Below are 72089 nucleotides of genomic sequence, written 5' to 3'. Positions count from 1 at the left end.
AAGTCTCGAGGAGTCTCACAAAACTTATTTTTTAAATATATAAAAAATAAAATATACAATAATATTACAAAATTACAATGTTCATACATATATGGCACATGTGTGATACGAACTTGACCCAGCAAGAACCTGTCTTGAAGAACCAAGTCGATCAGGCAGCGGAAGGATCTATCTTGATCAGGTTATGGAATAATAACTACCTTGCTAGACCTAAAGAGAACCCGTCTCTAAAAACCTAGTGGATTGGTTATTGGTTAAGGAACAATAACTACCTTGCTAGACCTAAAGAGAACCCGTCTCTAGAAACCTAGTGGATTGGCTATTGGCTTGAAAGAACAAGATGACGTAATCATCTTGCCTTGAACACCACAAGTATCCAAGCTAAATACTTGATACAGTTCAAGAAGAAACTCGAGTTCCATCAAGGAACTCCATAAAAGGAGACAACTCTCTTTTTATTAATTCATCTTCAATATCATGTCTTCAATAGTTAAATAAAGTTGGCTATTTATAGCCTTACAAAACTCAAAACCCTAATCTAAATTGGAAATAATACAAACTTCCTTATTTGACTTGACACAACTTCCTAAATAAATTTGGAAACAATTAACTACTTTTCTAAAATTATAATTCAATTAGAATAAGAAACTAACTGACTCAATTGGCTTAACTATGGTCAACATGACCTTAGCCTTTATTTCCCTTACTAACTCAAGACTAACTAACAAGTATTGCTGGAAACTTACTTAAATAAATAACAAGAAATAAGCATGACAAATCTTCAATGATTCTTGAACCCGATTGCACCATCAACCATCAATTGAATTTCCTTGAATTTGAAGGGAATCCAAATCTTCATGTTCTCATCAATGTGTTTGTATATATATGTATGCATGTATGTATATATAAGTTACTAATAAACACAAAAAATTGATAAAATTACAAAAATATCATTGTTGTCTAATAATTAAAATCATAACATACTCTAACCGATACATTAACCATCTAAAATCATGTTAGTAGAATAAAAGGAAAAAATTATAGGAAACAAAGTCATGGATGCTTTTATTTTGTAATTTTTCCAAATTATTTTCAAAGAGAAAATAAGTGGAATAATTCTTCAAAATTATTAAACAATAATAAGGATTGTAAAGATAGATAAGAAAGATAAATTAGTAAAATTAAAGTTTTAAATTTAAAAAAATAATAAAAATACAAAAGCGCCCTGAATATCCTACATGCCTGGGCTTTTGCCCTAAAACAATACGCTCAACAACACTAGCACCCTATTCAAACACCTCAGGGTATTTGGAGCTCATTTCACCTCTGGACGAGCCCCATGACTCACTCCAAAAACACCTTTTAAAACAATGAAGATGACTCTATATAAGTCTGTAGTTTTGGCAAGAAGTAGAGATGAAAAGAAACGGACTTTATATGTGAGAACATATATGGGGACATTTAATCCCCCAACAAACAAACTAATTTTCATTGCGGTTGTTTTTTCTTGTAGAGTATCATTTGCCTATAAACTTAATTAAATCCTATATATGGTGACAATTCAAAAAATAAACACTCCAATGTACTAAAAATTGAGATGAAAATTGTTGATTACCTACAATTCCAAATCCCATTCCAATTCCGTGATCATCAAAAACACTAATATCGACACTAGTAAAATGTGCTTATACTAAAAATGTATAATTGTAACTTCTACTTTGCATTGGATTGTGCTAAAAAACATGAATAAAAAGAAAAGAAAAATAGAATAGTCGAACTATCTCTATCAATGAAATTTTAATTGTTAGAATGTATAGTCAGAAAAAAAAAACCTTACATGGTGGATCACGTACATTACATTTTTTACAAAATCGCAATAAAAAAGAATACAAAGAATTCAAGTTACATGTACGATTATTTTTCTAGCTTAACTATATTGCTTTGTTTATAAAAAGAAAAAAAACTGTTGTGATCTATATGTAATAAATATGAATATTTAGTAGTTTTGGTAAAAGATGATAGTATCAATATTTGATGGTTAGAGTTGAAACTATAAATCAAAAAATATTTGGTTCATAGCTCCAAACTCAATTGTAAGAGATAAGTTAACTACATTGGAATCCTTTTTGTCTCTTTCTATTTAATAAAATTTTTAAAATTAACTGTCTAAAGAAAATAATTAACCAAAAAAACTATACTATGGCATTCATGATGAAAAAAATTCCACAGAAATATTTTCAATATCCAAAGAATAATATCTTTTACGATATTGTAATCACATACAAAGCACATGATTTATTACTAATAAATATCAAAAGTTGAAATCGAACTCAATAAGTGATAGGGCGTATTTGTATTACGTTTATATGTATAAGTTGCTAGTTAACTATATTATTTGAAGTCTATTTTGAATAGAAGCTACTTGGTTTTGCACTTGTATTGTTCTAATAGGTGAAAAAATCAATTGAAGAGAAAATGGACCAAAAACAGGGGGCGGAGAAGCAATGGAAGAACAAAGCATGAAGAGAAAGAGGTTTGATCGGATTGACAAGTCTCAGTATTTTGGCGGTAACTTGAGCTACACAAATCAGATTGAGATGATTCTTAATTCAGTTTGAAGCTTAGAGAATGCTCTAAGACATCAAAGTTTGGTTCTCACGTTTTCATAGTCATGCATATCTCAGTATCCAGACCTCTAAATGACATGATTCTTGAGGCGTTGGAAAGCTTATTCAAAGGGATACAACTTTCATGTTTTGAGTAGGAACTGATTCGGCCTCTTTTATGGAGATTTTTGGCCTCAAAATGGATCTGTGTGCGGATCTGAAGCGATCTGTCTGTGGATCTTCAATAGCTTATGCCGATGTTCACACCGGAGTTTTTCTGGTCAAGTCATTTGATGGAACACTGGAGCCTGAGTTTAGGCCAGTGTTTGCACCGGTGTTCATCTGGAAAATGCATGAAATTGTTGTTTTTTAGCTCCAATAAGCCCAATCCTACCCCGTTTCAGATACTACTTAAGAAACTATAAATAGGGGCTATTTAGGACGTTTTTCAGGGGTGTAAAACATTAGTCTAGGTTAGTTTTAACATATTTTCATAGTTTATTCTTGAGAGATCAAGATCAAATGGAGGCAAATAAAGGAGCGCACAATGAGAAGATTGGAGCAAGCAACTAAGAAGTTTTCTTACTCTTTTTCTTATCTTTGCAGCAACCCTTTGAATTCTTGGTTTTAATTTCCAAATCATGTTGAACTAAATTGTTTCTAGGGTTAGGGTCTTTATGAAGGAATTTGATTAATTTTTTTAGTTTAATTTCTTGCTTTTTTGCTATGATTTATCTATCTTGATTTTAATTACATGTTTATGCTTGGCAACCATAGACATGCTCTTAGGGTTTATATTGAATTGAGAAAGGAGATGTAGCCATGCACTAAATAGATAAACATACTTAATCTAATCACGAGAGTAGGTTAGAATCTGTATGACATGCTTGTGTCACCAAGGTTTTTAAAGGATTTAATTGAATACTTGGGATCTCGAGAGAGACGTAGGATTTAATTAGGCACACTTTAGATGTATCAAGAGATAATCTAAAATACAATTGTGTGATGCATTCATGATTTGTTAAGAAATTAACTAGATAATTGATTCAAATTCTGGATTAAAACGTGAAACCCTAGACTCGCGTCTGTTGTTTTCTCACAACTACTCTATTTGAACTTAATTATTCTTTTATTGTTTAGTTAGAAAAAAACCACTCCTTGAATTTAAATTTTGTTATTTTAGAATAATTAAAGTAGAAAATTGACTTGTCCATATGGGTTCAACCCTAGAATATTCCAGGTAAATTATTACTACGATCGACCCTGTGCGTTTGCATAAAATCATCGATCAAGTTTTTGGCACCGTTGCCGAGGACGACGATTAATTTGCATACTTTAGTTATTATTTGTACATACTCTTAATCTTTTGTTTGTATTTTCTTCGTTATTTTGTAGGCATCTATCTCCTTGGAGTTCAATAAATCAAGAAATTCAAACAAGTTCGAGTTGGCAATAGATACTAGAAATAATGTAGGATTTCGTTTGAGACACATCCAATGCCCAATAATTACAGGACCTCCTTATTGCATTCGGCTAAGTGAAGAGGCTAGAAATTATGAGTTAAAGACCATTCACTTTACCATGTTTCCATCTTTTCATGGTCTTTCTAATGATATTCCTCTCTCCTTTATTCGTGAATTCTATTAGGTGGTACAAACTTTTCCTTTGCATGGAATTACCGAGGATGATCTTCACATGAGGTGCTTCCCTTATTGCATATTCAACAACCATGAATTCACCAGAGGGGTCTTGGAGAACATGGAAAGATGTTTATAATTTTTCATGACAAAGTACTATTCACCTCAGAAGACACTTGATTTCAGGAATAAGAGTTGCACCTTTGCTTAAATGGAAGGGAAGCCAATTGATGAAGCCTGGGAGCGGTTCAAGCTATTAGTTGCTCAATGTCCTCATCATCAATATCCTTTGGCATTGCAGGTATAATTCTTTTATGACGGCTTGACATTTACGACACAAAATATGGTGGACATTGCAGCTGGAGAATATATTGGAGATAAAACCCCCGAAAAATCGATTGCAATATATGAGTTGCTCTCTAGCAATTCACAACAAAAGACAGTTCGGGGTAGAATAGTATTTGTTCATGAGATGAGTACGTTAGCGGAATTGGGTTCACAAGTTACTGAGTTGAGTCATCAAGTACAAGTGTTATCACATTGTATAACTCAACCACAAGACCCATATTCATATGGAGCTTATGGTGTCCAGGAAGGTCATGACTCTAGCGCATATAGTTTTGGATGGAACAATCACCCTAATCTCTCATGGAAGGCTCCAAGAGTTGGACTTGCTAGACCACTAGAGTTTTTCAATCAGCAATAGGGGCCTCAAGGTCAACCTCTACCTACACAAGAAAGAAATCCCAGTATGGAAGAGATAATGCTGCAGTACATGCAGAAAAAGGATCAATTGGCTCAATTGCAGCAGGTATCTATTCATAACCTTGAGAAGCAAGTAGACCAATTATCTATGGCATTGATTCAAAGGGAGCAGAGGGGATTGCACAATAATATAGAGGTGACTCATATGGAGTCCACTATGGCATTAGCCCTTTCTTCGGAAAAGGTGTTGGTTGATCCTATTGATGAGCCGAAAAATATACTCAAGGAGGAAGGTGTAGTAGATGACAAGAGAGCCGAAACTCAAGAGGAGATACATAGTTCGGGCAAAGAATTTCGAGTTGAAATCAATCCATTAAGGTGCTTGAGGTTAAAGCTTATGTGCCACCCGTTCCCTTTCCTCAATGGTTGAAGAGTCCTTATCAAAGATTTTTAGATAGGTTATAAAAGCTACACGTGGATATTCCAGCTATCGAAACTATTGCAAATATGCCCTCCTATGTAGAATTTTGAAGGAAATTATGCAGAAGATGAAGAAATTGGAGACATTTGCAAGAGTTTCACTTACCGAGGAGTGTAGTGCAGTACTTCAAAATCATCTTCCTGTCAAAATGAAGGATCCAAGGAGTTTCACAGTTCCATGTTATTTTGAGAATATTGTAGTTGAAAGGTGCTTGTGTGACCTTGGTTCCAGTGTTAATATAGCCTTTGTCCTTTTTCAGGGAATTAAAGTTTGCTCAGCTAACACATACAACAGTGACTCTACAACTGGCAGATCGTTCAATTCGATATTCTGTTAGTATTGTAGAGGACATGCTTGTAAAAGTTGGTAAATTTTATTTTTCCTGCAGATTTTCTTGTCTTGGATATGAAGGAAGATATTAGATGCCTGGTAGAAGATTCTTAGCCACGTGAGGGGCTCTTATTGATATTCCTGAAGGGAAACTTACTTTAAGAGTGGGTAAAGATGCGCAAGAGTTTAAAGTTTTTGAAACAATAAAGTGTTCCTCATATGATTAGTCTTGTTGTCATCTTGATGTTATTAATACTATTTCTAATGGACTGTATATTCATGAGTCATTATTTGATCCATTAGAAGATGTCATTGCTTCGGGTGAGGATGAAAATGTGAAGGCCACAAATGTTTTGAGCATGGAACAAAATCTAGTACTTGCACCCCTGCAAGATCTTCGCAAGTATGCTTATTGTGTGGTACGGAAGCGCGATATAGCTGTGGAGGAAGAAACTAAGTTGTTTCCTCAGCCATACCTTGGGAGCCTTCCAAAGTTTAATGTGGAAGCAATGAAACAGGCTGAAACTTTTTATCCTCCTTGAGCTTATCTAGCCTTGTCTGGCTGAAGATATAAAACTTAGTGCTTCTCGATAGGCAACCTGAATTTCTTTTTAATTTCATTTAATATTTTCCTTATTTTTGGGATTAATGGTGGTGTTTATTTCCTTACAATTTTATTGCTTTCTAGTTTGGGTAATTAGGTGATGTGTTTAACCCCTATTTATAGTGTTCACTTGTTCTTTTAGGTTGGTAGGATGGCTTCCTGAGCTTGACTATTGGATGGTAACGGACAACTTCTCTCACCCCACTTGGTTTTTGGCACTCCAATTGTTATCAAGGGAGTTTTACTTTCATCTCTTTTCTTGTTATTCTTTCTTTATTTTATCCTCAATATTAAGGACAATGTTGTCTTAAGTGTGGGGAGGAGTAAATGGGTGAAGTGAAATTTTTAAGTTTTTGGGCTAAAATTTTTCAAATTTTTGTTGTTGATTCCCTTATTGGCAATGGCTTATATTTCAAGTATTATTATTATTAAAGTTTATTTGTATGAATGTGTTAAGTGTTAAATGGTGTTGCTTTAGAGATGAATATTTGGTATTTTGAGACTTTTTAAATTTTTGACTAATTTTTCTAGACTTTGTAAATATTTTTCTAGCATTTTTCTTGTGAATTTGGCCTAATTATTAATCTTAATTCTCACCAACTGGAGTTGGGCCAAGTGGTAAGCAGCTTGGTTCCGCTTAAGCAGATCTCGGGTTCGAAACCTGGCGTATGCAGCTACCGTTGTTGGGAGACTCACCCACCACAGTCAGGTGTGCGACCCGAGTCGACCAACGGATTAGTCAGGGCAAAGCCCTGGATACCGTGGCAGGCAACCAAAAAAAAAAAAAAAGAGTGCTTCTTTGATGAATATTTGGTATTTTGAGACTTTTTTAATTTTTGACTAATTTTTCTAGACTTTGTAAATATTTTTCTAGCATTTTTCTTGTGAATTTGGCCTAATTATTAATCTTAATTCTCCATATTATTGGGATATGAAGCAAGGTTTTGTGTTTTTATTTGTGCTCATATTCTTATTTTATTAATTTGAACTATACTTCGCTGGTTGTCATTACCTAGTAACCGAAGGTCTTCACCTAAAAGTGTTGACTTTCGTATCAAAAAATGACTATAGCTATGAGTGTGTGATCCTTTAGCAGTGAAAGTTGAGTAACCAGGCTCTTTCATTTGGGAGATGTTGGAGTTTGTTCAAAAGGCTTAAACGGCTAAGAATTAAGTGTATTCTCCTCGTTAAAATGTGAAAAGGTTGAAGTGTGGGGGAAATCTGAAAAAAAAAGAGAAAAATAAAGAAAAGAAAAAAAAGGAAGGAAAATATTATAATAATAACCTGTGGATCCATGTGGTTATATGTTTGAGATTTGGATTAATAGTTGGACCATTTGTAAGGAAATGCTTGTTAAATAGTTTATATTCCTAATTTAGTTAGGTAGAGTTGAAAGGGTTTATGGCATTAAAAGCTAATCGAAGAAGCGCCCCTTTGGTTTTCACTATTGATATTCGACGCTTGTTTAGAATGGTTGCTTTAATAATAATAGTCTTGAATATAGTAATTGATTGTAGTTAATAGGTTTGTTCTTGTGCTTGAGTACAAGCACGAATTAAGTGTGGAGGAGTTTGATTTATATGTATAAGTTGCTAGTTAACTATATTAGTTGAATTTTATTTTGAATAGAAACTACTTGATTTTGCTCTTATATTGTTCTAATAAGTCAAAAGCTTAACTGGAGAGAAAATGAACAAAAAACGGGGCGCAAAGATGCAATGGAAGAACAAAGCATGAAGAGAAAGAGGTTTCATAGGATTGACAAGTTTCAGTATTTTGGCAGTAACTTGAGCTACACAAATCGGATTGAGATGATTCTTAATTCAAAGTTATAAGAAATCAAAGTTTGGTTCTCACGTTTTCATAGTCAAAAGTTCAAATTACTGAAGTATAGTTACACTGCAATGCTCTTACGAACATGTTTCAGTATTTTAGGCATATCTCAGTATCCAGACCTCCAAATGACATAATTCTTGAGGCGTTGGAAAGCTTATTCAAAAAGCTACAACTTTTATGTTGAGCAAGAGCTGATTCAGCCTCTTTAATGGAGATTTTTGGCATTAAAGTGGATCTGCTCATGGATCCAAATTAATCCGTCCGTGGATCTTCAGTAACTTGCGCCAATGTTCACGACAGAGTTTTTCAGGTCAAGTCACCCAATGGAACATTGAAGCCAGAGTTTGCACTGGTGTTCATCTAGAAAATGCATGAAATTGTCGTTTTTTAGCTCCAATAAGCCCAATCCTACCCCGTTTTGGAAACTACTTGAGAAACTATAATTAGAGGCTATCTAGGACGTTTTTAGGGGTGGAAAACATTAGTCCAGGTTAGTTTTAACATCTTTCCATTGTTCATTCTTGAGAGATCAAGATCAAATGGAGCGAATAAAGAAGCGCGCAAGGAGAAGATTGAAGCAAGTAACTGTGAAGTTTTCTTACTCTTTTTCTTATTTTTGTAGCAACTCTTTGAATTCACGATTTTAATTTCCAAATCATGATGAACTAAATTGTTTCTAGGGTTAGGGTTTTTATAAAGGAATTTGATTAATTTTTCTAGTTTAATTTCTTGCTTTTTTGCTATGATTTGTCTATCTTGATTTTAATTAGGTGTTTATGCTTGGCCATCATAGACATGCTCTTAGAGTTTGTATTGAATTGAGAAAGGAGATACAGCTGTGCACTATATAGATAAACATACTTAGCATAATCACGAGAGTATGTTAGGATTTGTATCACATGCTTATATCACTAAGGTTTTTGATTAATTGAATACTTGCGATCTCAAGAGAGACGTAGGATTTAATTAGGCATACTTTAGATGTATCGAGAGATAATCTAAAATACAATTGTGTGATGTGTTCATGGTTTATTTTAGAAATTAACTGAATAATTAATTCAAATTCTAGATTAAAACGTGAAACCTTAGGCTCACGTCTATTGTTTTCTCACCACTACTCTATTTAAATTGATTATTCATTTATTGTTTAGTTAGAAAAAACCACTCCTTGAATTTAAACTTTGTTATTTTAGAATAACTAAAAAAGAAAATTAACTCATCCATGTGGGTTCGACCCTGGAATGCTCCAAGTAAATTATTACTACAATCGACCCTATGCGCTTGTAGGAAATCGTCGATCAATAAGTTCAAATTAAGAAATATGAATACTATATTTGATCCTAATTCAAACCTTTGTATTTTAGAAAACTAAAATTACCAATGGAAATTCGAATTACCTATTTCCAATGTATTTGATCTAATTTTTTTGTTTGGGCTTGAGCAATTTTTATTACATCTGACTATTGGAAGACATGGACACAGATGTATTGGTTCTAGTAATATTTATCTGATGGAAAGTACTCTTGGAGTTTCTCGAAGTTTCAATATTATGATCAAGTTTATTGCTTTTTGGGTCTTGTAGAAGTTGATTTTCAGATCTAAATATCTGTATTATGTTTTAATTTACTTACCTGCTATCAGTTCAGATATTGAAATGAAATTATCCTTTTTAACCCAAAAAAAATTTTGAAATTGATTTCAAGTTCGGTTGGTAATTCGATATTTTTCGAAAACTTGTCACCCTATCAAAGTGGAAATTAAAATCCATTCTAGCGGCTACCTTGCCAAAAGCAAGTTGCTCACTTCAATCAGATTCACGTGCATTTGCGATCTTGGAGTTATGAACGCTTAAATCCACGTACTTTGTTTTCCTCTGCAACTTATCTCTCATGCCCCATACTTCCATTCATTTTACACTACATTAGTAGCTCTTGCTTAATTACTTTTACGTTTATTTGTCCTAATTATTTTAAAGGAATGATGTTCATCAAATTCTCAAAGGCAACTAGTATTTTGGGTTTAATTTTTATTTCAATTACCATAAGTTTAATTTGTTAGACCAAAAATGGCAAACAAACTTTGAAAATTGAAGCCTAACATTATCAATCAATTCAAATTGAAAAATAATAGAAAATCAGACATGAGAATAAGATAACAAATAGCTCGGTAGTTGAGCATTACATGACTTTGGGTTTGTTTGGAAGGTGTGTTTTTTGTGTGTTTATACAAAACTGTTATGAAACAACTAAAAGTGTGGATGTCCATTTGTATTCTCCAGAGAATTAATTCATAATTCATTGATTCCAAGGGGAGTAATTCATAATTCGTTGCTACATTATGTAAAGGAATTACATTGGATGGACGGTTTCAATCCATAAGAGCTATTCATATCTTGGATGAACCGTTTCATATGGCTATTCATGTTTTTGTAGTAATGAGTGTTTAATAGAATTGATGTATCTTTAATTTTGTAATACCTATATATAGAGGTACCTTGGCACCTCTTGAGTGTACTTTTTGATTAGTTTGAATAATAAGAAAATCATTCTCCATTTCTCTACTTCTTTCTCTAATATTTCAATTCCTATTATAGTAGTTCATTTTATTAGTTGTACAACAACTTTATTGTAATGTGTTGTAGAAAATGTAGAAAAACTTTTATATATTTGAGAACTGGGAAAACAAATTTTTCTTTCCCTTTTCCATTTCTTTTTGTTTTTCCTTTTTTTTTCTTTTTCCTTTCTTCTTCCTCCCTCCTTCTCCCCTCTTTCCACTGCCACCACCCTACTCCTCCCGTTGAAACCCCTCTCCAACCTTTTTTTTCTTTTTTTCCTCCTCCTCCTTCCCTCCCTCTTCCTCCTCTTCTCTCCCCCTCCTCCTCCTCCCCTCTTCTCCTACCGCTCTAACACTGTTCGCATGACCAACAGGGAAGGGGGAGAGTTCGGGAGAGGGGGGAAGAGAATGGGGAAAAGAGAAGAGGAAGAGAGAGAAAGTGAGAAAGAGGAAAGAGTGAGAAGAAGAGAGAGGGAGAGAGGGAAGAAAGAAAGAAAGAAAGAAAAAAAGAGTTGCCTGCACCAGTAGAGGTGATTGCAAGTGGCGCCCAATGGTGGAGGTGGTGATAGACTGAGGTGTGGGGAGGAAGAAAACAAAAGAAGGGAAAACAATTTCTTTTGTGTGTTTGGGTGTTTGAGGTGTGCACTTAAAAAACTTTGGAAAGTTTTCTAAGATTGCTGTAATTAAGTTGTTAAAAAACTTGTAGAAGAAAAATTAACATAGGATCCATTCTACTTTGTACTCTTCAAATGTTCGTGAATTTTCACTTTCATCTTTAATTTCAAAATGAGACACTATAATTTTTAACCTAAAAATTGTAGCCCATTTTTGTCCTTAAAAAATAAAATTTGTTACGCTTCAGTCTGTAAAATATAAAATTCATCTAACTTTAATCCTTAAAATATAAAATTTTTCACACTTTAATTTCAAAAGTATAAAATTTATCCCACTTTAGTTCCATAGAATATGCCCGCTTAAGTATAAAATCTGTCATATTTCATGAACCATCTTTCTTAAGTGAGACAAATGGTATCATTTGAGGACTAAAATGTCTCATATTAGAACTTAGGGACTAAAATAAGAGTTTAGGTATAGTTGAAGGGTGCCAAGGGGAATTAACCCCACAGCCGCGATTTATTCAAATTCCCTCGCCACTCCACGTCAACTGCGGGGCGGGAAAAAACGCCGACGAATTTTCCACTTCACCACTCTCAGAAATGGCCTATGGCGGCGGCGGAGGAGGCGGTGGGGGCAGCGGAGGGCGGGCAATAAGAGTGCTGAACGTGGCGGAGAAACCGTCAGTGGCAAAAGCAGTTTCGGGATTCCTATCGAAGAACCAGCAAGGAGGATTGAGGGTAAGAGATGGACGGTCCAGATACAATAGGATATTCGAGTTCAATCACACCATCAATGGACAGCCTTGCCATATGTCCTTCACCTCCGTCACAGGTCATCTCATGGAGCTCGATTTCGACGATCGCTTCAGAAGATGGCATTCTTGTGACCCCGTCGATCTTTACCATGCTTCTGTTCGTAAATTCGTCCCTGAGGTATTCCATTAGCTCAGTTTGTTGGCTACTTTTTAGCTATTTTTTTTTTGTCAACGATGAAGTATTTTGCTTGATTTCGTCTTTTGAATCGTTTTTTTTTGGAGGCTCCAAGCAATTCAGATGAGTGTAGTACATTGTGTTGTTTTGGTTGGACGTTATAGTTAGTTGCGTGGTTTTGAGCATTGGGTTGAGGTCTAGTTGATAATCAATGACTTGTATGTTTGTTTAGCACGATGGATGATAGATTTCTATGGTATAATATATAAATTTTTTTCTTTTATCTTTATGGTTTAGTACCGATTTCTTTGTAATCTGCTGCAGCTTAGTTGATAGAACAGGGCTTGAATGTAGATTATTATGCACTGGGTACATATAGTGAAATGTGTTGTATCTTTCATGGATGATTGTAGGACAAATCAGATATAAGAAGGACGCTGGAGGAAGAAGCTAGAAAGTGCCAGTGGCTTATCCTGTGGCTTGATTGTGATAGAGAAGGAGAAAATATTGCATTTGAGGTGATTGAAGTCTGTACACAAGCGAATCGCAATCTTAATATCTGGAGGGCTCGTTTCTCTGCATTAATTGAAAGGTATCTGATTGCTTGCTCTGATAATAGTTTCTCAGGTTTCTGACTTTAAGGCTGTTTTGATTATTTGCTAAAAACCTTTTGATGGTCAGGGAAATTCAGAATTCATTGCAGAATCTTGTCAGACCCAATCAATTGTTTGCTGATGCAGTGGATCTAAGACAAGTGTGTATCGTTTCAAAACTTAGTTGATCTTTAACTTTAACTTTATGTCATGCTAATACCTTTCAATACTAAGGATCTGGCCTTTTTTCTTTTCTTTTTTTTTTTCCTGCTGTTACTGTCAACAACTTATATATGTACCTTTTACAAGTATATTGAACTTTTTTCTTGAGTTCCTTTACCTTCATATGTTCTGTTCACCTCAGCATTTTAATGTAAACTTTATATCTTTTTCTCTGGCTTGATTATTAGCACGGATTTTCATATTTAACAATTTGCTGGACACATGTTTATGTTCCAATACTATAAAGGCGAGCTAAACTGGAACTTTTCTGCAGGAGATAGACCTTCGGATTGGTGCCTCTTTTACTCGCTTTCAGACCATGTTTTTAAGAGATGCATTTATGATTAATCTTGCTACAGATGACAGGAATCTTGTTATAAGCTATGGACCCTGTCAGGTACTCGCAAGATGATGCTTTTATTATGCACTGGTAGATATAGTTGAAGATAAATTGGTGAATGTGAGCAGATCACACTGTCCATGATATGAAACAGAATTTTGGAGTATGTTAGTTACAGTGTGCCATTACTTTACTGCAGTTTCCAACATTGGGCTTTGTCGTGGAGCGCTACTGGGAAAATCAGTCACATGAGGCTGAAGAGTTCTGGACTATTAATTGTACGCACAACACAGATGAAGGCACTGCTAACTTTAAGTGGATGTACTCTTCTAAAATCTTCTTACATATTTAACATTTTTATGTTGAGATGTATGCTTGAAATTTTCAAATTTCATAAGTTGTGGCTTTGCAGGCGGGGACATTTCTTTGATTATACATGTGCAGCAATAGTTTATGAAATGTGCATCCAAGAACCTACTGTCACTGTGAGTATTATTTAACAGTGTGAGACCACTGCTGGTTTGGAAACAGACATGCATTATGGGCTTTGGCATTTACCAACTTTCTCTCTGTGCAGGTCACAGAGATCAAGGAACAAGAAAAACTTAAATATCCTCCTCTTCCTTTGAGTACCCTTGAGCTTGAAAAACGCGCATCTCGTTTCTTTCACATGAGTCCTGCACATACCATGAAGGTGATATTTCATATTTGATATACAATTTTAATTCTTCATCCTTCATGATGCTCTTTAAAAGTTCTAGCTCATGTTTTATGTGTCCATGTATCCTAGAAATGATAGTAGAGCTGCTTTCTTATGCAGTCTCCTCTTATCATGCAATGCTATCCTGTGGAAGCTGTCCCTTTTCGAGACTGACACTGTCACAACCCATGATCTCCAAAAGATTGAAATTTGAAAACGGAAATGTCAAAGTCCTTTCTGCTGTAGGGTCTTATAAGTGTGATCATGCTTCAGCTTTTTATGATGCTATCTCCTTCTCATCCATTGTAATATTTGCGACCTTAGGGCTAAGTGTTTTACATTTTTAGTAACATGGTTACGCATTTTTTTCCACTTGAAATTTCTTGATGTCGAAATGCCATAATGGCATCTTGAAATTATGGTGTACCACCTATCATAGATCAAAAGTACTTAGCATTTCATTCTTATATTTGCCCATACCATGATTGTTTTTGAAATTTTTTCGATTTTCAAACAGTAAATTTCATGTAAAATAACCTGATTTTTCTTTTTTTTTTTTTTTGGTGTCCTTCTATTTGTAATCTTCTTGACTTTATAGGTAGCAGAAGATCTGTACCAAGCTGGATTTATCAGTTATCCTCGTACTGAGACTGACCGCTTCTCAGAGAAGACTGACTTGCGAGTGGGTAGTTGTTCCTTTACGATAACTCAAAGTAATTTGCTCAGCATTGGGATGTGACATAGTTAAATTTTATGTGTAGCCTAATCGATAAGCAAAACTGCTCAATGCAGGTTCACTTTGTTAAAAGCCCAAAAAAAAAAAGGATTCAGCATATATGCTTTGCTAGTGAGCTTTCATTGGTGTTCTGATTGATGAAAGTCACTAAGGTTTGCCTAGTGTTTTTCTAAGCCAAGGCAAGCTTGCAGGGATGTCTGCAAGAGAGAGAGAGAGAGAGAGAGAGAGAGAGAGAGAGAGAAGCTGTTAATGTGGGTAGGATCCCATGGTCAATATTTGTGTTGATTTGCATTCAAAGCCATATTTGTGGGATGAGGCTACCCGAATGCTTGATAAACAAGAAATTCGGGTGCATCTCTATTTTGAATTTGGCTAGAGAATTATAATACCTGTTTTAGCACTAAAACCATTCTTTTCCACTACAGTGGTGTAGATGATAAAACTCTCATTGCAGATTGCTAACTTTTTTGATAGCATTTGATGAATAAACTTACACACTTTTTGTTACTAATAGCTGGAAAAAGGAGCATCATAAGTTTCTTCATCTTTTTCCTAGGTCCAAGTTCATTGCAGATCCACTATTTTTACAGTCTATTTGCACATTGGTCCAAAGGATTATAGAGCTCTTAAATTTTCTTCATGTCAAGAGCTATTGATTTTCCCTGATTTGCATGTATTAAATAAACGTCTCTTGTCAAGGCACTCAATAGTTGTCCAAAGTACAAAGACTCTTCAAAGTATTTTCAGTAGATATGATACAAAACTTGATATCAGAATGTGCATAGGGTGTTCAGGGATGTTTAAAAGTTGAGATGAGCTGTATGTGATCAAGTTCAACTGATTTTCCCTAGGCTCCATTTTGCTTCAAGCAAGATTCTTAAGCTTGTCTCCCTTAGTGATTGCTACGTCGAGATATGTTTGAGCTTCATATTGACAGATCATTTGAACTTGTTATTTTTCTCCTTTGTAGTAGTTTAACTACAAATTCATTTTGTTATTTTAGTTGGATACTTGTTATATGTATGTAAACCACAAGTTCATACCAATAAATGAAAGGTTTTGTGTACATACAGAACCCAAAAAAAAAAAAAAAAAAAAAAAAAACTATCCATACTTCATTAGCTTTTCACAGCAAATGTTCATTTTAGAACTGAAGAAAACTGCAGAAGTGAAATTGGAAATGATGTTTACAAGACTGGTTGCCTCCTCTTAACCCCTTTGGGGGAATCAAAGTACTGACTGCCCAACGCAAAAGATTAGCAGCTCTCTTAAGAATTCCATGTAACATAAAAGGTTACTGGATGTGACATCGATTCTCCAGCTTTACCCATTGGAAGCTTCCTCACCAGTTGAAAAAGATGGCTTTTATCTGACCCCTAGGCAATTGATTGAGAATCACTTATCAATTAGCTCATGAGCATGGTCAGTAATGTAGAATTTTATAGTAGGGGGAGAAAAACAAAGGATTTGAACTCTGATATTCTTAAGCATTTAGATGGTGGATCAGGTGAGGAGCAAAGTACACTCTTAAGAGAAATTCACCTTTGTGAATTGTGTGGGTAACCTACAAGTAGACATTTTCTTCTAAACCTCTGCCGTCTGTGGTACTTGCATTGCAGTGTAATTGTTTATTTATGTCTGCAGTTCAAACCATGTCATGTAAATAATGTAGCTGTCAGGGTATGCCTAGCAGGTTAGACCACCTCACTTTGAAAAGTTAAATGAAATATTGTACATTGTTCAAGTCTACCACTGGTATATGCTAGAATAAACCTTTCTGGTAGATTATACCGTTTCATCTTGCTTTTGTTGATTAACTAATGCTAATGCTGCTTTTACTTGCATTATTTTGCCCCCCCCCCCCACCAAAACTGTTCTCCACCCCCACCAGCCAGGCCCATGATTCGAACCTTGGCCACCGGGGCGAACCCCAGTGATATATTTCATTGCTACTTTGAGAAGGCTTCTACAATCCAAGTGGCTTTTGACAATCCTTTTTGGTGATTTCCAGGCAATTGTTTTTGAACAACAAGGGCATCCGCTATGGGGCTCATATGCTCAGCTTTTGTTGAACCCTGAAGCAGGGCTTTGGAGAAATCCTAGTAGTGGCAGACGCGATGACAAAGCCCATCCTCCCATTCACCCTACCAGATTTTCACCTGGTGAATCTGGATGGAGTCGGGATCACCATGTTAGTAATTAATACTGCTTCCTGCTAACCGGTTAATCTTCCTAATTAGCAGATAAATAACATATAAGCTGGTATTTTTGTTTCACATTTGAGGATATTAAGTTCATATACATGCTTTTCTGACAGAGATTGTATGAACTGGTTGTTCGGCATTTTCTAGCCTGTGTTTCTCAGCCAGCGAAAGCGGCTGAAACTTCTGTTGAAATTGACATTGCTGGTGAAACGTTCTCTTCATCCGGAAGGGTGATACATGCGGTGAGTTTCTTGATGCATTCGCATGGTGCTTGTACCGTCTGGCATTATATAGCTTAACCATCTGTGCTGCTTGTTTGCTTACTTGTGTAATAACAAATCAAACTTATATTTATTTAAGGATTTTGCCGATTTCAGCTTGTTTTGATGGATAAAAAGTAAAATGCATGTTGCAGAATTACTGTATGAATTGCACACTAAGATACTGTAACATTCCCTTGCATGTTTAAAACCATGTGCTTCAAAACGTTTAACCAGTCAAAAATTTTGATGCTTGAAGAGTATCCAGTAAACTGCCAATTTAATTTTAAGGGCTCTTCTATTTGTGCTTCAATGGAGAACAGAAGACTAGAGCTATGTTACAAGGACTCTCCTACCCCACCAGACCTTTGTAAACACACATGTGGGTTTGGCATATGTACCTGACTTGGTCAATTTCCATTGGGTGTGTTGACTTCACTCCCAGAGAAGGCCATGGGTGTCAAGATGACTAGCAAGCTTGGCTATGCTACAAATTTTATGATGGAAGTGATAAATATGATCCTAGGTTGTTTATGGTGTTTGATTCTGACTGATGGGTAGGAAATCAGACTAGATGAATATAGAGAATGACAAAAAAGACAAATTTAGGTCAGGTGGACAAAGATCGTAAAATTCAGAATTTCAGCTGATATGAGAGGAGAAATGTACCACATGAGAGATTGGGATTAGAAAGCTCGTTGTAATCTGATCTGATTAGGTTGCGAACTGGTGATTTATAGCATCATAGCCACTTCTTAATGGGCCTTTTAATCTGTCTTTCTTATTTGACATTCATCTAGAAGTTGTGATACTAATAGTATCCTAATGCATCAAGAAAGTTATTGAGATACCAAATTTACTTGAAAAGAGTGGATTTTCCTTCCTTGAATGCCAATTAGCAGGCATTAACTTCTTGTCCATAAAATGTACATGACTTCTGTTGTAGACTACTTGGAAGTATGTCTTGCATAGAGTACATCAGTATCCTTATTTGGCTCATTGGCGGTTTCCCTATTCCCAAATTATATGAAGATTGAGAAATTGAATACCCAGATGTGTACCCATATTCCACCCCACATCTGAGTCTCTGTAGAAGGGCTCAAGAGCTCTCTCTTTAAAGTCCCTCAGTTTCAAACTCAAAAATTCAACATAAAATCTTGTGTTTGTGACTAGGCTGGAAAAATTAAAGATCAAGAATTGGAGATGTCAAATTAACTATTTTTGCCGATCAAGCTAGTTTTTATTTGGGGTTTAATGTTCATAATTAAGACAAGCGTTGAGCACTGAAATGAAGATATTTTGGAGAGAAGAACTAGGGGAAATACTCTTGTGATTAAGATTCTAATCATAAATCATGCTCCTCTATCTATAAAGTAATTAAAGTGAAATCAGTGCTCCTTTTCTTCTCTTTTTATTGCGGAGTTAAAATTCTATCCTTTGGAGATTCCTCTGCTAAAACCTAGGAGCATCATATGTTTTAAGGGACTAAATTAACTCCGATGTGGTTGGTGAAAAGAAGGTTACTTTGTTGATGAAGTATCCTGTTCTAGAAAAGTTTATGGTGTCCGCTCTTAGTATGTTGGGGTTTTATGTCAAGACACATGAAGTGTTTCTTGTGTTCTTGGACACAAAGGGTTTAAATCTGTCTTACCAGTCAATATTATGCATTTTATCTGAATTTTCGGATCTGGGAGGTAAGAAACAAGTAAGGTGAAGGACAGTGATTTCAAGTTTTGAGAAGTCATTCAAGGATGTGAACCTTTTTGATCCTGTATGGCTTTTGAATTTTTAGTTGATCCAAACCCGTACTTGATAGTGGATTTGGTACTTCTGCGATGATAATTATTTAATAAGAAGCTGAATCTATTCACAGCTTTGTATCGTCTCTACCCCAAGCACTCATCTTATGAGGAAAGTTGAGAAGCTTTTTGAAGATAATGGATATTTGAAGGATTTTTGATAGTTGGTTTCCTCCCTGAAAAATATTATAATATACTAGAGCACTTTTTAACAGATTTCAAGTTGCCAATCTCTACTCCTACAATTCATTCCTTTTACTTGAGACAAAATTCAATGCTATTGGTCAATTCTTGGGTTATCACATTATGTTACTGATTTGCTCTAAATTTCTAAGCTCCCTATTAACCTACTAGATGTTTTCTTTGTTACTACATGACACCAAAGTGCAAGTCTTTTGATTAAAATTTGTATCTCCAGCTTCTTTGGCATATTTTTGCATTTGTCACTTTCTATTCATTTGTATATTCAATTCTAAATAAAAGACGCATTCTAAATTGCTGCTGCTTTTTGTGCATGTGTTGTCAGTATATTTTTGCTTTGTTAATTGTGGTAATGTATTTCATGTTTGCCAGAAAAATTACTTGGATGTATATACATTTGAATCATGGGGTGGTTCAATGATCCCTACATACACTTTGGGGCAACAGGTATGCTACTGATCTTTTGATTGCTAATTTATAGCTTTGATTGTATCTGAAGAAGAGAAATCATTTCAATCATAAAGTTTCCATTCTACATAACGATCTGGTTCACATCCCATGTACAGCGCATTAACCAGGTTTATTTTCATAATTTGTTACTTATGCTATATTTGGTAGCTATCCACCCTTGTGACAACTTTTATAATAGTGAAAGAGCACTTATTATATTGTGATTGATTAATATGCAATAACTGCAGAAAAGATGCTGATAGTTTGGATTACAGTAACTAGGGACAAAAGGGGCTTTTCAAGGTGTTTTGTTGGCACATGCACAAGCATGTTACTTCTCACTCCACCTTTGGTTCCATATAATACTATTGTCAGTATACTGTTGGACCAAATTTGGTGTCTTGAGTTCTTATGCCATTGCATGTGGATGCTTTAACGTTGATATTGTTTCATGAAGTTAAGGTAGGACTTGTCAATGCAAGACTTTAGAAATAGCTAATAATATGAATTGCGGGAGTTGAAGTATTAAGTGATCCAAAGTTTTATAGGATCTTTCTTGCTTAATTTTTTAGGATGTAGAAATGTTTGACATTAATTTTTTACATGGTTGTTGAGTGAGTAGGATATCTTTTGCAATTTGTTCAATATGTTTCTGGCTTTTGCAGATGAATGGGGCCAGGGCTAGAATATATCACTTTAACATACATTTAAAAGGATGTAGTCTCTCTCTCTCTCTCCCCCTCTCCCTCCCCAGAATCATATTTTAAAGTTTTTGCCTAAAGAAGTGATTGGAAAGAACAAGAACTGATTCCTTCCTCTACAAAATATGTAAGGCTAAGAAATATTGAGGGTTAAACATCAATTCTGCCCCTATGAGTGCCATCTTCCAAGAACAGGGAATTTTCACTCATGCCATCATTGTTAATTTTGATGTGATGAAATCTAGTATCATATCATGATATTAAGAAAAGAAAGTATGAACCATAGTACAGGAGAAAGTTTAATTTTCCAAGTTTGAGACGTTGGCTGTTTGATTCAGTAGTTTTACATCTTGGCTAAACTTGCAAGTAATACTGAAAAAAAAAGTTAGATGCAATTTCATTCTTTATGCTTTATTTTCAGTTTGCTGTTAGTACTGATTTTGGAAAAATGTAATGGATGAATGACTTTTTTCTAAATTGGTCTGTATGTAATGCAGTTCATGCCGACAACATTGACTCTTGATTCTGGTGTTACTAGGCCACCACCTCTTTTAAGTGAGGCAGATCTATTGACCTGTATGGACAAGGTATGGGCTCTGTGTATTTAGATTTATTGGATACTCACAGTCCTTTGTTTTATCCTTGAGTTTCTGTCATATAGAGTTTAACATGCCTATAGAATTTTGATGATGTGTTTATTCTTTTACTTTTCTAGGCAGGCATTGGGACAGATGCAACGATGCATGAGCACATACAGAAGTTGCTTGATCGACATTATGCAATAAAAACTCCAGATATTCGTTTCTCCCCAACGAATCTAGTAGCCTGTTTATCTATTTGTTCAGTTTATACACTTGGTCACTTTTTTTTTTGGTCTTTTTTGGGTATAAAGCTTGCCTTCAGTGTGAATGACACAGCATAGGCTTTAGACACCAATAAAACTGTTGGTTTCGATCTTTCCCATCCCAGCTGAAAGCATTACTGTTAGTACCCAGAAAGGAAGCAAAGTAAACCATGCAAAGATCAAAGTAATATAATAACATTCAGATGAGTCTTGAGATTAACTTTCAAGCCTCCAGGTGCTCCCTGAAACCCCAGAGAAGGGGTAGTAAACGCAGAATAAAAGCAATTGACCATTAGGTTGAAAAAAAGGAAATGAGTAGCAGTCAACTTCAAGTAAAAAATAGCATGGACACATAGAGCTTTGGACGTGCGGAATATAGCTCTAGATGTTGTTCTGGTAAACTCAGGTCTCTGTGCTCTATAAGCTTTTGAATATATTTTGTGTAGGATGCATATAGTCCACATTGTGGATTCCCTTGTAATGCAGAGGGATTTTCTATATGCCAACTCCTACTTCCCTTTCAATTTGCCAAATGCCCCGGCATCCCTCACCCCCCAGCATCCTCATCTCAATCCCCTCCCTGTTGTAAAATTCTAACCAAGGCTTAGGACAATATCAAATTAAGGAAGGAGAGGAGAAAAGAGAAAGAAAACGGCAGGGACTCTAGGAATGTATGCACCTTTGCTTTTAGCATCCTTACTGGATTGAATTCTGTCACTGAAATCTTGGATGTTCTTTGGGTTTTTGGGTCAGATATATGCATAATCATTTCATGGCAATGAATTTTCTGTACCATCATGGAATACTATAGTTGGATCATCATCCTTTGCCATACTCCGTCCAAGTGGAGTTGGGGATATTTGCTGCTGGGTGTTTAGAATTTTTTTTTAGGACATCAACCGCTGATAGAGTAAAACCTTTTATTTACAAGATTATTCTTGCTTGATGAGAGTGATTGCTTCGCAATCTTGGAATGGACCGTAGATGGAAAATGTATCTGTAATTGTTTCTTTTGGGTGTTGTGATTAGATATTTAAGATTATTCTTGTTAATTTCTTTCCATTGTCCTACATATAGCGTGATGATTTAAAATCAAGTGTAGGGGTAACAAATTATTTTACAGTTGTTAGTCATGGAGTTAAGTGTATGAGACATATGAATGAAGAGATGTGCCACCTGCTTTTTTAATTAGTAAGGTAGGTGCTTAATGCCTTTACCTAGAAGTGATGATAATACAAGGTCTTAGTGAGGAGACGTACTGAATTAAATGAGAAGTCCTAAGTTTGCTGGCAGATTTTGGGTGGGCTGGGCACAGGTGCGTCCACTCAAGATTTTGTACAAAATTTTTTCCTCCCTTCTAGAAGATCAAAGTGTCCCTCGATATAGGTGCATAAGAATAATAAGGGCCAATCCACACCTCCCAACCCCCAAATTTCTTAGGAATTTGAGATCCCTCATGGATTTTGTATATGGAAATCTTTGCCCCCACAAAACGCAAATTGTTTAGATGCCAACGCCTAGCTTCTCTCCTTCATTTTGCATTTGTAGCATTGAACTTGTGCACCTTCCTTCAATAGGAAAATTGAAGAATAAAAAATGACGCATCTTCAAAGTGAAACTTGAATCTGATTAAGTTCCTTAAATCCTTAATTTCTTCCACAATGTTAATCTAAAATGGATATTTCATCTATATAGTTTGGAATACATTAGGCTCGTGTAGCAGAGTTTTGAATATTATGACTTCGATCCCGTTAAGGCACCTTTTCAATTAAAGGAAAGGAAAGGAAGGGACTCTAGTGAAAGAGAAAGAATGGGGAGTATGGGAAAGCAGTTTCCATCAATTTTTGTTTGGATTAAATATGGAAGGAAGAGAGGAAATACTGGATATGGTTTTTGAATTAGGAAAGGAAAGGAAATGACTATATTTTAGTTACATTCTTGCCCATAACAAGTCTAATTTGTGAGCATCTGTGTTGAACTTTACCCTATCCTTGGTTTGTTGTTTGTTTGTTTTGGTACTCATTGTTTCAGTGTCAAGTAAGTGATAATGTACCAAAATGAATTCAGTGCTTTTCATCTTGCATTTTTTTTAATATGTTTTGAGGGGGAGGGGGAGGGGGAGGGGGAGGGGGGTGGAGATTGGTTAAATAATTAAAAGTGCTATCACTCAAAATTTGCAGATGTGCAATGAAGAAACTAGGTTTAGGGTGGTCTGAAGATTGTATTGAAGAAAAGTTAAGTTACGTTAGGGAAACAAAGGATTCTATAGATGGAAAGTAACTGGCACAAAACAACTACACCTAATCCCTCCCTTTCCCTCCTCAAAAGTCAAGCCAAAAGAAAAAACAACTTATCCTTCCATTTCCTTTCTCTCTGAAATAAATTGTGGATTCTCTAACTCCCACATTTCTGTTAGACTTCTGAATGTTTCACAAATTTATGTGGAAATAAAAAGCACCGCATTTTGTTTGGATTAGTATCTAACCAGATGTTCCTGTCCTCTTTTTCAGGGGGAGGCACTAGTCATGGGGTACGATGACATGGGGTGAGTAATTATTGATCTACTGTATTATTAAATTACTTAGACACAGCGATGAATTTTACCCCCACTAATATCAAAGCAGGTTAGATGTATGAAAGATTGTATGATATATCTGAATCTTATGATTTATTTCTTGGACATGAGAAAAAGTTATTGACTTTATTTTGTTATTTTACACTTTGCATCATCCAATCTTTAGAAATCATAATTATAATTTATTTTTGGCATAAGAATAAGGAGTAATTACAAAGAGTCCTTGGTTGAGTGTTCATCTTATTGGTATCTGCACTGAAGTACACACAAGAAAGGATATCACTTTGAGAAAAGACACCAACTCCTATACCCATACCAAACTGCAGTTCCTACTAAATGTAGAAAAAATTCTTTATGGGTATTTTAGATTCAAATCCTCAGCCAGTGAAACTCCCATATTTCTTTTGTTCTCTGAACTCCTTTGCAGCTTGCAGCTGTCTATTTACATCATAGATGATAATGCGCAGAATAGCCACTACTGGAAAGGATGTTTTCAGTAACCTCAGAACATGGTAGAGTGTGGGTATTGGTTTGCGAAGTGTTGGATCACATGTTGCAGTTTCATTCTTCCCTAATCTTCTCCTTTATAGATGAAGCATTATCTTCAAATTGTCTGCCAAACAAGTGCAGAAACAGGACAAGCAGAGAATACATGATTAATGGATTTGTAAATTTTAAAAGAAAAGGAAAATGAACAAAAAACTCTACTTTTCTTTATTTTCCCACACCCTAAAATATGCTTACAAGGTAGGCATTTATAGGACAACCCTATCATAGTTCTGCCACCACTTAAGGTAATAGAACCATGATTTTAGGGATTACATAATCAACTCATATCCTATCTATTCAAACCTGATTGATCATAAGCAATAAAATCCCATAATCATGGGAGGTAATATATCTCATAATCATGGGAGATAATTATGGAAGATAATATCTCCCATAATCATAGGAGATAATATCTTCGACACCCCCCCTCAAGTTGGTGCATATATATTTATCATGTCCAACTTGCTTGTAAGAAGTTCAAAGTTTGGTCTGAGGAGTCCTTTGGTGAGAATGTCAGCTATCTGCTGAGCTGATGGAACGAATGGCATGCAGATAATTCCTCCTTCAAGTTTCTCTTTTATGAAGTGGCGGTCAATCTCAATATGTTTGGTTCTATCATGTTGCACAGGATTATGAGCTATGCTAATTGCCGCCTGGTTATCACAATAGAGCCTCATTGGTAGTTCAATAGGTCTTTTTAGCTCCTCTAAAACTCTCTTCAGCCATAACATCTCACACACACCATGAGCCATAGCTCGGTACTCTGCCTCTGCACTACTACGAGCTACAACACTTTGTTTCTTACTTCTCCAAGTAACCAAATTGCCCCATACAAAGGTACAATACCCCGAGGTTGATCTTCTATCAATGACTGATCCTGCCCAATCAGCATCTGTATAAGCTTCAATGGTCTTTCGACCTCCTCTTTTAAAGAACAATCCTTTTCCTGGAGTACTTTTTAAGTACCTCAGAATTCGATATACTGCATCAAGGTGCTCTTCATATGGAGAATGCATAAACTGGCTCACAACACTCACTGAAAAAGCTATATCAGGACGAGTGTGAGCCAAGTAAATTAGCTTGCCTACTAACTTTTGGTATCGAGCAGTATCAACTGGTGTTCCATCTTTTATATCTGCTAACTTGTGATTCGGATCCATAGGAGTGTCTGCAGGTCGACATCCACATCCCTGTTTCCTTTAAAAGATCCAAAACATACTTGCGTTGGGACACAACCATGCCCTTCTTGGACCGAGCTACCTCCATCCCTAAGAAATATCGTAGTGTTCCCAAATCTTTGATTTCAAAGCTAGAAGCAAGACTTTTCTTCAGCCGTTCCATCTCAATTAAGTCATCTCCTGTGAGGATGATATCATCCACGTACACAATGAGTACTGCTATCTTCCCGTCCTTGGAGTGTTTAACAAACATGGTGTGATCACTCTGAGCTTGGGTATAGCCTTGATCCTTTACCGACCTAGTAAATTTTCCAAACCAGGCCCTAGGAGATTGTTTGAGACCATATAACGATTTTTTTAGCTTGCAAACTCTAGACTGAAACTTCCCTTCAAATCCAGGGGGAGAATCCATGTACACCTCTTCCTCCAGATCACCATTTAAAAATGCATTTTTGACATCAAGTTGTTGGAGTGGCCAATCAAGGTTTACTGCTATTGAGAGAAGCACCCTAATAGTGTTTAATTTTGCCACTGGAGCAAAAGTTTCAAGATAATCGATCCCGTAGGTTTGAGTAAATCCTTTAGCCACCAATCGAGCTTTGTACCGTTTCAATGTCCCATCAGAATTATACTTGATGGTAAAGACCCATTTACACCCTACTGTCTTTTTCCCTTGTGGCAGGTTTGTTACTTCCCATGTTTGATTCTTCTCAAGAGCATACATCTCTTCTTCAATAGCCTTTCTCCACTCTGGAACTTGTAATGCTTCCTGTACATTCTTTGGAATTTCCACAGAAGAAAGTTGTGAAGTAAATGTCAAGAAAGTAGGGGATAACTTTTCATAAGAGACATAGTTAGTCATAGGGTGTTTGGTACAAGAACGCACTCCCTTTCGAAGTGCAATAGGAAGATCCAAATCAGCAATCTTTGAATCAGAGGAAACTTTATCTGATGACTCAAAAACATCAAATTCTGCCCTAGGCTCGGATTCCTTGTTGTGAAGAGAAGGGGGAGCTTTATCTTTTCCTCGATGATTTTTCCTGACATAGGTTTTCAGGGTTTTTTCAGTTACATTCCCATCTCTTTCACTAAGAGAATTCGACTCTGTTATTGGCACTAAAGACAAGAGATTCTCTTCTAATCCCTGATCAATTTTTTCACGTTTTTCAAAATCCTTTTGACGGGCAAATTGAAGAGTATCATTTGATTTTTCAGGATTATTATCTTGAAAAGATTCTTGTTGAGGAAATTGTGCTGTAGATTCTTCTAAAAAATCAGAAAAATTTTGATCAGGAATTTGATTTTCAATACGAAAAACATCATCATCTTCTACAAGTTCTTCTACATGCCGAGTCCCCCCCTGAAGAGGATCTCCAAAGAAAGGTTTATCTTCAAAAAATGTTACATCCATAGTTACAAACATTTTTTCGAAATGGGGTCAAAGCATTTATACCCCTTTTGCGTGGGTGCATATCCAACAAAAATGCATTTCCTTGCTCGAGGGTCTAACTTGCTTCGACCTTGTTCATGATTGTGAACAAAGGCTATGCACCCAAACACCTTTAATGAGACTTCATATGTTAATCGAGACATGGGATAAATTGTTTTGAAAAAATTCAGAGGAGTTTGGAAATTCAAGGTTCTTGAGGGCATTCTGTTTATGAGATATGTAGCAGTTAAAATTGCTTCGCCCCATAGATATTTAGGAACATTTCTTGAAAAAAGTAATGCCCTCGCCACTTCTAAAAGATGTTTATTTTTTCTTTCAGCTACCCCATTCTGTTGTGGGGTATCATTGCAGTAGCTTTGATGCACAATCCCTTTTTCAAGAAAAAAACTTCCCAAAATTTTATTGAAATATTCTTTTCCATTGTCACTCCGAACAATTTTGATTTTTTCTTGAAATTGTGTCAAAACCATGCTGTAGAATTTTTGAAACACACTTGCAACCTCTGATTTCTCTGTTAACAAATACACCCAACAAACTCTTGTGTGATCATCGATGAATGTAACAAACCATTTTTTTCCAAATGAAGTTGAAATTCTAGAGGGACCCCAAACATCAGTATGTAATAGAAAAAATGGTTTTGAGGGTTGATAGGATGTATAGAAAATGTAGACCGATGATGTTTAGCCAATTCGCAGATTTCACATTGAAAAGAAGATGAATCTTTATTCTTAAACAAATCTGGAAATAAGTATTTCATGTAATAAAAACTAGGATGTCCTAGTCTAAAGTGCCATAACATAATCTCTTTATTACTAGTAATAGAGACAGACCCGTAACATGTGTTTTTGATTGGTGTTGTCATGTTTGATCCATCTTCAAGGAAGTAAAGTCCCCCATTTTCTCTAGCACATCCAATCATCCTCCCCGTGGTCAGTTCCTGAAACTCACAAAAAGAGGGAAAAAAATTAATCCGACACTTGAGATCCCTAGTTAATTTACTTATGGACAGCAAATTGCATGATAACTTTGGAACGTGAAGAACTCTATGAAGTGTTATAGTAGGAGAGATGACAACGGAACCTATGCCAGCTATGACGGATAATGATCCGTCAGCAACCTTGACCCTTTTATTGCCTGCACATGGACTGTAGGTAGAAAATGATTGTGACGAACTAGTCATATGGTCAGTGGCCCCAGAATCAATAACCCATACAATCTGTGGACAAGATGCATTTGATGTTTTACATGAAAGAGCAATAGTAAAACGTTTACCATTTTTAGCAAAAGAACAGAAAGGAGTGAAGCTTTTTGGCTCAGTGATTGAAAATTGTGGAGACTTAAAGAGTTTGTACAGTTGGCTTAATTGTTCCTTTGTGAAGGCTGGTGTCTCAGAGTCAGTTTGTTGCTTTTAAGAATCCTCATTCACAGTCTGCAACACCTTGCTATCACCTCCATTTTTCTTCTTGAAATTCGATGGTTTCCCATGTAATTTCCAGCACGTGTCTTTTGTGTGCCACGACTTTTCACAGTGTTCACACCAAGGCTTCCTTCTTTTATCTCCGTCCAAATCTGTCCCCTTAGAAACCAATGCTGAAGTCTCAACTTCATCCTTTGCCTTGGACTTTAGCATCACCTTACGCCTTGATTCTTCTCTTCTGACCTCAGAAAATACTTCACGAATGGAGGGGAGAGGCTTCCTGCCCAAAATATGACCTCGCACCTCATCAAGTTCTTGATTTAGTCCGGCCAAGAAGACATAGACTCTGTCGTTCTCCTCCCATTTCTTGTATCGAACACTGTCTGCACGGCAGTCCCATTCATCCTCATAACAAAGATCCAATTCCTGCCATAAAGTTACCATCTGATTGTAATAGGTTGTAACATCTCTATCTTCTTGTCTTGATTTCCACAATTTCGTCTTGAGATTGAAAATTTGAGACGAATTCTCTATATCGGAATACATATCCCGGACAGCGTCCCACACATCCTTGGCTGTGGGCAGAAATAAGTGTGGCTTTCCTATCGCTGGTTCCATAGAGTTTATCAACCAAGCGATAACTAGAGAGTTCTCTGAATGCCATCTCTTCAAATTGGGATCTTCAGCAGCTGGTTGTTGAATTTCTCCAGTAAGGTGGCTGAGTTTACCTCTGCCATCGATAGCCATTTTTACAGATTGAGCCCATTCCAGATAATTGGAACCATTTAATTTATGAACGGTTATTTGTAGGGAAGAAGAATTTGAAGCGGAGTAATCTGTAGTTTGGATAACTACTGAAGACGAGGATGAGTCTTCTCTTGTGTGAGCAGTCGATCCAGTCATGGCTGCTCGGTAGTTCATGGCAGGAATTGGTACAGAGCCGGAGCTCTGATACCATGTAAATTTTAAAAGAAAAGGAAAATGAACAAAAAACTCTACTTTTCTTTATTTTCCCACACCCTAAAATATGCTTACAAGGTAGGCATTTATAGGACAACCCTATCATAGTTCTGCCACCACTTAAGGTAATAGAACCATGATTTTAGGGATTACATAATCAACTCATATCCTATCTATTCAAACCTGATTGATCATAAGCAATAAAATCCCATAATCATGGGAGGTAATATCTCTCATAATCATGGGAGATAATTATGGAAGATAATATCTCCCATAATCATAGGAGATAATATCTTCGACAGGATTAATTATCCCTTTTGCATGATAGATTGAAGTGGAAACTTGATACTTGAAGCTCCTCAATCTATCTTGCCTCCTGCAGAGTAATCAAATGATTGTATGCTTCGTTTTGCATACAAGCTTATTTGAAGCCACATAAAACCCCACTGATGTCTAAAAACCTTAATAGCTGTTTGAACTGCTAAATGAACCCCTTCTGATCTGAACTGTCCAAGATCATCGTTTATTCCAGGTTTAAGGAGAAAGTTTAAAGGAGTGCTGTCCTTGAGTTGCTGGACTTCATCAGTTTTCCTTATTCTAGAAGGCGAGCTCATGGTTTCTTGATCAATGACTGCAGCAACCTTAACCTGATCTTTGCTTAGCACTCCAAAGGCTGTCATGTGAATTTTGAAATATAGGTGCAACAGAGGATGGGAAGGAAACAGTTAATATATCAGAAAACAGCATATTCCCCTTCCTAGGGCTGTACATGAGTCGAGCCACTCGCGAGCAACTCGAGTCGATCTTGGTCAACATCGAGTTCAAGCTCGAACTCGAGTTCAAAGATACTTAACTCGTTAGCTCGCGAGCTGGCTCAATTTTATATATTTATATTTTTTATTTTTTATTTTAATAGTGAAATTACATATATATTCCTAATATTTTATTATTTGTTAAGAAAAATTATTATTTTATTCATTTTTTAAAAAATAAAATAATTAATTATTTATTTTTTTAAGCTCTGTCGAGTTCGAGCTTTATATTGAGAGCTCGAACTTGATAAAATTTAGTCGAGGCTCGGCTCGTTTAGGCCAAAGCTTGACTCGACTCAACTTGTTTGCAGCCCTACCCCTTCCCCACATCAACACAGATCAGTCCAATCGAGTCACTTAACTGTAGCACCTGCCTCAAGGTTTGAGAATTATAAGCTCCTATCTTGATTGAACAAAAACTACTACCTCTTGTGAATAGTTTATCTATCATTTGATCTGTTCTGCTACAGATATGTGAAACATATTTTAGGATCACAGATGTGTCCCACAACCATGTTTATTAGCCTGTGCACTTTGCACATCTTCCGAGTTTTCTTTGGCCACCAAAGTTATTATATTCTTCTCCAGATCATAATGAAATTTTGTACAATCCTTCCATTCTCTTAAGAGCAGCCTTCGGAAATTGTGCTGCTATTTACCTGGACATGAAAGACTGATTTTGCTCGTTGCAAACTACCTCCACAGCTCATCCTTCTCATTGACCATCACTTGATCCTTTCTAAAGCTTTGTTGATAGCAGGTTTACAATCACCAATAGTAATTCTTGTCGTTATTAAGTAACACCTGAAGTGTATAAAAGGGAGCAGCCTTTGAGTCGTCTCCACTGCAATTATCGCACTAGGAATTATGTTCATATATCTTATATCTTACAACAAATTCGTGGATTGTTGTTTTGACTCTGTAAAGTTACAACATACACGAATGTAAACTTTCCATGACTCTAATAATTTATTTGTAGAAACATGACTTCTGCAACTGATTTTTTGTACTCATGAGATCATCTCTTCTCTCTCTCTCTCTCTCTCTCTCTCTGAACTTTATTTTGTTTTAGTTTAGTCTCTATTTTGTTTTGTTGGACATTTTTTTTGTCAAAACCAAATCGTGAAAAAGAGAGGTGAAAGGATAAAAACTGACAGTGAATTTTCATTTTCTTATGTATCTTATCTGTGTTGCTACTTGAATATTGGCTGAAAGATGTACCCCTCTTTCCTGGATTGGACGTGTTAGCTCTTTCGTAGGTTCTGTAGTACATATGGCTTTTCCTTGGTAGCTGCCTCATTGTACTTGCAAGATTAGAATTAATAGTTTTATACCAAAGGGCTATACAATTTGTGCTACAAGTATGCTACTGAAACTTTTTTAACTTAGAATCTAGTTAAAAGATTTCTATTATTTGCACTTGATTCACTTTTCATAGAATCAATTTTATATGTTTAACCTGACTGTTGAAACCAGAAATTGTGGGATTTCAACTTTTATTGAGTTTGGTGTTTGAATGATGAAAAGGAAAGGAGACTTTCTTAATCATTTAGGACACTTGGGAATTGATTTCCTTCATTTTTCCTGCACATGTATCAAACTCTAATAAAAACTTTAAGTTCTCACAACAAAAATTAAGCTCTAGAACCAACCATTTATCCACCTTTTTGTTAACCTCTTTCTTCCACCTTTACCTTACTTTTCCTGAGAAGCAATTTTTTTGAGTTTCCTTTCTACATTGACAAGGCTATATGAGGTTGTATATTCTTGCAGTCAAATTGTAGCATGAGAAAATAGATGCCAGCTATGGCCATGCCCACTGTGAACGGGTAATTAGGATCTGCTGTTAGGATAAAATGTGCCTTTAGTGAAATGATGCTCCTGCATCAGACTTCTTAAACCTTTATGTTGTAAATATAGTAAGTAGATATGTTAATTGAAGTGCAAAATTTGATTTGTGGGATCCAATTTTAGCTTGATTCCAGAGTCTAGATAGCTTGATTTTAGGTTGTAAATAATAAGTTTGATTTTAGGATTTAGGTTATTCTATACTTGTATATATGTCTTTGTTGTGCTATTGAGAATGAAGTAAGGAATATCAAGATATTTTCTCTAATTTTCATTTGACATGCTACTCTCTTGGTTTCAATTCTAGATTCTTAATCATGGAAGTCTTGAAATGATGTATATACTTAAAAGGTGAAATATGCAAACTTTAGGCCCACTACATTACTTCTTCAAGAAAGTGGACAAAATGTGGGGATACACAAGTACTTACAAGTCACATCACGAACCATTATTTATGGAAAATGGACATAGTTCTGGCACTATTATAGAAAGGCGAGTGGACATTTTTTCTGGCACTATTATAGAAAAGCATGTGAATGCTTTGGCTTTAGCCTTGGGTATGCATGTCTCTGTTGTACAGATTAAAATGTTGATGTCTACGATATACAGACAAAATTTTAAGTTATAATGAAAAGTAATGATGAAATGTATTGTACTTTGCAGCTATGAATTATGGAAACCATACCTGCGTGCTATGATGGAGTCTGATATGAAAGCAGTTAGCATTGGGACCAAGAGAAAAACTGAGGTTTTGGAAACTTGCTTGCAGCAGATGAAAGCGTGCTTTATAGATGTATGTTTGTACCTACAGCATCCTTCTTTTTGCAAACTTTGACAAGTCACAATGTTTATATAGTTTGCTGTGCTGTATTCTTTTTTCGCCTATGATGCACTTATCAATTGTTTTCATTATGTATAGTTTGGATTCTATAATTCTATTGTTTATTCTGCATCAAAGAGATGGTCCATTTTTCATTATCTGTAAGTTTCCAATGAAACATCGATTTTGGCTATCTGGACTGTGTGATCAAGGTCTCTGATTAAGAAATCAGCCAATCTGTCTCTGAATTAAAAAATTACAACGGACACTGGACATATGAATCATTTTTTCAATCGTAATATTAGAAATATATCAGAAATATTGGTCTGTGTACATACTTGAAGATGTTACTTCTCTCTCTCTTTCTCTCTCTCTCTCTATCAGTAAAAATATTGAAAGCTATTTGAAACATGTAACTTATTTACTCAAAATCTTTACAGGCCCGAGCAAACAAAGGAAAGCTCTTTGAAGCCATGGCAATATTCTTTGAGAGGTCAAATGATAAATTCATTTGATGGGTTGGACAGTGTGCTTCACCAGCTGAGCAATCTGTGCTTTATTATGCAGGTCAAATAGATCCAATGACAATCAGCACAATACAGGTGGAGATGTTGTTCGCAAATGCAGTATTTGCCATGAATCAGATATGGTGCTTAAGCAAAAACCGGTAATTTCTTGTATCTGTTGCATGATGCTATCCATCTGATGACTAATAAGATGTTTCTTGTTTTCAGCGGTTTTCTTTGTCATCTTATTTTATGTTATTTTGAAGCAATAATGCCATCATTTCATCCCCTTGACCTTACATTTGGTGTTTGATTGGCCCTCAATTAAAAGTATATTATCTAAAATAGTAAGATATATTACCACCATTACAAAGCAAAATTTTCTCCTTTAATTTATGAAACCAACTTCTATCACATTTAAGTCCCCCTTTATCCCATGGCAACTATTTTTTTTGTAAAATTAATTTTCAATAGAATGGCTATAACATTTTGACTTTCCCTATTACTGGTTATACTTAATAAATTTTCAGAATTAATATCTTCTGCATTACACTACCGGAATCTCTGTTTTCCTTCTTTAAAAACTAATTTTATTGAAAATTAGTTTTTCAATAAACTAATTTTCAATAAAATGGCTATAACATTTTGACTTTTCCTATTACTGGTTATACTTGATAAATTTTCAGAAGTAGTATCTTTTGTGTTACGTTAAACGAATCTCTGTTTTCTTTCTTTGCAGGATGGACATTTCATGGTTGGATGCTTGGGATTCCCACAGGTAAGGGCTTCTTGTCTTAGATGCTTGTGATATTACTTTACAAATTTTCTTTCTAGCAGTCATTTTAGCTATTTAAACAGTTAAGTGGAGAAAAAACCCAGAGAGACTAGATAAATTCATGTCTGGTAATTAGGGTTGTTGATAAAATTTGTCAGATTTAATTGATGCCTAATGTTTCCTTTCATAAGTGTTAGCACATTTAGATTCTTTTAGACACCAAAAATAAACCCTAAACTATAAGAATCCCCAACCCATCACTCATTTCTTTTTCCAGATTGAAACGGTCCTCTGAAGCAGCTGTTTCGCCTCCTAGTGTTAGTCTGCCTTTACCATATCCTACATCAAGCCTCCTCCAGAAAACAATGTCACTCTTTTGAAGCTGCTAACATCCATTTTGAACTCCCTGGGTTGGACATCTGCACAGGATCTCTCCATGCCACTGCTATCCCTTGGTTATGTCACTACTATCCCCTGTTGGACATGTGCATGTTTATGCAGCTTTGTCTTCATGATGTTTAAAGGCTTGGCTAATTGTGTTTGTGAGTCTTGCTTGCTTGAGTCTGGCTGGTAACGACTAAAGGTGGTTGGGACATGGTGGGAAAGGCTTCCCTGCAGGAAGGAATATTGAGGAACTCAAAGGCAGTTAGATTAGGCAAAATAAACAGAAATGAAAGTAGAGAGGCAGCCAAGTACGGAAGGACGTAGGGAAAATTGTAAAAGAGAGGGGAAGGAAAAAATGAAGTTGCTTGTCATGGCTTGGGAGAGGGTTGATAAGTAGACTGCTTTTGAGATATATGGCAGGTATTGGACAGAAACTGAAAGATGAAGATATTTGAGTATGAATCCATGTAAGATTAGGAGACTAGGTGGACAACAGGCCAATACATTATTGGTAGTTGGGTTGATTTTTTTGCTAAGTAGTTTTTGGTGATCATATGATCTGTCGAATAACTTGGACCTTGTACTTCAGTTTTCAGAGATTCTCTCTACAGCTATGCACTAAAGATATCTGCTGGTTGATTTGGCATCTGAGGGCCTTAACATCATTCAACCCCAGAATCAAGGAAAAGCAAATATAGAATGGAATAATTGGAAGGAGAAGGATTTTCATTTTTTTCCCCCTAAAGTGACCCAAGTCTTCAAACTTGTATGAGTGGTTAAGAAGATAGTACCTACATCTCCCACCAGAACTGTCTTGCTCCTTTCATGCCTGTAATATTTGCCGTATATTACATTTTATTGGTTAACAGAAACGGTCATAAACTGCAATTGTAGAACAGAGTTATCTGTATATGACAGAAGCTGACAACTTACTATAGTAAATGTATGGTTTTCCCATTAAAGATAGAGATGGATTTTGGCATATTAATTACAGTAGAATTCTAGTTTCTTAATTGGCAAGTCTCAGCTAATATGAAAGGAATTGCTACTTTATCTAAACTTGTAGGTAAGGCATACTCTATGTATGGGCAGATTTAGGTTGACTTGTACGTAGGATAAGAAAATGGACAGAAAAGGTGGGCTAAGTGAAAGCAGATTTAGGCTGACTTGTACGCAGGATAAGAAAATGGACACAAAAGGTGGGCTAAGTGAAGCTATTTTCTAGTCACAATGTCTGTAAGCTGATGGTTTTTTACTGACATGGAGGTACTTGGAAAAGAAAAAACATGTTAGACCATAGATGGTACTCAGACTTCATATGAAAAGCAAACAGAAGGATCATCTTCTCACCATTTGATGAATACCCTAATATATTATTTGCCTTTCTTTTCATCATTGTAGCATGAAGACAGGTCTATGTCTATAGATAGTTGATAGTTCCACCAAAGAGCTTCATGATATGGTTTTTGTACTCTTGAGTAATTTGTCTGTTTGAATGCTCAGTGTAGGAATGTCGTTTGGCTTCCAGGGTCAATATCCCAAGCAGCTGTTACCCACGATATTTGTGGCATCTGCACTCCAGGTCAGTTGTCATTTATTTTTGTAGTTATTATGTTCCTTCTAGTATGTAACTAGTTTTTTTGTCAGATTCTGTTCATTGAAAACTGGCTGTAGATTCACATTTCATATGTGAAAGGTCTGTTCATTGAAAACTGGCTGTAGATTCACATTTCATAGTATGTGAAAGGTTTTGGTGAATATTCCACATGTAAACTGACATTTAATCACTATTTGCAGGACCAGTTTTCAAGATTCAGTTCAAATTTCGTCGGCTAGAAATACCTCCAAATTACAATGTCAATCATTTAGGTAGTCTTAGACTTGAAGAAAACTTCAATTGACACCCATCATCTTATATTTTAGTCGCTTCATTTGTTTTTGTAGTGCTTACATAGTCTTGAAGTTTGGTTTTCATGATATGGCAGTCAATTAATGCTTTGTGTGGATCTCCACTTTAATGCAGACCATTTTTAGAGGCAAATGTATGGTTCAGGTTGAGTTATTCTGTTTCTAACCTGTCATGCCATCTTGGATACTGAGCATATCTTCTTGCAAATTTGGCATGGCATGAGCATGTTATTATAGGTGTATAAAGTGCCTCAATATATGAGAGATGCATACTGATGACATACTTGTTCAAGTAAGTTATTGCCCAGTGAGTTCATACTCCCAAGGCTTGTAAACTTTAAGACCTCAACTTAGTCTTCATTTTGCAAACGACATATTGGCATGAAATAGGTTGCAGAACTCTCCGGCTTAATAATGCTAAATAGTTGAAAATTAGTCATCAGAGATGGAACACATGAAATTAATAATTTTAGATCAATCAATGCTGAAGCATTTGAGAATGGAAGTTTCTCCATCCTGCTTGTTTTTTTTTTTTTAGTTCTTTTGTCCAACTTGGAGTCTCTAGTTAGCATGATTTTGTTGGAAGCTTTGGACTGCAAAGTAGGGATGCTACTGAACTTAGTAGATAAAGCTGATTTCTTAGGTTGTTTTCGTTACCATATAGGCTGGTCATACACACAGCCTGCTTAAGTTGTAGTGCTCATCATGCTCAATGTAACCCATGCTATGCTTATATGATATATCCACAGCTATACTTACATTTGCACATGCATTGATGTAATTGATTACTGGAATTACTGAACGAGTCATTCTGCATTTGAAGATTTTGGAATGAGGAAAAATTTTGATGATTGGATCTCATTTTTTAGGTTGCATTGGGGGTTGTGATGATACTCTAAGGCAACTGGTGGAAATTTGTGGAACTGGGGCTCGCAATGCTTCCAGCGTATCTGGTATGTTTTCGGTAGTGATTTTATGCGGCTAAATGTAATTGTGCATGGATTAGTTGATATGATAGCTATCATGAGGTTAGAACTGGCCCAGCCTCTTTGGAAGCGTGAGGTTTTGAACATGGCAATTAGTAAATCTTTTATTGCACACAAAAGCATCCCTACTAGTTTATAGTGTCATGTCATTGAGTGTGTTTTACTGTGTCTGACATGTTGAGAGCATTTTAGAATCGGAAAATGCTGAAACAGTTCAGAGATTCAGAGACATGGAAATCCCCATCAACCTTGGTCTAGATATTGAATTCGTGACAATCAAAGTTGCTGAGCTTTTTGGATCTAACATACATATTTCAACAACGTGATTTGTAGAGTTGAATAAGCATATAACCATGAAATTTTGTATCTTTTACTTGAATTGATTCAGAAGTCTTCTTTCAAAAGTAAACAAGTTATGGCAGTTCAATAGTTGCATATCAACCTACTTAGGACAGAAGAAGACTATTTGACTGCTAGTTTTTTAGCAACGTTTTTGGTACTTCATATTCGTCAATATGGATTTAATTTCATGGTTTTTTGTTGAAATTAATAAAAATAAACATTTAATGTCACATAGACTATGTTTAATATATCTGGCTTAACAAGAATGAAAGAATTATTGAAGTAAAGCAAATTGATCTAAATCTTGATTTTCAGTATCTCATAATGCATATTCTAAAAAGGTGACAGGATGTTGTTCTTACCCACACAAATTCAGTAAATGCTTCCTATTAAATACATGAGAATAGCTTATTTTTAGTCAGTCACAAATATTTGGAATATTTATCAATAAATTTTCTAATTTTACTTCCGTTAAGAATGTTTATGTTAGAAGTTAAGTCTATTTAGCCTGTAATCTAGTCCACAGTTTGTGCTTATGCCAAAGAGTGAAAAAGTTTTGGCTTTGCAAATCTGGCCTGGACATGATTCTCACGACCAAAGATAGTAAAGGAATACCATTGGTCTTGATTGGGCCAGTTTCTGCTGTGCAATATGTAATAATAATGGCAATTGGGCCGAACATCTCAAAACCGGAATTACACTTTATGGTTTTGTTAGCCGGCAAAAGAAGCCAGTTGTGGTAAGATGACTGATGAGCTGAGTCTGCAACCCAGCTGGCATGTGTCACATGATATGTCAAATCAAGTTTAATCTCCTACATTAACCTTAAGGTGATGCTTTGCAAATTGTGCCATGTCAACAAGGTTGTATTCAACATGTACTTACTAGTATCTATGTGTATTCTGTTTCGAGAAACTTTGTTGGTTGCCTCCATTTCATTGGAACCCTAGCCTCAAACCATTCTTGTTTTAAATGATTCCCTTGTCTTCGTTTCACAATTCTATTGAAGCGTGAAACGTCCTATGAACTCTGAAGTTGAATGTGGTTTCACCATGCTACTGATTTTTTATTTTGTCTGGAACATCTATAAATTTCAAGGACTGCTAAGAATTTGTGTAAAAGATGGCAATTATATATTGGACTTCGTTTTGTGGTTGGTTTGGTATGAATTTACTAATTGACTATCCATACATCTTTTGCCAGGTAGAGGACAAGGTGCTACATCATCTAACAGTGCTCAGCGAACTAGTTCCAGAGGGCGGATGGCTTGTGTATATTGTAGGCAAACAGGACATTCTTCAGATTTTTGTCCTTCACAACCTTCTCGTAGTCATACCGCTAGAAACCAGGAAACTAATCCACCAAATGGTTTGATAATTTACTACTTTCTCTAATTAACCTCATGTATTTATCTGTTCATATTTCTTTGGTTCCTTTCAAGTAGCAATGCCATCACATCATGCTAATTAACCTGCAAATGGGTAGCCCAACTGTCTTAGCTGGGGAACTTTGGTAATTTCCAAGCATCTGTAATAATGTCCTTAGCAAGGGAACTGGTTATTAAATTTTGAAGGATCTGTAATGTCTATGTCATCTTGAGTCTCTTGCAGAAGTTGCACTTCAATCCATTAAACTCCAAAAAAAATAAATAAAAGAACAGATCATGAGCTGTGCTTCTTCCTCATGGGATTTTATTTGTTCCTGTCACTGAACAGCTAAAATTTGTTTCTGAAGAACTCACCACTATCTAGAGCCTCATTCAGATATTTGGTTATTACTGATACATCAACTAATGATGCAGGAGAATCTTCAATACATTGTAACTCATGTGGGGAGCCTTGTGTTCTGCGGACTGCTAATACTGCAACTAATCGTGGGAGGAAGTTCTTTTCTTGTCAATCTCAGGGGTGCAACTTTTTTATGTATGTCAAGTTAGATTTAATTAAATTCTTTGGGTGTGACTTGAATTACTATGACCATATTCTGCTGTTAGTCTGTGTACAATCCTTTAGCCTATCCATTTTATGAGTAAAACTGTATTTACCAGAGAGCAACCCTAGCATGTTACTCCAAAGTCAAAAACATATGAACCCACGTTTTTGGCAGCATTGCTGATATGTTTGGCTTTCTCTTGCGTTATTTAATAGTTGTGGTCTTTCACAAGGTCTGTTCACTTGATAAGGTGCCCAAGTGCTGAAGAAATTACAAAAACCACAATAAAGGGATAGATAAGCTAGTATTAGGTGGCATGAAATGCCTGGATGTATGATTTGAGATTTTATTTGTCAATAAATAAGTACCTATATAAGTTGATTATTTGAAATATTTAGAAAAGAAACCATGTATGCTTCTTTTATGAGGTCTTGCTTTCATTGGTTGTTTCGTAGGTGTACAAATAATTCTTTTTTTTGACAACATAGGACATAAATTCGATTTCCATTGTTTCGTTCTTTACATTGTCAAGATGTGATGCAGATGGGAAGATAGCATGAATGGAGCCAGTAGTGTTTCTCGTGCAAATGCAAGAAGCTTTGCATCAAACCCTAGCAGGAGAGGTGGCCGAGGCAGTCGAACGGGAGGGCGCGCGAGTGGTGCTGCATTTGTGTCAGCTACAGGTGAACCAATATCTGGCAGGTGTTTTAACTGTGGTGATCCATCACATTTTGCAAACGTCTGTCCAAATCGTGGGAGATGAATTGAAAATTAAGTCTGGAAAGACAGTTGTAGAAGGTGAAATTTGTGATGAGAAGAAGTACTAGTTTTTATGTTGTATAATGTTGTGTTCACTTCAGGAGATTCTTCTGCCAGCATAACTTTGGAAATTTGTGGTTAAACTTGATGAACTTGATATAAACACAAGCAAAATTATTATCTACTTGATGTGAAGAAATTATTTTGTCGTATAATGTAGATTTTCAAAACAAAGCCATGAGTTAACACAAAATAACTTGAGAAGTTACCATGAATTACTACTAGTAACAAAATAAAGAAAGATTCAGTTGATGGCGGGGGGTATTGCTCCTGCTTGGCTGGTTGGGGATCGAACTTGGATAGCCAGGTTTGGGTAGGAAGGGAGACCGGGGAGGGGGAAAGTGTTAAAAAAAAATTATCCTTTTTTTTGTGAGAAGAAAAAAGTATTGTATGTTAATAACATTAGAAAAAAATTTACTTTGTACGACTACTTTTAGATTGTTAACATCATTTTAAAGGTAAATTTTGACTAAGAAAGATCATGTCTATTAATTTCTTTAAGGGTTATTATCATTTTATTCCCTTAACGTTTGGTGTCATTATTAATTTCCTCTTTAACGTTATCTTTTAGTCACTTTATCTTCAAGACTAACGGTTAAATTTAACGGAATTTGTTAATTAAAGTGAAAAGAAATGTTTAACCCTTAAAATTATTATCACTTTATCCTCATAAACTATAGTTTCATTATCAATTTACTTTCTAGAGTTATGTTTTAGACAATTTATCCTACCATTAAACCAACTTAGCAAGTTAAAAAACTTTAGAAGAAAATACTCTCCTCTTTGTACAATAAAAATAATAAAAAATTTAGAGTGGCTCTTCTCCTTTTTAGTATTAAGAAAAAAAAGTCAAAGTATTAATTTTTTTCTTCTTGACAATCTTATTAATATAAAAAAAAGAATAGAAAGATGGAGAGGGGGAGAGGGAGAGGGAGAGAGCTCAATTCTTTTTTTAAAAATTACAAATAAGAAGGAATTAAATACTTTTATTATTTTAAAATTATTTTACTTTTCTGTTTACTACCAAATTCCAATCCTAATTCCGACAACCTCAATGTAATACGATAATGTTAGATTTTTCTTTATTTTCTTTCTTTACAAAATCTAATTTTCTTTGTTCTTCTTTTCTCTCTCTTTTTCTTTTTCTTGTATTAATAAGTGTGAAAAAAAGAAATTTGAAAAAACTCTTTTATTTTTATGTTTTTCGATCTCTTAAAGTGAAAAAAAGGAAGAATAACCATTCCAATTTTTTTATTTTTAATTATATATAAAAAAGGGTAAATATATTTAAAATTTTTTGACCATACTAGTTAGATTAATGATGAGATAAAATGCCTAGAAAATAATATTAGGAACTAAAGTGATTGTATCACTATAATTTAAACGAATAAAGTGATAATAACAATGTAGTAATGCTATAAAATAAAAGGGTATTTTTGTCCAAAATTTCTTAACATGTTGAGTTGAATTACTTATGGGGGTAAAGTGACTAAAAGATAACGTTAGGGGGTAAACTGATAGTAGTGATATAGTTTAAGAGGGTAAAGTGATAATAACCCTTTCTTTAATTAATAAGACAATAGAGAAGAAGACTTCACGGGGACAATTTAAAATATGTTCATTGAGTTAGTATATTTGAACAAATGTTTAGTATAAGACACAGTTTTGATATGCATAATTGGCATATTATAATCCTAAAGGTAAGTTAAACAATAAAGTCTTTTATGACCATGGAACCTATCCTCAAACCACATAAGCATTGTGTAATTGCTGGGCATCTGCAAACTCACGTCTTTGCATTTTGGGCATTTCTCCTTGAGTTTGTCTGTGGTAGAAGACCATTTCAACCACAATTATCCAATGGAAAAGTAACTCCAGTGGGATGGGTGTGTTTGCGCTGGAAAAAAGGTTGGATTCTGCCGGTGGTTTATGAAGCCTTTGTAAGGTAGAACTGGTGTTAAAATTTGGCTCATTATGTTGTCATTCCAAACTAATAGCTACACCTATCATCAATGTTTTGAAACTTGGGTCGTTAATTGAACCGGTGAGATGTTTGAATCGCGGTGCAATTGATCGATTGATTCAATCTTATTTCAGTGAATTTAAAAAAAAATAAATTATATGAATATATGTGCACAAAATAAAATATCTAATTTAAGATTTTATCTAATAAAAAGTTTAATATTTTTAAAGAACTTGGACTTTCACAAATAAATTTTTTAAATTATAAGCTCAAACAAATAAATTTTTTAAACAAATAAATTTCATCTCAATTAAATTTTGTCAAAAAATATATCTTAAATCCTACCCAAGAATACCACAATATTCTAAAGTTAAACAAAATTCATGTCTTTAGGAATTAGACAATGTGAATTTAAACTTTAAACTATGTTTTTTGGAATTAAAGATTGCAACTTTCTTTTAAAAAAAAAAAAGAAACTTGAAGCTTGGATGAAATTAGGAAACTAAAAAGTAGAGATAAAAACTTGATAAGAAACAAAAGATAAGAAAAAAATGAGCAGCTGTGAGGCACTTTGTGACTAGATTTGGAGTTAATAATAGCCTCCTCCTCTTTTTTTTTTTCAATTTAATAGATAAAAACAAAATATCCGTCGGTTCAACGGTTCATTCCAGTTCAAACGGTTCACATGGTTCACACAATTTTCATCGATTCTTGAGTTCAATCAATCCAAAGTATAAACACACTTGGAGCCATAACCGATTCGCGATCCGACTGATTGATCCGGCTGGTTCAGCCTGAGTTTCAAAACACTGCCTGTCATGCACATATGCAATTTTTCGCAAGATTCTTCGTCACTGCCTGAGTTATGTACTATCTGTATTTTCACTAATGGTACAGCATTTGCCAGCATCAGATGTATTGACTTGACAACGAAGTTTCCGTATCATGCTCAGATCATCTTGACGGCCAAGGCATTATCCATTTCTCAATATCCTTATATTCTTATGCTACAGACTCTATTCTATCCTGATGGCCAAGTTTCCAAGAGTAAAATTTTGGAGTTGCCCTTCAATTATTAAAAGGGCATATTTGGCATGTCACATAAAATTCTAGGTGCCCCAAGAGGAGGAACACCCAAGGCTCATTTGTCTTTAGAAGCCATCCGTAGAGACGCAATTTATTTAAGAAAATTCTAATATTTGTTGCCTTGCTATTATAAGCACACTATCAATTTTTTATGGTGAAAGAAGTTGGTAATTCCATGATTTAACTTTTAAAACTTGAAGAACATTGTTGTGCTTTCAATCTCATTCGGACAAAAAAAATTTCAGAATAGAGCAAGATAGTAAAGATTTGCATTTGATGCCAAACGAAGTGATGAATGGGTCTTCCCAAAATTCGAGGACCAACGAAGTGAAATAATTCCATTGCAGTGAGGTAGCTTGTCTGATAACCTCGTGGAAGCCTTCAAATCCTTTGCGGAGATTTTATGGCTGTCCTAGATATGGGATTAATAATTTCACCTATTTTATGGTTGCTGAAGAAGATTCCTAAAGATGGAGGTAGTTCAGTGTGTAGTTTACGATGGAAATGTAAATGAATGCGGCACTTAAGTTTCGAATGACAGGAACTTGAAATTACATCGAGTGGTACAATGGATGGGCCAATTTAAAGTAAGGCAACTAAAGTCACCTCAAGGCTTTTGAGGATCATGAATGCATTGGAAACAGAAAATGCAAGATCAGTGGTTGAACTGCAACAATATAAAGACAGACAAGAATTTTGTATTGCTTGTTATCCTCTTGTTTGGTGTTGGTGGTAGCCATGTGTGTGATATTGATAATTCAAACAGCCAAAACTCATAAGAAATCTGTTGGAGTTAGGAATGTGAATAATGAAGCACATTTAGACTGCTAGTATTCTCAGCTTAGTAAAGTTGGCGTTAGGAATGTTGTGCTGAAGTACGATTCATCTGCTATAGTTTAGGAATGCATTAGATTAAGTAGAGTTGGTTTGCTTGTAGATGTTAAATGTAATGTTTTGAGCAATATCATTAATTCAATGAAAACTTTAAGCTGATTTGTGGAACCTGTTATGTTAATGGACCTTTTGTCTTGGAGAATTAAGACTACAGCAAATGGATAACCAAGATAGTCAGAAACACTATCAACTATATTCTAGTCAATTGCAGCAGTAGCCAAGTACATTTAAAGTTCCAAAATGCAATAAAAAAGAAAGTAGGGCAAGCAGCTTTGAAGTATTTCAGAATTAATAAAATGCATATTCTGAAATCCCCAATTAGCCAAAAGGTACATCACTATATCAAGTAGTTCATGAATCTCCTGTTGAGGTAGGTGGATGTGATACCTTTTAGTTTCAAGATCTGCTACAATTAGGCTTAGACCCCATTGTTTTCATTAGGTAGAAGTCACAATCCTTTGCCTTTGAAATAAGGATCAACCATTTGTAATGTGGTTGTTTATAATTTGCCCTCATTCGAACTTTATCATTTTTCTTAATACTTTGCACATGAACATGATACTTTTCGGTTTTTTTTCTTAAAGTTTTTAGAAAATCAATTGTTTTGAAGGAATAATGTAATTGAGACGAAACAAATATTTAATATTTATATTATTTAATATTTTTTTGAACTTAGTTTGCCCTAACCAACACCAATGCACATGCAATAAAGCATTCTTTATCTCAATAGTACTTTTATTTTGTAATAGTATCAATGTTTTTGTCTTTTTGTTAAATTTGGGTTACCTGAATGTTCTCTGTTATGTCATTTGAGTTAAAATTTTTAACTTGTTCAATAATTTGTTGTTTCCCCTTAAGTCATTCTATGGATTTTTTTTGTTAGTTTTAGTGAGCTTTTCTAATTATTATTACTTTTTACTAATTGTGGATTGTAAAATGATCTATAGTGCTATTGTAATTATAATAGTATTTAAATATATTGAAATTCCATTATTAAAGTTTAAATAGATTAACTTTGAAGAGAAATGTTTTGATTGGTGAAACTTATTTGTATTTTTCATTGATAACATACTTTTATGATTATAGAGTTTATATGATTAAAAATTGTAAGCTGTTAAGATTATTTATTATATAATAGTCAAACTAAACTTGGATATATTTTTATTCACCTTTGAAGTACGCTTTGAAATTGGATATTTTATTTAAAAAAATTATCTTTTGTTTAATTCACCGTAACTCAAAGGGGTTTTCCACCTTTGATGTATATAATATTCATTAATTTAGTTTAATGTTGTCAATTGTTACAAGAATACGGTTAATAAAGTTCATTAAATTTATTTTTTGTCGCAATTTAAATAACAAATGTACATTATTACATGATCTGTCTGGTTACCTGTTTTCCTGTACATTATTTCATGACCTATCTGGGTATGAACTGTTTCCTGATATCCTGTGAATTATATCATATCAGCTAGTTTTTTTGTATGTTTCTTGGAACCTCACTGGGCAAAAACTCATTCCTTTAGTTTGTTTTCCTTACAGGGGGCGAGAACGTGAGAGTGGGAGTTGGAAAAGACGGAATCTTTGTCTAAATTTTGTTAGTTGCTCGCGTGAGCACTTCTTAGCTCCCTAACAGACCTGCTTGGTTTTATTTTGTAAGCTTGAATTTTAGGTCGTATTTAAGGCTTGGCTAGGCATTCGATGTCTATGAATGTGTATAAATAAGGTTGAAAGTGCTATTGCTCTTATTATTGAGATGATTATTATTATTATTATTATTATTATTATTTTTGAGGTGCATGAGTGAGTTCTAGAGAGAGTTGGGCAGGCGGTCCGCCAAACCCTTGGGTACACCCTAGGTGGAGGTGGGGTCGTCACAGGTGGTATCAGAGCCGTCTTGCGTGGTTTCTGCGTGGAGTGAGTTTGGACCAAGTGATGTTATGGTCCTAATTACGTGAATAAGTGTAAAGGACTAAGTGCTCTTCTTGAGCGTATGCTGTGAATAAAAAATGTTATAGGCGTAAAACCTTTATTATGATACTTCGGGAAGATAGATATGTACGTCAGGTAGGAATCTTAAATGTGGTTGATTTACTCTTAGAATTGGCCAGCTCGAATTGTGAATTACCCTATTTTTGGATTCTTGAACTCGAGTGCCAAAGAGTTGATAGCCTTGGAATGAAAGTCGATTTCACTATTGACTTTGAGGTAAGTTTTGATGGCAGGGTCAAAACGCGGAGGATACAAGAATTTGCCCTGGGAATTGAGTCGAGTGAGAAGAGTAGATCAAGGAGTGCTGTTTTGGACTGGTGTAGTAAATGTTTGGCTAGGGTTTCTATAGATGGTGGCTGGATTATCGTGTATGTTTGAGAAACTAATACTGTAGACCTGTTTCCCTTCTCCTATGACTGTGTGGACTTGTTAGGTGTTATTTGATTTTGGGGTGATTTAACTGCGATTACATATTTCTACTGCTCTTGTGATCTTAGATACCTGTAGTTTGGTTCTTGATTGATTGCCCTTGCCTGTGTTTCTTTGATACCTATCCCTTGATGGAAAAGTAGGGATTTGGCTTTGATTTCGATCTTGCCGAGATTGAGAGTTTCGGATATGTATGGAGATTTTGAGGAAAAGGATTTAGGTTCTATATTTGTCTGTAAACTCGTGGCGACATTAGATTGATTGCCCTGATCTTCTTGAGGTTCTTTTTAAGAAAATAGTCATAAAAAAAAACACATACTACGGGGGTAAATAGCCGTAGTATCTTTTGGGTGTGGTTCTTGATGATGAATGTAACGTGGAGAGTGAATTAAGGTGTGACACTTTGAAATTAAGCGAATGGGAGTAATTTCTAAGCAAGAAGGATAACCATTTCGTACCGTACCAATAATAAGAATACATGTCATACTATCTCGAGGTTCCTACTTGTATCAGATTTCTTGTTTAGCTAAGTTGGGAAGTGAAGATTAGTCATTCATGAATGTTTTGGAATCGAATGAATTGTGATTAGTTTACCTCTTAGGTACTTTGATTTGTTTGGCAAGCTGTTAGATGCAGAAACCTTGGACATCAAGTGAGAGATTGCCCGAAACATACGGATTTCGCAGAAGGGGGAAATCTACTGTCTTAGTCAAAGTTAGCCCTTCACGATATTTTATCTGGAAGAGTTGTATCTGTTGGATTATGTGGAGTGAAAGCCCTTCACGATGTTTTATCTGGAAGAGTTGTATCTGTTGGATTATGTGGAGCAAAAGTTTTATGTAGTGCATTGGAATCCAGGTATAAACCTTGAACTTGAAACCTGATATTTACATTAGTGATATTAATTATCTGTGTTTGGTTGGCGTTGAATCCATTTCCATGAGTCAATTGCTGCAAATTAGTCTTGGGTTTAAGTGCAGATTTTCGTTTGTGATTAAGATGGAAGGAATTATGATTAGAGAGGGTGATACATGCTTAGTGATACAATTGTAGAGATGATAGGGGATTTACATTGTGAACGATTTGACAACGCATAGTGTATGAGTTTAAGAGCTAGAAAGAGTCGTAACTAAGTTGCATAGTTACAGTTTCTTCTTTTCATCGAGTTCTAAGTTATATCACCTTGCACCTTTCGATAACTTCATAGACCTTTCTTAACAAGTTAACTTAGCTATTACGTCTGTAAGATTTTCCCTCTAGGCAAGCTTGTGATAGCATCACGTGAGGGGAAGCCACTTGGGAGTCAGAGGAAACCCTGTAGAATCGAGTTTTGTGAGCAAAGATAAGAATTTCGAGGATGAAATTCTTTTAAGGGAGAGAGAGTGTGAGGCCTCGTAAATTATTTTCTTATCTTTTATCTTATTTTTCCTTGCTTGTCTTGAATTTGTGGTTGCTTTTATGGTTGAGGTGTGTTTTTAACCTATTACCTTATTTAACTTGGTGCATGTTTAATTTAGTGTATGTAAAGTTTCATAGTATATGGTACAAGTGTGACTAACTAGTGAGGTGTGTGCAATAAATTTAGAGGATTAGAAAGAGTTTTGTACAAAAGGGATTATGAGAGAAGGGGGTTAGGGGTTAATTGGAGAAGCACTAAATATTATAGTGATTAGAGACCCTCAGAGAGACAAAGAGATAGGTATTACTCTTGCTTTGCTACTTGTCGATCATCCATGAAGTCTTGACCAAGACTTTGACTAAGAGAAATCTTGTATTTATCTTCCAAATTAACACCAAAATCCCTTCATTTTCTTCCTTGTTTTGGCCGAAACTATAGAGGAGAAAGGGAGAGAAAAATACTCCATTTCAAGCCTTGATCTCTTGCTTAATCCATGAGAAATCCAAAGATCAACCCTAATCTACTCCAATAGATCTTGAGTGAAGATTGGAGGAAAGCTCTTGGTGAAGTTTTTGGAGAAAGAAAGCTCTTGTCTTGCACCTTATCTTAGGGTTTTGAAGTATTATACTAAGTAACTCCCTTTTTTCCTCTTATTTTGCAATTTACTTGACATATGACTTGATTATGGAGGATTTCATGGAAGATTTCATAGTTTAATTAAGTTTATTGAATTTTGTAGCCATGATATGCATTTTCCAGCCTTGAGATGAATTTTCAACTTTAATAGGAGATGTTCAAGCTTTGGTATGCCAATTCTAGCTTTTATATGAGAATTTCCAACTTTGGTTTGAAATTCTAGCTTTGAGGTGCAAATTTTCAACTTTGATGTAGTTCATTTAGACCTTTATTTATGTCTAAAGCTGATAACTTTCTTTGCCTAGAACGTAGACTATATACCCTATAACATATGATCATAATTATTAGTGATTTTGCCATGAAATAGGGTTGGAATTGGAAGGTTAACTTGAGGAATTTGGTTGGACAAGTTGGTGAACTTTGGCTTGGTTGGTTGTTTGAGAGAGGGAGAGATATTTTGACTTACTCTTGCACATCTTGTTACCCTTGTCCGAGTCACTTGCCAAAACCATGATCCATACATGTAAGTTAGAGTTGAGCTATAATAAAGAAGTGAAAAAGGAAGGAAATGCTTGTCACGTTCATTGCTTTGTTTTCCTTATTAAGCTACAATAAGTGTAGTCCATAGCTTAGTTTCAAACTTTATATATATGTGTGATTATGATAGCTTTCCTTGTCAAGAACATATGCCATATGTCTCATGTTATGGTAGCCATGATTTCTTGTGTTTTTGTCATGAAGGTAAGGGCGAAACTTGGAAGTTTAGATGGAGGAATTGGGGGTTAAGTGTTACTAAGTTGTGCTTGGTTGGCCGAATGAGCGTGGGCTAGAATGTTAGCTTTATTTGTATGATGATTTTGACATACTTTTGTTTAAGATACTTGCCAAGACTTTGATTTTAACATGTGAGTGGGTGTTGAGCCAAAACAAGAGGTTTAAGCAAAAAGAAATGAGTTTTCTCCAAATTGTTTTCTAGTCGGACATTCCCAACTTTGCCCTTTGAAAGTGTTGTCCCGTTTTCTTCACAAGTCTTGGCATAATCGACATGTTCTTGCACCGTATCATGCTTGCAATATTGACTGATCATGCATGAGGTTTCTTTCTTAGATTTGAACAAGAAAACTGTATACTTTTGACAGCTGTATGGGGGTTAAACCTGCAACTTGCTTTGTTTGTTAAGTGAAGTTTCGAAACTCATAGTTTTGCATATGTATTGGCATGAAGTGGCTAGACTCTTGATGCATGATATGACCACAGGACTCGAGACTGATCAAGAGAAAGAATCAGGGTTTGAAGTGGAAAGATTGTGATCAATTGGTGAGTGTTCCAACTGCATGTTCCATGTTACTTGATCAAATGTGACTTGTTGCTAGAAATTGCTAGGGATTTTGAATTGTTATTTCATAGGCAAGTGTGTACTTTATCACACTCGACCTAACTTGACTAGGCTCTAGCTATCTTGTTTATAAGTGAACGAATATACATGTACAAGTAACTTGATATACATGTAACTTGAGGCTTGACTTGAAATACTTCTTCTTGAAATATTTGAAATGTTTGAAATACTTAGCATGCTAAGCCTACTTGACTTGATTTAGGTTAGGTAAATATGTACTTTTTTTGCACTCGACCTCTGTAAAGTTGAATTATATGATCCTGCATGCGGACTTGCATGTACATGTGCATGAATGTAGACCGGCTATATGTCTTCTTGCAGCGGCTAAATTGGGCTCTTCGTTGGTAGCCTTATCCAAAACATCGGGTAAGTTAGTTAGTCTTGAGTTACTGAAGTGTAGGCGTGAATGTAAGCAGGTAACGGGTGAACTGAGCCCTTCATTGAAACTTTTACTTGAGACCAGCCTTAGAGTGGTCAGGTAAGTTGTGCAGCCTCGGGTAAAAGAAGAATTTTCTAATCTGTTTACTCGTGACTTGAACTCGTGACATGCTTGAATACGAAGTGTTAGGTGTCAACTAACATCTACAATCGTGACATGCGCGAGCGTTGCGTGACAGCCAACGACTCTACTCGTGAATACTTGAATACTTAGGGTTCCAAACCCAGATCATGAATACTTGAACACTTAGGGCTTTAAACCGAACCCTATGGTTAGTTGGTCAAATTGAGCCAGTAAGGGCTTGGTCGAGGAGATTGACGAACCCTGGGTACTTGAATGACGTGCGGACCCGGCATAGGGGGATAATCGTAGACACGGGACTAGAGACAAGTGGTGGTCTATGGACATTATAATTGGTTGACAGAGTGTCAACGGACCCTGGACAAACTGCTGTGGAACCTGCTCCTGAGAGGAGACTATATCTTTTGATAAGAATGTGTTCTTTACTGTACATTATTGCATGATCTATCTGGTTACCTGCTTTCCTGTACATTATTTCATGACCTATTCGGGTATGATCTGTTTTCTGATATCCTACGAATTATATCATAGCGGCTAGTTTACTTGCATGTTTCTTGGAATCTCATTGGGCGAAAGTTCATTCCTTTAGTTTGTTTTCCTTACAGGGGATGAGAACGTGAGAGTGGGAGTTGGAGAAAATGAAATTTTTGTCTAAGTTTTGTTAGTTGCTTGCATGAGCACTTCTTAGCTCCCTAATGGACCTGCTTGGTTTTATTTTGTAAGCTTGAATTTCAAGCCGTATTTAGGTCTTGTCCGGGCATTCGATGTCCATGAATGTATATAAACAAGGTTGAAAGTGCTATTGCTCTTATTATTATTATGATTATTATTATTTTTTAGGTGCATGAGTGAGTCCTAGCGAGAGTTGGGCAAGAGATCCGCCAAACCCTTGTGTACACCATAGGGGGAGGTGGGGTCGTCACATGTACACATGTGATTACTTTGAATATCAATACAGACCCAAAATGTAACAAAAGATTCAATCTCTAACTGAGTTCCTAACCCTAGACGAGCACTAGTGCTATTACAATTACACTAGTCGAGGGATCTAGACATGAATCTAGCCTGTCCTAATCACACATCCTTGCTCTCGCCCCCTATAAGAGAAACAAACTAATGGGGTGAGTTAAAACTTAGTGAGATTCCAAGTATCATGCAAACCAAGTAGCAATCTCAGAGCAAGTAAAAAAATGGTAACTAAGCAAATCAATAATAGGCAAGCAAGGAACAAGCAGCACTTTCAAGTTGAAGAATACATTTCTCTCGCACTGGCCGCTTGTCTCGCAACCATTGACACTCTGTCAACCTTCGAATATAGTATCAAGATCCAGTAGATCACCACTTCACGCCAGTTTCCGTCCATCGATCATCCTCCTTTACCGGGCCCGCACACCAATCAAGTAACAAGTGGGGTAATACTCGACTATATTAGGGTCATTGATATGAAACATGACTCATGGTTCGTCGGTCATCTCGACCAAACCCTTGCTAGTTCGATTTGACCAATTAGCTGATGGGAATTTGAGACCCCAAGCATATCATATAGCCGGTGGAACAACATGCCCAACTGACATTCAAGTCAAGCACACGTATATCATTTCATATGTAAACAATGTCAAATTAAGGCAAGTGTGATAAGGTACACACTCACCGTACTAAATTCAAGATAAACGAGCATAAGCAAGCAGGGTTTCACTTCAATCAAGGAACAAGTCGTAACATACAAATAAAACACTCACCAATGGTTCACGGCTTATCAATGTCAAACTCAGAACCTCCACCCTGGTCTGTCACGACCCCACCTCCCCCTAAGGCGAACCAGAGGGTTCGGCGGGCCGCCTGCCCGGCTCTCGCTGGGACTCAGTCGTTCACTACAAACCTCAATTGAATTTCAAGATATATATATATCAAATATACATCAAAGGTTCCCAAACTTTACATATCAAAAGCGAAGCGTCCACGCTTCCGCAGCGCCACTCTGATCCTTGATCACAACTATTATACAACCAAAACTAGCCTATTACAAATCCAAGCAATTCTAAACGTTCAATACAATTCCAATATGAATGATTACACAAAAGGAAATCCACGTTCACTCCATACATGAAATAATCCATGAATAAACACTACAAGCCCTTCCTTCGCCTTGAGCCCTGTGGAGGGGAATAAAACATTTTTGGGGTGAGTTAGAAACTCAGCGAGTAACCGGAAAAATCAGTAATCAAATCTGTTTAACAATAGTTCATTTCAATGATGTCATTTCAATATGGATTATCAATAATTCAAGAAACATTTACAATGGAAAGCGATAGTAACATTCATGAAAAGGATACGTTCGTTCTCCTGTCATTTCATTGCATTTGATTTCATTCGTTCATTCATTCACCCCGTCCCTGGCTTTTGGCCAGGCTCCACCAACCTACAAGGTAATACTCGAGTATACCGAAACGTTCACCCAAGTTCCTAGTCGCCCGACCGAGTCCGCTTCTGGCTCGAGACGACCGGTAACAAGGGGCAATGGCCAGTTCAGCCCAAAAGGCTTACATTCATGCGCAAGTAACATTTCAATCATTCAATCATTGAAAATGTCATATTTATTTAGGTCGAGTGCGATAAAGTACACACTCGCCTAGAAACTCGTTTTAACAATCATTGAAAGCAAAATCAATAATAACAAGACATTGATATGCAAGCACGCATGATATGTAAGAAACAGTTCCAAAAGTAACTTTGAAAACGGTTCAAAAGTAGATAATGCAGTAAAGCGGTTCAAAAGTAAATTTGGAAACAGTTTGAGGTCACTCACCTCAATGGCTCAGCAATCATCCATCATACACTCAATGCAATCAAGTCCTTTCAAAGTTCGGACAGCACTTCCCCTGAATTTGCTTACTTTTCCAGCCATCACGGCTTCATTATATTTCTCATTCCAACCCAAAGGTACACACACAACAACAACAAGTTCATCTCATAGTCATTCAGCAAGCTCCAAGTAGTACTAGTACAAGTCAAGCTAGGGAAAAGTCCGAAAATGAAAGTTTAGCTCAAACCAGAAAAACAGTTTTCATCCTCTTTTTACGGTAATAGCACAAAATATGTTACGCTTATCGGATGAGGGTGTAAGACCCACCATCTCGAAGCTAAACGACAGGGCTACAACAATGTAGAAGGCCACTCAGTCCAAATCCTAGCACAACTAGGTCAAAAATGCAGAAAACCAACCCAGAACCGTAATTGCAGGTTCCCAAATCACACAATGCTGTAATTCGTCCAACTCAGTCTACACAGGTCCAAATGCATTGATTCCAAAGGCATATGATAGCTAAGACATCAAGATACATTTCATCAGAAGACACCAACATCCAAATCCAAAGCAATTCCAGTCAAAACAGACGATTACAATCACAGTTCGCACATTCTGATCACCCAGAACAGCAACAGTAAAAACGACATATCTCACTCTACACTAATCCAAATGACCTGAAATTTTGCAGGCACTTCAAAATCATCAATACCTACAACTTTCATGTTTTGAGCAAAGGCCAATTCGGCCTCTAACCACATGATCCAAAACCGGACAGAAAAGGGGGTTATGAAACCCTAACTTTTCACAATTCAATCCAAACCCAAAATTGATTGCAATTTCCTATCATATACATCCACTAGAGTCATAACCCCTTATTACCAACCATCATAAACAACCACAACATCATAATTACATTAAACCAGAAAATTCCTCAAAAAAATAAAAACTTCACCAAATCATTCCAAACCAAGAAATAAACCACAATTTCCAACACTATAGCCACCATTAGGCATCAATTAAACATCATTAGATGTAAGAGGATAGGCAATCACTACTTACCAAGTAAACAAGAGAGAGGAAATTGTAGAACACCTTAGCTTCTCCAAAAAACTTCACCAAAACACTCACTAGCACCAAATGGAAGGCTTTTATGGAGTAGAAACTAGATCAAGCAAGTGTTTTGGAGGATTTGAGCTAGATAATTGCCAAACTTTGAAGAGGTTTTTCTTCCTTCTTTGCTAGAGAGAGAATCAGCCAAGAGGTTGAAGACAAGAATGAATTTTGTGTGATTTTTGAGATATTTAAGCAATTGGTCAAAAAAGTCAAGAAAATGAATAGTAAGTCATAAGCTATTTCCAATACAATGGTGACACTTGTCACCTTTATTAATGCAATCCTATCTTTGAAGTCTCTCTCACATCAATCAAATCACCTCCTCTTCTTATCTCTTAACACCCGATAAATTTTGCACAGTATCCGGAATTTAACCTAATTGGCCGAATTTTTCCGAACTTTTCGCACTAGTGGGTCCCACGTCCGATATATATATCCTTAATTTCTCAAAACTAACCGATACTAGAAAAATCATTTTAAAACTATTTTTTGCTCATAAACTTTATCTGAGGAATTTTTCTAATAAAGAAAATGTAGAAAAGGCGGGCGTTTAAAAAAAATAAACCCTAGAAAATTAGAAAATTTCCGGGTTCTCAAACTCATTTTTTTTTCGGGGCGTCACATGGTCACTCTCAAAATCTGTGAGTAAATATCGTATAGCAAGATGCAATCAAATAGGGTTTCAAAATGCACAACTTTTTCTTGTTAATATCAAAGGAAATTTCATGTAAATGTAACCCATGAGACTTAGCAAAACATATGTGAGGTATGCACACGACTTTGGAAGAAAAGCGATTAAAGTTTTCAAGTTTAAATCCGGATACAAGCTATTAGAAAATATGATTGAAGTAACCATCACTTCACTCCTTGTAAAATGCTTGGTTTTGGCAAAAATCCAGCTTATATGTCACAACCAAGATAGATTCAAGCAACTTTAAACAAGGTGAGTCCAAACCATCCTAAATTCAAACCTCAACCCTCATTCTCGCTCACTTAAGCGATAAGAGAGAAAAATCAGCAGCATCTCCCCTAATTTTTTCAAGATTACCCTCCAAATTTCAATCCTAATTTCATGGAAAATCAATCTCAATCAAAGCCACATGTTATAGAGGACAAGTGGTACATGTTCTAGGCCACAAAAGCTAACCAAATTTGACATTTACATAGCGCATAAACAACTATATCAAGGCTGGAAATTTGAACCCTAAAGCTGGAAATTGCAAACTAAACCTAGAAAATCATATAGCGAAACTAAAAGTGCATATCCAAACTAGAAATTCTTGTATCAAAGCTCATAAGTTCATATCAAAGCTAGAAATTCACATTTCAATACTGGAAATATACAAATCAAAGCTGGAAATTCAATCAATTTCACAAAACTGTGAAATCTTTCACAAAACTTCCATAATAAGGTCATATATCCATTAAAATACAAGATAAGAGAGATAAGGGAAGTTTTTTAGCATGACACCTTCAATTCCCAACTAGAAAATGCAAAACAAGAGCTTTCTTTCCCAAATCACTTCACCACAAGCCCACCTCCTCACTTGTTGCACCTTTCTTCGGATTAAATTAAGGGTTCTTGTTGATTTTCTCTCCAAATCAAGCAAAGATCAAGATAGAAATTGGATCGATGACAAGTGTCGTGATCAAGTTCCAATCTTATCTCTCTATCCCTCTTAGCCTCTAATTACTAGCTTATATTCTTCTAATACACTCTTAACACTTCTAATCATATAATCCCTCTTACGTAACACCCGCTCTTGTCCACCAAATTTATGACACACCTCACTAGTTGGTCACACTAGCACAATGCACTACGAAACTTAACATGCACCAAATTATAAAAGAAAAGATAAAACTCTTGATTCAATTGTTAAAGTATTTAAGAATTAAGGCAAGTAAATTAGTCTAAAAGAAAATATAAATTAACTTATTCAAAAATAAGAAAAATTATAAGAAGAATATAAAATAATTTTCAAGTCCTCACATTCTCTCCCCCTTAAAGAATTTCGATCTCGAAATTCATACCTTTACTCACAAATAATTCAGGATATTTCTCTTGCATGTCCGCCTCTAACTCCCAAGTTGTCTCTTCTACCTCATGATATTTTCACAGAACCTTAACCAGGGAAATTTACTTGTTCCTCAAGCTTTTCACCTTCCAATCTAGAGGTCGAATAGTTCGCTCCTCATTGGTTAGAGACTCGTCAAGTTCAATATTCTCTGGCTGAAGTATATAAGTCGGATCTGGGTGATATTTCTTAAGTAAGGACACGTGAAAAACATCGTGAATTCGGGATAATCTTGTTGGTAATTCCAATCGATTTGCCACCTTTCCTACCCGTTGGAGTATATTAAAGGGACTTATGTATCTTGGTTGTAACTTCTTTCCTTTTCCCGCCTTAATTCTTCCTTTCAATGGAGTGACTTTAAGAAAGACTTTATCTCTAACTTCAAACTACAAATTTTTCTTCGATGGTTGGCATAGTTTTTTTTGTCTATTTTGGGCTGTTTGAAGTTTCTGATGAGTTACCTTTACCATTTTATATGCTTCCTTAACCCATGGTATTGTTGTCGGATCCAAAACTTTTCTTTCCCCTATTTCATCCCAGTGAATCGGTGAACGACACTTGCGTCCATAAAGTACCTCATATGGTGCCATTTGGATAGAAGCATGATAACTGTTGTTATAAGCAAACTTAACCAATATCATATATTGACCTCAACTTCCTGCAAAATCCATGATACTTGATCTTAGCACATTCTCAAAGGTTTGAATGGTTCTCTTCGACTGTCCATCTGTTTGAGAATGATAGACTGTACTAAAATTCAGTTTAGTCTCTAAAGCCTCTTCGACTGTGCAATCTCACAACCTCATCCGCATAGAGTTTGGCAAGTTTCTCTAAAGAATACTTCATATTAACTGGCTAAAAATGTACTAACTTAGTCAATCGACTATCACACAAACCACGTCATGACCTCCTTGAATTCGTGGCAAACCAGACACAAAATTTATCGTAATATTTTTTCACTTCCAATTAGGTATTTCTAGAGACTGTAGCAATCCTGATGATTTTTTATGCTTAACCTTTACTTGCTGGCAAGTAAGATATTTTTGAACAAATTGGGCAATCTCTGATTTCATGTTATCCCACCAATATAGTCCTTTGAGATCTTGGTACATCTTGCCACTATCAGGATGCACCGTATACTTAGATCGATAAGCCTCTTCTAAGATTTTTCTTTTTAATTCTTCATCCCTTGGCACCACAATTCGTTTCTATAATCTTAAGATTCCATCAGAACCCAAATTGAAATCGGGTAGTTCCTATTGTTGTACCTTCTCTAGCCACATTTACAACATTAGTTCTTTCTTTTGAACCTTTTTAATACGGTCTAATAATGTCGACTTCACCATAATATTTCCAAAGATAATTTTCTGTCGTTCGAGGTACAGATTCCATTCGGTAACACCCTAAGAGGTTCCATTCTTTTTATCATTAACCTTGCTAATTGAGCCTTTCGACTTAGGGCATCTGCTACTATGTTGGTCTTTCCAGGATGGTAATTAATGGCACATTCATAATCTTCTAAAAACTCTAACTATCGACGTTGCCTCAAGTTTAATTCTTTCTGGGAGAACAAATACTTAAGATTTTTATAGTTTGTGTACATCTCAAAAATCACCCCATACAAATTATGCCGTCATTTTTTCAAAACAAACACAACGGCTGCGAGTTCTAAATCATAAGTCGGATAATATTGTTCATGAGGTTTCAACTTCCGAGAGGTATAAGCAATTACATTCCTAGTTTGCATTAAGACATACTCCAAACCTTCTCTCAAAACATCTATATATACCATATAACTATTCTTCCCATTTGACAGAACTAACACCGGCGTCATGGTTAATCTCTTCTTAGACTCTTGGATACTAGTTTCACATTTGGTGTTCCGAATAAATTTACCCTGCTTTTTTGTCAAATCTGTTAGAAGCTGTGCAATTCTTGAGAAATTTTTTATAAATTGACGATAATACTCCGCTAGACCCAAAAAACTACGAATCTCAGTAGAATTTTCTGACTGTTTTCATTTGGTAACAGCTTCTATTTTAGTTAGATCCACAGTGAGTCCGTCTTTTGAAATTATATGGCCAAGAAATAATACTTTCTCTAGTCAGAACTCGTATTTGCTAAATTTGACGAACAGTTGATGCTTTATTAGGGTTTGCAATACCATTCTCAAATGTCGCTCATGCTCCTTCTTAGTTTTTGAATAATCAAGATATCATCAATGAATATCACGATATATTGGTCCAAGTAGGGTTTCAACACCCAATACATCAGATCCATGAATATTGCCGGGGCATTAGTTAATCCAAAAGGTATCACCACAAACTTATAATACCCATATCGACTGTTAAAAGTGATGTTTGGCACATCCTGCTTCTTAATTGTTAATTGATAATATCCTTATTTAAAATCTAACTTAGAGAACACTACAACCCCTTGCAATTGGTCAAATAACTCGTCAATGTGGGGTAAATAATATTTATTCTTAATGGTCACCGCATTTAAACCTTGATAATCAATGCACAATCGCAAACCTCCATCTTTCTTTTTAACAAAGAGTACTGGAACACCCTAAGGTGATTCACTTTTCTATATAAATTCTCGCTTTAACAAATTTTACAATTGCAGTTTTAACTCCTTAAACTCAATAAGTGCCATTTGATAAGGAGTTTTCGAGATAGGTGTGGTTTCAGGTGTTAGATCAATCTTAAATTCTATCTCTATTTCTGGAGGCAATGACACTAATTCATCAGGAAAAATATCTGGATACTCATTTATCACTAGCATATCCTCTAATTTAATCTTATCTCCAGGGGTGTTGATTAGAAAAGTTAGATACCCTTGTACCCTCTTACTCAATAATTTCCTAACCTGAATTCCTGAAATAAGGATAAATGAGGCTAAGTTATTCTTCACATCTAGCTTTAAGGTCATTTCACTCGGTATACAAAAATCAACCACTTTTTTTTGCACTCTAACCGAACATGATAACGGGCCAATCAATCTATTCCTATAATGACGTCGTACCCCTTGATGGTTAGATTTATGAGATCTACTACCAATTTCTGCTCACCAAACCAAATCTTACAATTTCTATACATCTCATTAGTGAGCAAATATTGATAACCTGTAGGTGTTCTCACTTCTAAGTCATACGGTAGTCTCTCAACTTTCACATCAATGACACACATAAAATTAGGATTCACAAAAGAATGAGTGGCACCGAGATCTATTAAAATCTTAACTAGATGATGGAAGACAGGGATCGTACCTTCTACAACTTCAGATAGGTTAGGCACTTGGTGTTGATCTAGGGTATATACTCTGACTGGCACTCTCGATCTATTTCCTCCTACATTGGTCTGCCTAGGGTTCGACCTGTCTGACCACGAAGTATCACCTCCATCCAAGTGTGAATAGTTAGCAATTCGATATTCAGTACTCCCGCAGCGCAAGCATTTCTGTGCCTTTCGCAAGCACTCGTTCTCGGAGTAATTTGGCTTCCCACAGTATCCACAGGTTATACGAGAAGTCGACACTTGGCCTCCTTGTGAGGCGCCTACTTGTCGTCCTCTTTCACCTGGGAAAGAATTTTCTCTAGGTGTCCCCGGAAGTCTCACACCACCAGCCCCTCATCCTAACTTAGGGTGGCATATTGCGATCATCTTGCCCTTGCCCTTGGCCACTACTAGGCGTATCCCTCTTTTTTGCATGAAAAACCTTCACTTGCGCCCTCGCATTCTTAACCCTCAGGGTTTTCTCAAGAACTTCCGTGAATGTGTTGATTTGAGCCATCACCAAAACCTCTTGAATTTTCACATTCAACTCCTGTGCAAACCGTCTCACTCTCCTCTGCTCCGTAGCTACCAATTCAGCAGCAAATTTGGACAATTTAGTGAACTGAGTTTCATACTCGAACACACTTAAGGCTCCTTGACGCAGCCTGATAAAATCATTCTCCCTCTTCTCTTGGGCTAAGGGTGGGAGATATTTCTCATTAAACTCCCGTACAAAGTTTAATCAAGTTCATGCCGTCTGTTCTTTCTCCCACTTAACCCTAATCATGTTCCACCATGCTCGAACTGGTTATTTAAATTAAAATACAGTAAAAATCACCTGTCTTTCCTCCGTATAGTTCAAAGCTGCAAAAATATTAATCTGTTCCAACCAATTCTCAACCACCTCCGAATCTGGTCCTCCAAAAAACTTAGGAGGAGAGAACTTTTGAAAATGCTCTAGGGTCCTATCTTTTCATATTTCAGGATCTCTAGGCTGGTTAATAGGGGTTTGACCCTACTGCTCTACCAACCGTGCTAAAATATTAGTCATTTGGTGTATTGCCATTGCTACTTGATTCCCTGTTTCGGCCCTTGGTTCACGTTGTTGTTCAGCCGCCTCGTCTCTTTCTTCCCTTGGTTCCTATACTTGTCTAACTCCACGTCCCCAACTAGTCCCACGTTTTCGACTTCATCTACCTTCCATACCCCTTTTAAAAGTAGACTATATATACATAAGCAAAACTAAAGTGGCTATAGAGCTTAGTAAAAGTATTTCCAAATCATGAAGCTAGGATAATGAAACACACTTAAAATAAAACACACTATATATATATATCATAACAAAGTTAAATACCAAGTTACAAAATACTATACATGTCAACCTAATAAAGTCAAGTATACATAGCAAAATCCAAAGTACACAAAAGCTATAAACATCAGCCTCATCATGTCAATGACAAAAGTACATGCAGGGGCAGGACAAGAAAACAACATGTGATCTCAATCACCCTACTTCCCATCCTATAGCCTCAAGGTTCTAGGTCCCTAGCTTAGTTTATCACCGAACCAGCCGATTCTGTTTCTTCCTCAGGTGCTACTTGCTTTTCCTTAGGCTTCTCCTCAGACTCGTTAGGAACTGTATTCCCTTGACCTCCCTCGGCCACGTTCCTTTGTCCTACCTCATCAACGAACAATTCACACTCAACTCTAATATGCTCGGTTCGATCTCTCACGTCTCTCACTACCCGAACAAGTCGGTCTTTAGCCTCTTGCACTTGTTCTCGAAAGGCATTAGTCCTCTCTTGTTCCTCGAGAATGGAGGTCTCAAGCTCATGAATTCTAGCGCCTGGTTCTCTTAACATTGCCTTCAGGCGCTTGATCTCAATTTGGGCCCTACGATTGGCATTAGCCAACCTTCTCCTCTCGTCCGCTATGGCGAGGACCACCCTATTGGGATATGAGTAAATTCACCAGCAATCACAATGCTTGACCCTACGCCTCAAAGCCTAACGAAAAATAGTCCCTCGTGGACGTTCTTGGTAGCTAAGAACTCAACGAGGCCGTTCAGAACGCTCGTTTCAACTGGCTCCCTCTATTACCTATAGTACAACCAAGCATCAAGACAACAAGAAGCAAACGAGGTAAGATTCACCACCTAGCACTTTAGATTTTTTCACACTTAATACTAGCACTTAAGCCGTCACAATTACACTCACTCAAGTCGCTCAAGCCAATTCAAACCTAGGCTCTGATACCACTTGTGACGACCCCAACTCCTCCTAGGGCGTACCCCAGAGTTTAACGGATCGTCTGCCTAACTCTCACCAAAACTCACTCATACCCATCAGAAACACGAATCAGAGGAGCAGCAGTTTCAAACTTAACATATATGTGTACATATGTGATTACTTCGAATATCCATATAGACCCAAAATATAACAAAAGATTCAAGTTCTAGCCGAGTTCCTAACCCTAGATGAGCACTAGTGCTATTACAATTACACTGGTCGAGAGATCTAGACATGAATCCAGCCTATCCCAATCACACGTCCTTGCACTTGCCCCTGTAAGGAAAACAAACTAATGGAGTGAATTAAAACTCAGTGAGGTTCCAATTATCATGCAAACCAAGTAGCAATCTCAGAGCAAGTAAAAAAAATGGTAACTAAGCAAATCAATAACAGGCAAGTAAGGAACGAGTAGCACTTTCAAGTGGAAGGATACATTTCTCTCGCACCAGCCACTTGTCTCGCAATCGTTGACACTCCTTCAACTTTCAAATACACTATCAAGATCCAATAAATCATCACTTCACGCCAGTCTCTGTCCACCAATCATCCCCCTTTACTGGGCCTGCACGCCAATCAAGTAACAAGTGGGGTAATACTTGAGTATACCAGGGTCATTGACAAAATACAGGACCCATGGTTCATCGGTCACCTCGACCAAGCCCTTGCTGGCTCGATTTGACCAACTAGCCAATGGGGTTTGGAATTCGAAGCATATCATATAGCCGGTGGAACAACATACCCAACTGACGTTCAAGTCAAGCACACGTATATCATTTCATATGTAAACAATGTCAAGTTAGAGCAAGTGTGATAAGGTACATACTCACCCTACTAAATTCAAAACAAATGAGCATAAGCAAGCAGGATTTCATTTTAATCAAGGAACAAGTCGCAACATACAAGTGAAACACTCACCAATGGTTCACGGCTTATCAATGTCAAGCTCAAACCCTACACCTTGGTCACTCTCGAAATTTGCGAGTAAATATCGTATAGTAAGATGCAATCAAACTGGGTTTCAAAATGCACAACTTTTTCTTATCAATATCAAAGGAAAATTCATGTAAATGTAATCCATGAGACTTAGCAAAACATATGTGAGGTATGCGCACGACTTTGTTTGCAAAGCAATTAAAGTTTTCAAGTTTCAATCCGGATACAAGCTACTAAAAAACATGCTTGAAGTAACCATTATTTCCCTCCTTATAAAATGCTTGATTTTGACAAAAATTCAGCTTATATGTCACAACCAAGGTGGATTCAAGCAATTTTAAGCAAGGTGAGTCCAAACCATCCTGAATTCACACCTCAACCCTCACTCTCACTCATTTAAGTGATAAGAGAGAAAAACCAGCAGCATCTCCCCTAATTTCTTCAAGATTACCCTCCAAATTCCAATCCTAATTTCATGGCAAATCAATCTCAATCAAGGCCACTTGTTATAGGAGACAAGTGGTACATGTTCTAGGCCACAAAAGATAACCAAATTTGACATATACATAGCGCATGAACAACTATATCAAAGTTGGAAATTTGAACCCTAAAGCTAGAAATTGCAAACTAGAGCTAGAAAATCATATAGCGAAACTAAAAGTTGCATATCCAAACTAGAAATTCTCATACCAAAGCCAGAAATTCTCATCTCAAGGCTAGAAATATACAAATCAATGCTGGAAATTCAACCAACTTCACAAAACCATGAAATCTTCCACAAAACTTTCATAATCAAGTCATATATCCATTAAAATACAAGATAAGAGAGAGAAAGGAAGTTTTTTAGCACGATACCTTCAAACCCCAACAAAAAAATGCAAAAACAAGAGCTTTCTTTCTCAAATCACTTCACCACAAGCCCACCTCCTCACATGTTGCACCTTTCTTCGGTTGCATATCCAAACTAGAAATTCTCATATCAAAGCTCGTAAGTTCATATCAAATCTAGAAATTCTCATCTCAAGGCTGGAAATATACAAATCAATGCTGGAAATTCAACCAACTTCACAAAACCATGAAATCTTCTACAAAATTTTCATAATCAAGTCATATATCCATTAAAATACAAGATAAGAGAGAGAAGGGAAATTTTTTAGCACGATACCTTCAAACCCCAACAGGAAAATGCAAAAACAAGAGCTTTCTTTTTCAAATCACTTCACCACAAGCCCACCTCCTCACATGTTGCGCCTTTCTTCGGATTAGATTAGGGGTTCTTGTTGATTTTCTCTCCAAATCAAGCAAAGATCAAGATAGAAATGGGAGTTATCTTCTCTCTTTTTCCTCTCTAGAGGTTCGGCCAAGGTGGGAGAAAAATGGAAGGAAAAGTAATTGAATTTGTAAGATAACTACTATGAAAATTCTTGGTCAAGAAGCCTTGGATCGATGACAAGTGTCGTGATCAAGTTCCAATCTTATCTCTTTGTTCCTCTTAGCCTCTAATTATTAGCTTGTGTTCCTCTAATACACTATTAGCACTTCTAATCATATAATCCCTCTTACGTAACACTCGCTCTTGTCCACCAAATTTATTACATACCGCACTAGTTGATCACACTATTACAATGCACCACAAAACTTAACATGTACCAAATTATAAAAGAAAAGATAAAACTCTTGACTCAATCGTTGAAGTATTTAAGAAATTAAGACAAGTAAATTAGTCTAAAAGAAAATATAAATTAACTTATTCAAAAATAAGAAAAATTATAGGAAGAATATAAAATAATTTTCAAATCCTCACAAACCCCGCAGAGGTAGGGTGCTCTTCAATCCCTTATGCCATCGGAATTGGGAGCTCTTCAACTTCTACTAGAACTTTCTCCTAACCAACCATAACTATAGTGTACATTCAAATCATATATGTACGACATCACTAGCTAGTATTGAAGGTCCATGCTACAATCTTGACCTTAGCTAGACGAAGCCGACAATCACTATAACCACACACTTCTTCCTCCTTTAGATCCTTACAATAGCAATCAAGGCGGCAATCACCCCTATGCCTCTCTATCTTTGTAGCTATCCATAATTTAGTCAGACACAAAATTTCAACTCGCTATTGTCCAAGTCATTATTGTCTAGACTTAATGATATGTATTATATTTCAGACAGTGGTTGTCTATCAACTTGTTCTAGCCTGGGGGTTTACCGTGGAACAATCCGTCTATTGGCACAAAGGATGACACAAAGTACCCTTAGTTGCTTTCACTAGTCTTTACTTCACAATTTATGAACTATTATACCTAATTTGCTACATGGATCTTTTAGGCAAAGGATATAGAATGGCACTACTATGAGTGGCATTACTTGAAACTTGCACATACAATATTGAGTTTTGTTATCAAACTTGTCTTTTTTGTTGTTACCTATTTTGATTGTAGATATAATAACACGCGTGATATCACTAAGGGGATCAATAGTCTAGATATCTCTAAAGTATAGGTTTTGTTAATGTACTTTGATAAATGACATTTTACCTCATTAATTGCTTTGTTATTTCAATTAAGTAGATAAAATCCCTAAAATGCACTTGAACTTGGATGAATGTAATCATAAGTATTATAGTAATGAGATACATTTAACTGAGATTTAATTTTAAAAATCTCTACTCATAGCGTTAATAGAAGGTAAACAATTACTACGAATAGACTAAAACATATTAGATTTCTTTCTTTTGAATGTAGTAGATCTCATTTACTATGATCTATAAACATTAAAAATAGTTATGTGGGTGACTGATAGGATAATCAAATTTAGTAGATTAATCTACATAAAGAATTTCGTACAAATAACTATTTTAGCATCAATGATATGTTCTCTAAATGATGTGCATGTATAAGTGGTCCATATCACTTGAGAGTCATAATATCTTAATTGTGAATTATTGTACATTGACTCTCTCGATTATTATACATAAAACTGTAACTCATATCATTAGAGTTTAGATATATCATGAAACTTTGCAAATAATTAATAAACTATAAGGATTCACTACCCCTAATAGTAAAAGAGTTATCTCATTAATGGCTATTTATTAAAAATGTAACTCCAGAAATCTTAGTACTAAGTGAAAAGATCACAGATAAGTGTATCCATGTATCTATTCATTGATAATTATATTTTGATAATAAGAAAATCATTAGTGTTACCAGGGTTGACACATATTTCATATTCTAAATTGATATGAGATGAGTATGGTAAGAGATATTAATTACACAGTACGCATGCATGAAAAGGTGAAGACAATTACTTGACCCATCTATCTATTTGTCTAGTCGTGATCCTTTTCTAGAAGCCAATCAAGATCTATAAGTATAAATTAGTTGAATAAAAATGAATAATGATAAATTAAAGAGTTTAATTTATCTAGTTCTTATAATTACAATTTCTAATTTTTACTTATTACCGATATAATCGAGAACTTAATAAGTCACACACATTAAGAGTTTCTTATGCAATACTAAGACACATTCAAATAACAAATTGAATTATAAGTTTGTAAAACTTATGATTTAATTTGTAAGATAAATTAAGTTTGACGAATTTACTATACAAATAATGACGAACTTACTGGAAATTGGTTATGTATTTTAGTAAGAATTAGAATCTTTATTTGTCTATATTTGTTCTCATAATTTAAGATATTAAGATATAACTTCCAATTGATAAGGAGTTGAAATTTTTAAAGAAAGTCTAGAGATAGAAAAAGATAGAAAATTCGACTAGCCTAGAGAGAGAAAATCATTCTCTCTCTCTCTCTTTCCCACTCTAGCCAGTTTTTTCCCTTCATATCATCATCTTATGAGGTATATTCTTAGTGGAAACTAGTATTTTTCTGGTTTGAGTAAATCTATTTAAGAAGCTCTGAGATAGAGATTCATTTTGATCACCATTAGAGGCCAGATGTGTGGATTGCTTGAGTAGATTACAAGTACTTCACATAAACCTCAACTTCAAGTTTTCTAAAAATCTTTATTGTCTGAACATAATTTTCTTAACTAAATTCTATTAATATATTAATTAATCAAATAGAACTATTTGATGGAATTGAAATTTTTTTAATTTTTCACTGAATATATTTGTTTAGTTCCTTACCCATTTTACATTGCACAATAAAAATTTTAATCTTAACAATACCCCCAATATGAGAATATTAATATATGTTTCTATTTAGATATTTCCTCTATATTTCTAACTTTGATTTTACTATTCATTATTTGATTAAAATTCACAATTTATATGTAAGAAATTGAAACAATGCGATCATGCTAAACGCCAATGCATAAAGTGTAAATTGAAGTTACAAATTTTTACAAACAACAGAAGTGTCATAAGCTTTGATTTGGGGACTCTCCTATTAATATCACTAATTTTGTTATTTCTTCTCCGTCTCCAATCAAGGCTAAATTGGTCATGATACTCTACACTTGCATAATTAGCATCTACAAATTTGCTTCATGTGAATGTAGTTCCTAAATTGATTTATCAGTGGTTGTTGTTGTAATGTCATCATTTTGTTAGTCTCAAAGACAACCTAAGAGGGGGTGAATTAGGTTGATTAGAAAGCTAATCAAGTTATGGGTACTTTTTTGCTCAATATGAAATATACCTTCTCTTCTAAGTGATCACACAATGAATCAATCAATGAATGAATAATATCACTTAAGAGAAGTAGAAGAGATAAGTAATTTAAGGTGTAGACACCAAATTTTGAATAATTTTATGTGGCATCTATTTCATGATTTTCATTTTAGATTGTTTGCATTCGTTGTTTACTTTTAGTTTTAATTTTTAGTTTTAGCTTTTAAGTTTAAAATTAGCGTAGAGTTTTTAGAAAAAAGAAAAAGAAAACATCAAAAATATGTTTTAGTCATTTTGTTTTATCCAATGCTTTCTTGAAAGAAAAATGCAATTGAAAAATCATAAAAAAAGGAGAAAAGAGAAAATTAAAGAAAAAGAGGGAAAAGAAGAAAAATTCAAAAGATAGGCTTTAGTTGGATAGGAAAAATGAAAAAAGAGGAAAAAAAGAAAAAAGGAAAAATTGTTCACAAAAATATGTTTATTTCTTTAAATTCAATCTTTGGGCACTTTAGTTATTTTTATTAAGTTATGTTGAGAAAAAGAAAATGATGAAAAAAGAAAAATTTGGAAATGTTAAAAATGGCCATTTTGTTTAGTTTTTTTTGTTTAAAATTATTTTTGTTTTGTTATTATTATTGTTACCTGGTTTGTGTAATTTTTGTTATTGTTATTATTTATATTTTATTTTATCATTTATTAAAACTATTAATAAAAAAAAAAAAAAAAAAAAAAAAGAGCAGCGGGCATGCAAGCTGCATATTTTGGCAGCTTGCAAGGACGGTCATGTGCCCATCGGATGGCCAAGAAAGGGGCTTTGAGAGGAGCATGATTGCTGACCATTAAACACAGGGTTTTGGGGGTGGTTAGCTCATATAAATAGAACCAAAGACATCAGCCGCAAAGGGAGCTTCATAGTTGGGAGAGTTAACGGCTAACAAAAACAGAGAGGAAATAGAGTAAGAGTGACGGGGAGGGAGGTGAACGGCAAAGAGAAAACAACAAAAGAGGGAGGTGGACGGAAAAAAGAGAGAAAGGTTGACGGTGGAAGAAGAGGGGGTAGAGAGGGACGGCGATAGAAAGCAAAAGCTACGGGAAGCTTATGGAGTTGGTGACTGTGAGGGTTTAGAAACAAAGAAAAACCAAAGGAAGAAGAGGAAGAGAAATCTGGGGGCTTCATCGTGGAGAGGGGCTGACGGGGAGGAAAGTAAAAACAGCAAAAGAAAAGCTAGGAGCTACGGCTGAGTGGAGAGCTGGGGGCGGCGAACCGAAAACCAGAAAAAGAAGAAGAAATTTTCTGCAAAATTTTCGGCAGAATGGGCTGATTTTCGGCACACCTTGCGGCATGATTATTTCCTGTCTGGTTGTGCAATCCGATTGGATTTTTGTTTCTGCACCAAGTGGGGAGTAAGGGGAGGATTTCTTGTTCAGAAATTGTTCACAAATAACAATGGGAAGATCGTCAAATCTGACCACCAAGGAGCTGCTCTGCCTCCACTGCACAGAACGAAAACGCAGCAGAAACTCTTGTTTTGGCCCAGCAATTCAGGTGATCGTTTCTGAGCCTCTTCCATACTCGTTTACATCCCTTATTGTTTATAGACGGAAACAATTTCTTTTAGCTGAAACTTTCATGAAATTTCAGAAAATCTTGCTTGAGCTTTTCCTTTTCCTTTGAATAAATCGTTTTTTTGGATTGCTGGAGTCGTGGTTTGCTTAACAATGCTTGACTTGTTTGCTATTCGACTGAGATGTCGCGTGTACATTGTGAAGCTTAGAGCTAAAGGCCATCAGTGTCTTGCATCTTGTTTAGCCAAAAAGTTTTCCATGTGAACTTGAGTCGCGGCTGCCAAAGTGGCAGCAGGCGCACTTTTGGTTGCTGATTTTTTATATAGAGCCAATGATCCTAGTTTTCATTTGTTTTGATTTGAGCGGAGATGGATCGAAGATTTTGCATATACTTTGTTTGCCAAAGGCTCGTGAATGAAGTTTGCGAATGAAAATCTGCAGAGAGAGTTCTTGCTGCATTTTTTCCCTTTCTTTTGCTGTTTAGTTCTTGTCGCCCCTGATGGGTATCTCGAATGTTTGGCTGCATCCCTACGACGAGTTCATGTGCATTGGAGTTAGTTTTGATAACTGGAATCCGGCTGACTGGCGAGCTTTTGGCATGATTTAATGTAGAAAGCCGCAGCTGGAATATTGTAAAAGAAAAACCCTGCGGCATTTTTTCCTTTCTTTCTATTGCTGTTTTGCTGTTTAGTTTTACCTCTGGTGGTCAGTTTCATTTATTGTTTTAATCCTGCAATAAGAGTTGCTGTCTTACTCCTGCAATGATGAAATGGTTATGCTTAGATGAAATGTTTTTGATCAATGCTTGGAAATGGAAATGAGAAATGCAGCAAGCTTGCACTTTTCCGTTTGCAGAAATCTTCTTGAGTTTGCATGAAAGGTTGCTGGAATTTACATTATCCCATCATAATTTGTTGGCTTGTGGAATTCTGTGTTAGTTTTTAGTTTAATGCCGATGGCTTTGATTGATTGGTGAGATGTTAGCTGCATATTAGGATTGTATTTGAGAAGTTTAGCATGTTGCAGATGAAAGGAACCAGAAAAACAAAGAGATTTACGTAGCATGCATGAAAGCTTTCTGAAATATTACACTTTGACCCCCTAAGTCTCTCCTAATGCCACTATGACCCAATTAATTAAAGAATTTCATCAAATTGGTCCTTGATAATTTTAATTTGTGCAACTTCATTGTTTGTTTTGCTTCAATTAACTACCATGCTCTGTCAATTGCACTTAAGTTATGACTTTAGGGACTTTATGACTAAGTGAGCCTTGTTTTGCCCATTTCTTCTAATTTTTTAAATAAAGTGGTGCCTTGACCTTTTTATTATTTTGGAGGGTAATTGAATAATTTCACTTCATTGGGGCGTCAATTCAAGGGAGGTACACTCTATCCTTCATTTGCGCTTCATTTGACCCTACGTGCTCCTACGTGTTATGTGAATATGCATGTCTACTTCGCTTTCCTTACCTCCTTGCATGCGTTTACTTGCTTTTTACTTTTATTTAAGTTTTATGGGGTATGTGTACACCTCTTGGCTTGTAATAGATAGGGCTCGGAGAGCCTCTAGTCCATTTCCCCTTTCCCTTTATGCTTTTATGGGGTATGTGTACACCTCTTGGCTTGTAATAGATAGGGCTCGGAGAGCATCTGGTCCATTTTCCCCTTCCCCTTGTTTGCTTGTTTTTGTTGCTACATGTTTAATTGCTTTGATAGGGCCTCGCATCTAGTCGAGCATGCTAAATGTTATGTGCTATGTGTTTATACGTGTTTGGCATGTCTACTCGCTTTCTATAGCATGAATGAATGTGATGGATGAATGTACGTCACCACACTAGTCCAATGCTAGTTGTGGCTCATTAGGTATTTCCCCTCGTTAGCACATCATTTGCTTGTTCACCACATATCACGCATTTTTCTTAGCTTTATCATTTGGCATGCTCCTCGAGCCCCTTTTCCCTCATTTTAGGATTTTTGCATCTCATGCTAGTTAGGGTACATTTGCCTGAAGAGTCCCCTTAAATATGGGATATAGACGAGTGTGGCTTTTTCTAAAGCCTTAGCACGCTTGTATCCTCTCTATAAAAGGGCAAATTGAGTCACGATTTAGGTCTCCCCGTACCCAATATGCATGAATTCCCTAGGCTCATGCATTCTCAATCCACTCTATCATTACACTTTCACTTTTGTCTCATTTGCACACATGCACCTTTTTTATCACCTTCACTTGCACACGAACATTTTTTTACTTGCACACGAACATTTTTATCTTCACTCGCACACGAGTACTTTCATCTACATTTGCACACCTTCACTCTTATCTTATTACTTTTATCATTTTTCTCATTTCACACAAACTCACACTTTCACATGGCATGCATTCCACTCATTTTTCACGTCATTTAGGTTTAGGTGTGACCTCTCCAAAAGGATCATTATTGGGCTTCACAATTAATG

The 72089-nt window shown here is 35.8% G+C and overlaps 1 protein-coding gene and 1 non-coding gene across 2 annotated transcripts; one reads left to right on the top strand and one right to left on the bottom strand.

The window, feature by feature from the left end:
* Positions 1-4421: 4421 nt before the first annotated feature.
* On the bottom strand, positions 4422-4528 carry LOC113778957. The gene has a single exon (XR_003469419.1). It is a non-coding gene; the product is annotated as a small nucleolar RNA R71 (small nucleolar RNA).
* A 7441-nt stretch (positions 4529-11969) lies between these two features.
* On the top strand, positions 11970-40686 carry LOC113777098 (DNA topoisomerase 3-alpha). The gene is made up of 24 exons (XM_027322145.1): positions 11970-12302; positions 12713-12891; positions 12981-13053; positions 13389-13511; positions 13654-13775; positions 13867-13939; positions 14032-14148; positions 14753-14836; positions 16902-17081; positions 17208-17336; positions 19727-19801; positions 21003-21092; positions 21221-21325; positions 23860-23894; positions 32802-32931; positions 33399-33451; positions 33526-33625; positions 34204-34242; positions 36127-36205; positions 36421-36492; positions 37401-37484; positions 39063-39227; positions 39661-39781; positions 40335-40686. The coding sequence occupies exons 1-24, from the start codon at positions 11970-11972 to the stop codon at positions 40552-40554; spliced, it is 2781 nt and encodes a 926-aa protein (XP_027177946.1). The 3' UTR covers positions 40555-40686.
* The last annotated feature ends 31403 nt before the right edge of the window (positions 40687-72089 follow it).

The sequence above is a fragment of the Coffea eugenioides genome, chromosome 7, assembly GCF_003713205.1.
Source record: "Coffea eugenioides isolate CCC68of chromosome 7, Ceug_1.0, whole genome shotgun sequence".
In the NCBI taxonomy this organism is placed as follows: Eukaryota; Viridiplantae; Streptophyta; class Magnoliopsida; order Gentianales; family Rubiaceae; genus Coffea; species Coffea eugenioides.
This window is presented reverse-complemented; position numbering and strand designations above follow the sequence as displayed.

Excerpts from the sequence above, each read along its gene's own strand:
- LOC113777098 (XM_027322145.1), top strand. The coding sequence starts at position 11,970 with ATGGCCTATGGCGGCGGCGGAGGAGGCGGTGGGGGCAGCGGAGGGCGG. Across the intron at positions 21,326-23,859 it reads GTTTCTCCCCAACGAATCTA|GGGGAGGCACTAGTCATGGG; the intron begins GTAGCCTGTTTA and ends CCTCTTTTTCAG. Across the intron at positions 32,932-33,398 it reads TGAAAGCGTGCTTTATAGAT|GCCCGAGCAAACAAAGGAAA; the intron begins GTATGTTTGTAC and ends AAATCTTTACAG.